The sequence below is a fragment of the Hyperolius riggenbachi genome, chromosome 2 (assembly GCF_040937935.1).
Source record: "Hyperolius riggenbachi isolate aHypRig1 chromosome 2, aHypRig1.pri, whole genome shotgun sequence".
Taxonomy (NCBI): domain Eukaryota; kingdom Metazoa; phylum Chordata; class Amphibia; order Anura; family Hyperoliidae; genus Hyperolius; species Hyperolius riggenbachi.
In genome coordinates this window covers 512,471,972-512,527,158 of record NC_090647.1, presented here as the reverse complement: position 1 = coordinate 512,527,158, position 55,187 = coordinate 512,471,972, and the positions used below count along the sequence as shown (strand labels likewise).

General features: G+C 45.5%; 2 protein-coding genes across 3 annotated transcripts; one reads left to right on the top strand and one right to left on the bottom strand.

Moving 5' to 3' along the window:
* Positions 1-3,760: 3,760 nt before the first annotated feature.
* Positions 3,761-13,117, bottom strand: RBM11 (RNA binding motif protein 11). Its single transcript, XM_068266124.1, has 5 exons — positions 12,932-13,117; positions 11,316-11,478; positions 8,891-8,960; positions 7,929-8,025; positions 3,761-4,538 (listed from the first exon to the last, which is right to left on the bottom strand). The coding sequence occupies exons 1-5, from the start codon at positions 13,025-13,027 to the stop codon at positions 4,197-4,199; spliced, it is 768 nt and encodes a 255-aa protein (XP_068122225.1). The 5' UTR covers positions 13,028-13,117; the 3' UTR covers positions 3,761-4,196.
* A 5,161-nt stretch (positions 13,118-18,278) lies between these two features.
* LOC137545010 (stomatin-like) lies at positions 18,279-54,401 on the top strand. Of its 2 annotated transcripts, none has more exons than XM_068266121.1 (8): positions 18,279-18,418; positions 25,676-25,792; positions 28,495-28,592; positions 36,041-36,110; positions 38,585-38,667; positions 44,991-45,194; positions 49,897-50,031; positions 54,129-54,401. In XM_068266121.1, exons 2-8 carry the CDS (start codon positions 25,723-25,725, stop codon positions 54,315-54,317), a joined length of 849 nt encoding a protein of 282 aa, XP_068122222.1. In that variant the 5' UTR covers positions 18,279-18,418; positions 25,676-25,722; the 3' UTR covers positions 54,318-54,401. The 2 variants fall into 2 exon arrangements, with proteins under 2 accessions (XP_068122222.1, XP_068122223.1); XM_068266122.1 differs by lacking the exon at positions 18,279-18,418 and adding an exon at positions 24,581-24,648.
* The last annotated feature ends 786 nt before the right edge of the window (positions 54,402-55,187 follow it).

Sequence of the window (55,187 nt, the reverse complement as noted above, 5' to 3'; positions counted from 1 at the left end):
TTTTTTTTTTTTTAACGGAATTTACAGTTCCGCTATAAGTTCAGCTATATCTTTTTAGCAAGCATTGTTTTATATTCCTTGCTGTGACTGATGCTGCTTTTAAAGTGATCCTTAAGTAAAAAAAAAAAAAAATGGCTTTTACTCACCTGGGGCTTCCAATAGCCCCCTGCAGCTGTCCAGTGCCCTCGCCGTGTCCCTCTGATCCTCCTGTCCCCGCCGGCAGCCACTTCCGGTTTCGCCGTCAGGAGCCGACAGGCTGGGAACGCGAGTGATTCTTTGCGTTCCCAGCCTTAATTGTGCCCTCTATGCTGCTATGCTATATCAGCATAGAGGGCGCAATTGTGGCTGGGAACGCGAAGAATCACTCACGCTCCCATCCTGGCGGCAAAACCGGAAGTGGCTGCCGGTGGAGACAAGAGGATCGGAGGGACACGGCGAGGGCCCCGGACAGCTGCAGGGGGCTATTGGAAGCCCCAGGTGAGTAAAAGCCTTTTTTTTTTTTTTTTTTTACTTAAGGATCACTTTAAGCATGAAGTTTGCAATGCAAAGCGTGTTCCCGTCATGCACACTGCCGGCATCGCCCATTGACTTGCATTACTGCATAATCCGTGCGGTAGGCATAGATCATGTGGTAACATGCTGCAGACTTTGGGTCGGGAATGGAGCGATTTTGATACTTACGCCGCAACGTGTCGCAGGGGAGCGTACCACGATGTGACGCAGCAAGTGTGCAATGGGCCTGAGATTAGACAAATTCTCAGAGCCTTACTGCCAGCACAATGACAAGTGGCTGTGTTAGTTTTTAATCAATGCACGTGATTACTCCTGCGAACGGAGAAGAGGACGCCATTGGAGCGATCAGGCCGGAGAAACCCCAGGTATGTATATTTTATTGCTAATCCCCATCTCAGGTGCGTACGAGAGAAATCACTGCCAGGAGACTTGGGCGCAGGATACAGCCAATATACGGCTTACCCTTCTCTTGCACAGGTCCCGGCGGCGTTAATTACTATTCCTCCTCCAGGTCCATGTGGATGGTAGGGAATTATGTAATTCGGCTTCTAGCTATTGCTGGCAGCAGAATTACAGTGTTTTAAGAGTAACTTCAGCTCAGGCTTTTAACGGCGCGGAAGTTACTCACTGTTCTATAGCAGTAATTCCTATTACAGTCTATGGTGGCGCCGGCTGCGCCCAAATCTCCTGCCCTCTACTCCACGTGCTCGATCTCAGGTTCCCTTTAAAGCACACCTGAACGGAAATTTTAAAGTGAAAATAAACATACACATGTCATACTTACCTCCTGTGTAGTCTACTCTTCAATCTCTTTCTCCTCTCCTGCATCCTATTTGTCCACTGTGATCAATGAAATTCTCAGTTCTCCATTTTAAAAATGGCGACGACCCCATAACAGCTTCCTGGTCAGCACACTGAGCCATAGGGAAACATGGACATTACCTTGCTCATCAGCTGCCCTTTCAGTTATACCTGATAGCAAATGATATTTCAGTTCTGATAAAATCTTGTCAGAACTGGAAGGGTTCATTGTTAGAAAAAAAAAATGGTGAGCTTCTGAGAGGAACAGACAGTGAGGCAAGTATGTAATATTTTCAGGTACATCATGTGTTTATTTTAAATAATTTTACTCTGTTCATTACTTTAACCCTCTGGGCGATACAATTATATCGCCCAAGAGGTGGCGCAGCACTATTTTTTAATTTTTTTTATTTTTTAAATCATGTAGCGAGCCCAGGGCTCGCTACATGATAGCCGCAGCGCAGCGGCATCCCCCCACCCACTCCGATCGCCTTCGGCGATCAGAGTAAGCAGGAAATCCCGTTCAGAACGGGATTTCCTGCTGGGCTTCCCTGGTCGCCATGGCGACGGGGCGGGATGACGTCACCGACGTCATGGACGTCGTGACGTCATAGGGAGTTCCGATCCACCCCTCAGCGCTGCCTAGCACTGATTGGCCAGGCTGCGCAAGGGGTTGGGGAGGGGGGGGGGCTGCGCGGAACGGCGGGTAGCGGCGGATCGGCGGCGAGCGGCGGCGATCGGAAGTTACATGCAGCTAGCAAAGTGCTAGCTGCGTGTAACAAAAAAAAAAATTATGCAAATCGGCCCAGCGGGGCCTGAGAAATCCTCCTGCGCGACATACCCCGAGCTCAGCTCGGGATTATCGCTCAGGAGGTTAAGCTTAAAAGTCCTTTTAGACAAGCACAGCAGGCTGCAAACTAAAAAGGTCAGATCATTTCTCCTAACAAATTATACGATGATGTGTGTAGCTCTTAAAGGAAACCAGAGCTGTTGTAAAAGAAAGATTTGATAATCACCCACGATTTCCTCCAGCAGCATAAACACGTGCGAGTTCTACGTCGTCCTCCCGCGGTCTGCCGTTCAGCCGTGATTAGCCCCGGTAATAAGCTCCTTCGGGTCCAGTCTGGGTCTTCTACGCATGCACTGACCTCCGGGAGACCGTCGTGGAACTCGCATGTGTTTATGCTGCTGGAAGAAGCCACAGGTGAGTATCAAATCTTCCTTTTACAACATCTCTGCAGGGCTGTGGAGTTGGAGTCGAGGAGTCGGAGTAATGTTGGGTACCTGGAGTCGGTGGTTTCATAAACTGAGGAGTCTGAGCCAGATGATTTTTGTACCAAATCCACAACCCTGGTAAGGAGTGGAGTTGAGAAGTCGGAGTAAATTTGGGTACCTGGAGTCCGAGGTTTCATAAACTGAGAACTTTTGTTCTTAAGAGTGGTAGTCTTTAAGGGGTTGAATAATTGTGTCAATGAAGAAATCACAAAAACATTTAAGGTAGCCATACACTGGTCGATTTGCCATCAGATTCGACCAACAGATAGATCCCTCTCTGATCGAATCTGATCAGAGAGGGATCGTATGGCTACCTTTACTGCAAACAGATTGTGAACCGATTTCAGCCTGAGACCGTTCACAATCTGTGGTGGTGGTGCTGCCGCCGGTGTAAGTGGGCGCCCAGGATCACGGAAGTCTGTCTTCTGGCATACCACACGACCTGAGGAAGCGGGTTATCCGCGAAACGCGTTGTCTTTTAAAAAGTGCCAAATAAAAAGTTTATCTTTCTTTGTTGAGTGCAGGGTCCACTTTAATAAGGTAGGACCAACTGATTTTTTACTTTTATTTTTATTTATTTGTATTTTACCATTTGAATATTGCCTAGTACAATTCAATTATAAATAATACATATACTCCGGGCGCCTCCCTCTCTACCCTACTAAATTCCCTAAAACCCTTTACAGCATTGGGGTTGAATAATTTTGAACACAACCGTACATCATTTCCTGGTTAGCGGCCATTTTTTTCGTAAACATTGCCTAAAACTGGCGATTAAAAGCCAGGATCACAGCGGGCAGTGGTGGAAATGGCAAAGAGGGACCCAGGAGATCATAGTGACTCACTTGGTATGTTTTTATTGTACAAATTGGACAGTACAGATTCTCTTTAAGGTAGATTCTTCAGAGCTAGGAAAGCATGGATACCGCTACAGGACATGCAGCAAAGCCCAATAACTAGTAGTCTTCTAAATGAAGGGAAAAGCGTCCTAAACAGATATGGTCATTGAGAAGCAGATCATTGTATGCGCAGCCGCAGAAGTACTGCGTGCGCCTGCACAGTACAGTCTGGATGATGTCAGTGGGATTGGGGCAGGTAGAGAGAGGGACTAATAAGAAAATTGCAGGTTGAGTCAAAGAAAGAAAGAAAGAAAGAAAGTCAAACACCAGAAGACGTTTCTTACAGGATACATTTATTTAGTGCATTTTGCAGTACTTCACAAATAAAACTGACTGAAAACAATTATAGTCAATAAATAAAACAAAATAATATTTCAATCTATTCAGCATTGACTGTTCCCATCCTATAGAGCTACTAGGTGAATATGTAATAGCTAGGATCTTTGGAAAGGTTCGCGTACATGGACTACTACAACTTCACCCAGAGTCACCCAAGAGGAACCTGCAAGAAAGTCCACCACTGAGGAAGGCTGTTCAGATCTCAGTGCTGGAGGCCGTTACCCAGCATGCCGCACTCATCACAGTGCCAGCGGGCAGTCACAAACCCGCCTCTACGGTAGGCACTTAATATCAGCACCCTCACTTTAGAAGATCCCAGGAACATCTAGCCCAGGTTCCTCCTAAACAGCAAGCATCCGTGTGGTCTACTTAGTGCAAATATACTAAGTTCTTTCTCTTCTTGGCTTCGAGTCGTCTTTGTTTCTTGCTAAGCTGTTGCTCCGGCGGGTTGCTGTCTGAGCTGTCACTATGGCTGCTCTCAGCAGCTCTCTTCTCTTGCCGAGGTCCAGCCTCGCTTTGATTGGCTCTGCAGTCCCACGCCATGGCTGGATTCCAGCTGGAGGAACTAGGCAAGGAGTTGTAGTTTGTCCAGGGTTCAGCAGATGGGGGGAATGAGAAGTGCTTATTCTGTGGGAAGGTTAGTCCACCTATATGTGGGGCAGGTGCCACCAAACTGCTTACCGGGCTCTGAAGACTTAAGAACTGGTTCATCTGTGGGGAGGGGAGGGAAAAAAAACTTATCAAATTTATAACATCACTTTTGTTGAGGAATCAGATAGTCTCTATACATTACAAGGCCTTATATGGGTAACTCGGTTAAAGGGAACCTGAAGTGAGAGGTATATGGAGGCTGCCATATTTATTTCCTTTTGAATAAATATGCTGATCCTTCTGGCTGTAGTGGTGTCTGAATTACACACCTGAAACAAGCATGCAGCTAATCTTGTTAGAGGTTTTTCAGAAAGATCTGATCTGCATGCTTGTGCAAGTTTTATGGCTAAAAGTATAAGAGGCAGAGAATCCGCAATACTGCCAGGCAATCTTGACTATTTAAAATTAATAAAAGAAAACAAGTCAGCACATACTTTGTCCAAGTCTTTTACTTTTACGTGCGTGAGATTCCGTGGCCTGGGCTTCATCGCCTTGGCAGTAGTACTGCGGTAGTACTGCACTGGTGCAGAAGCTCCCGTCCACAGGAGCGAGACAGGGCAGCCAAGTGTGCGCAAAGGAACATTTTCATAAGCTAACCAGGGGACAACAGAGAAGCCCACGAGGATGGTGAGGGAGCCCTCGGCCTGCATGGACCTGGAGGGAGTCCCAGGTAAGTATAAATAGCGCACTACTGTTCAGCTCAGGGCACTTTAACCACTCAATAATCACTGTTGTGTCTGATCACCCACAGAGCCCAACAAAATGCTGTACACTGCTCTGCACAACCATGTGTTGAAACTAGGGGTTGAGGGCCTGCTTCCACTACACACGGATTCTGGATGCAGAAAAATTGACTCCAATGAATGCCTATGGGCCTGTTTCCACTAAACACGATTTTTCTGATGCAGAAAAATAATGGGTGGCATGTTGCAAATTTCTGCATCAGATTCTGAATGCAGGAAAACTGACTCCAATGACTGTCTATGCAGGGCCTGATTTAGGACAAGGCCACCTAGGCCATGGCCTAGGGCACCACAGTAGCAAGGGCACCAAAGCAGTAGGCTAAACTGATGCAGCATTTGCAAGCTTGCATATGCTGCAATGCAGGGAGATCAGGCGAGCGGCTAAGCGCAGTACTCTGCTGCTAGCTGCCTGTGCAGCAGCCACCTTGCTGTCTGTGCACGTTTGCATTGTGGCCGGTGGATATGGACTTGGGCAGCATTGGAGACGGAAAGGAAGAGGCAGCTTCTGCACTGGAGACGAGCAGAGAAATGAGTGACACTGATGGCTGCTGCAGTGTGAAAGCGAGCTGGCTAACTATACTGAAAGGGAGGGCGGGAGGGATTAAGGGATTCATCTGGCTACCTATACTGGAGGGAAGGGTAAACTCGCTACCAATACTGAAGGGGGGGGGGGGCGACTGGTGACAATGGCCTTGGGCGGTAAAGAGTACAAACCGGCCCTGTGTCTATGGGCCTGTTTCCGCTAACGTGTTCATTGTATGGGAAACTATGCATGATGCAGAAATCTGCAAAACACGTTTATTGGAACCAGGCCCATAGGCTTTCATTGGAGTCAGTTTTTCTGCATCCAGAATCTGTGTGTAATGGAAACAGAAGCTAAATCGGCCCATCCAGAAATCTGGATGCAGAACTGATGCAGAACCAGGGGAAATAGGCCCTTATGGGAAAATCAGAACGCATTCAGTCTGAGCGTGTCTCTGCAATTCCTATTATGATGGTGCCAACATATGATCAGCAAAAAGCAAAGGTTTTGAAAAATCGCATTGGAAGCTGTTGTGAAAAGACCCAAATGCTGCGCAGCTGAAGATTAGATGAGGCGGGTGAGAAGCAATTGCTGCACTTTTTTCTATTTAGTATAGTGCTGTCGTGTTCTGCAGCGCTTTACAGAGTACAGTCCAGTCACTTAGGGCTAGTTCACAGTGCTCAGTTGTGTTGCAGAATTATTTCTGCATGTCATCTGTCTGCCCATACATCTCTATGGGCCTGTTCACAATACTGGGTTTGCAATGGATCACGTTATTCTAATTCTAACTCGCTGCATGCAGGCTTTGTATTAAAGCCTATGGCCAGTCTCATAGGCCCAGTGCACACCTAAACCTCTAGCAGATCTGCAAAACGCTAGAGGTTTTTGAAGCAGATTTCAGAGCGATTCTAGGCATGTTTAGAGAGGTTTTCTACACAAGCCTAGCATTTTTTGGAGCACTTTTGTGTAGCAGATTTCATATATTGTTATAGTAAAGCTGTTACTGAACAGCTTCTGTAACAAAAACGCCTGGAAAACCGCTGTGATCTAGCATTTTTCAGCGAGGTTTGAGCTTTTCCTATATTTTACATTGAGGCAGAAACGCATCTGCAAACCGCAAAAATGCTGCAGGAGCCACGTTTGCAGTTTGCTAAAAACCTCAAACCGCTGGTGTGAACCATCCCATTGAAATACTTTGACGTCAATACTTCACGCCAATTGCCTTTGAGCGGTCCTGGGGATGCCGCCTCGTCCGTGCCAATTGGCGTGGAGTGGTCGTTAAGTAGTTAAAGGGCAGCATCCCACTTCTCTCCCCTTCTCTCTCCTGCCACTCGTGAAAATATATGTGCAGCACACGTACAAGAAGTAACTCACCCAATCAATTGTTCCAGTGGCGATCTCCATGACAACAGCAGCATCATGTGACCTGCCACCAGCTTGTCACATGACACCGCCGGTGCCATGGAGATCGCTGCTGGTACAAGTGATTGAGAGAGTTACACCGAATCATTCCTGGCTGCAGAAGTCCGGAGGGAGGGTGGAAAGGAGGAAGACAGGGACTCGTGCAGTGGGCCATATTAAAGAGGAATGCGGCCTAATTAAATACATGGTTTACTTTTTACCCAATTATCTCACCTGTAAAGCTCCATCCATGTTTGTAGGTTTCCTCTGGGGCACTCGGCTTTCCTCTGACAAACTTAAGGTCCATACACACATCCAATTTTTATCCGCAGATGATTGGCCAATTTTACCAACAGATTTTGAATTCTATGAAAAGACTTTGTTGGTATGCTCTCATACTACATGGAAGCTGTAATATACACCTGTATATCTGCAGATAAAAATTAGATGTGTGTATGGACCTTATAAGTTTGTCAGAGGAGAGCAGAGTGCCCTAGAGGAAACCAAACATGGGAAAAACATACAAACTCCATGAATATAGTGTCCTGGCCCAGATTCAAACCGGGTACCTAGCCCTACAAGGTAAGACTGCTCTCTCCACTGTGCACTTCTACATAATGGACCTCATATTTTCAAACATTTGGAGTTTTTGCTCCGGTACCCACAATAAAATAACATTTCATCTCCCCGATTACTCAGCTAATACGGTATATTTAGATTTGGGCCTTGAATTGGGTTTTATAGAATTCTGGATGTCCCTGTCCATTTACAGCAAAGTCCTACCATTCCTTGGAAGTAGAGATAGGCCTGAGAGTAGAAGGTGCTCTGCATAGGGGGCATCATAGGCGGGTATCCAAAACTGTCTCCCGCCGGAGACATTCTGCAAATAGAAGAAGTAACACATATGGATGAGAATAAAAACCATGACAAACAGAAATGGAATTTTCTTTATGGCGGGACTGTCGGCCATAAAATCAAATTCCATTTACCCTATGTTTTTTACACAGTCTACAACCTGACCCTGCCATGCAAGCATTCCAATATATTCATAAATGTTTCTGCGGTAATAGATCTTATTTCAGTCAGCCTGGCTCTATTTGGTACATTGCCGACAAGAAGGAAGCTCATTATCCTGCTCCTCACTGATTGGCTGAGGGCAGTTCAGTGTAAAACAAGGCTGAGAGGGGAGAAGCTGCTGAAATCTGATCTATATTGCGGTCTCATGTGTTTTTTTTTCAAAGCAAGCTAGCTATGACAGTGCAGTTTCTAGAAGAGGGGAAAAAAAAAAAAAAAAAAAAAAAAAAAAGGAAGAAATGACATCAGGATTGGCTTCAGTCCGAGGCAATAAAGATAAAAAAATGCCTGGAAGAGTTTTATCTTTATTTACTATATAAAATTTGGTGAAATAAAAACATGGACAGTACAATACATGTGTTATGTAAGTAAAACAAGTAAGCCACATCAGCCCCAGATCCAATAACATCGCCATCTTGGCTGAGGGCAGACAAAGCCAACTGAGGATGGGCTCTCAGCTTGCTGGATGATACAGACCACAGCAAGTTACTGCAAAGCTTTTTGTGTCCCCGTCTGTCCTGTGTCCACAGATGTTTGGCTAGACAGTAGCCATTCCTACGTTTAATCACTGCACTGGGTAAAACTTACCTGGATGGATTGTTTTAGGTTTACGAAATTTAAACATTCCCTTTAAATCACTGCTTTACAAAAATGATAAGAGCAAGTCTCACCCAAAGTCCGCAGGACTCCTGTTTTCAGGTCCTTGGAAAACGCTATCCGAGTCCGAAGTGTGAGTGCTTCCTGTGTGGGCAGAAAAACGTTTTCTATAAAGCGGATCTGAAAGACTTCTTTCCCTTATTTTTAAAGCCCTATTACAGCCTCACGCTTTTTTAACCTTTTGGCGGTCCCACCTGAATTATCTCATGAACTATTCTCGTGCTTCCTCCCAAGCATAAATGTAGAACAGCGCAGGAGCGCTTTGCTAATTACCTGATCCGGACATAGGACTGGGTCTCCTCCATCACGGCGTGGTATGATGACATCATCCCCCTGGTCCTGATCACATGATACGTCATGTGATCGGGACCTGAAAGAAGAAGATGTCTGCATAAAGTGCCACTCTGTGGTGAAAAAGGAGACTCGACTACTGCTTATGCACCTTCCTGGCCGTGCACAACCCCGATCATGCATCATGAAGACTAACTGCATTTGCACCCGACACCCCCGGCCATGAGAACGCAATCGAGGGTTGTGCAAGGCCAAGACTGCGCATGCGCAGTGTCCAACATCCGGGCTTTATCACAGACTCCACAGCAGCACAATGGAGGGGACCGGACGGACATGGAGGGAGTTAACGGACTATAGAGGGATGAAGAAAGCCACAGGTAAGTATAAATTTATTTTGCCATCATTGTCTCAGGGTTACTTTAAAAAGGGAATGAAGATGGCAGCCTACCCAACCCTCCATATTCCTCTCACTTCAGGTTCTCTTTAAATAAAGAAAGCACATCCAAAATTGGTGGCTGCTGTGAATACTTTTGGTCAATTTTACCATTTCTATGTAATAAGAGGGACTACCCGTAAAGTATCAATTCAATATATTCACTCAGTTTACCCTTCTGCTACATAGATGTAATATGATTGATGGCCTCAATTCTGGTACAGTTATCAAACAAATTACCTCATGTGAGGTAATTTACCTCATGAAGTAATGACATTTAGCAATTCTGGTAGGTTTTAGCCATGTTTTACCTCATGAGGTAAATTATGAGATAATAGCTATTCTCATGGAAATTAGGGAGCAGGTTAGCACATAATTTACCAATCAGTTTAAAACCTGCCTGTCAAAAGCAACAAAAAATTCCTTGCGCTCCTCTCTGGAAGCTGCAGTCACACATGCACAACAATATGTCTTCCTTGCTTGCGAGGATAAAGCACTGTGCCGCTCCAAACAATAGGGTGAAGGAGGATATCTATGGAAAGAAAATGGAGCGCACAATAGTGCATTTACCTATGTTTATTTTCAATGTTGATTAAAAGTTGTACTCACAAAAGTTCAAAGTAAAAGCGCTTCTCAGCGGTAAAGCCAACCGCTTGATGTCCCTGCCTGGGACATCAAGCGGTTGGCTTTACCGCTGAGAAGCGCTTTTACTTTGAACTTTTGTGAGTACAACTTTTAATCAACATTGAAAATAAACATAGGTAAATGCACTATTGTGCGCTCCATTTTCTTTCCATAAAACCTGCCTGTACCTGGAGGTAAAGTCAATTTGTATGCATTTTGCAGTTTTTAGTGGAGTTCCTATTCATGCTGTATAATAGAAAAGAGTAGTGGAAATAAAACTCCAAATATTTCATGGATTTTTTTTTATTTTTTTTTTATATAAAGGAATGCCTATAAATTTACTTTTCATAGGTTGCTACATAATCAAATGCACCTTCCCCCCTCAAAAACATCTTCCAAAGACTGTCCTAACTTATGGAAGACAATTAGGGCTTGTTTCCACTATTGCGGTGCGAAATCGCCTGGATTCCACCGCTGATGAAATCGCATGCGGATGCGATTTCCCATGCGTTTTTTGCCGCGAATTCGCATGCGAATTCGCATAGGTGAGGGTATATGCGAATTTAACCATGTCACTGCCTGTTTGAATTACATTGGTACCTATGCGAATTCGCATACCATAGCCGCATGCGAATTTCCTATTAAATACATTAGCGGCGATTCGCATGCATTCCACTCGCAGGCGAATTCGTTGGCTCTTTTGTGCGTTTTTTTACCGCTGAAAAAAAACGCACATCACCAACGCAACAGTGGAAACAGGCCCATCCACTTGCATACCATGTGCGAATCTGCATGCGTTGGACGCATGCGGATTCGCGATAGTGGAAACGACCCCTTAAAGACTACTATAATTTATTTACTGCATGCTTACTGCTGAAATACTTCATGTTTTACCTCACTTTATGCATTTATCTCAAGTTTTACCTCATGTTCAGAAATGGAGAAAAATATTTAAGGAAAAAACACCTCATGAGGTATTTTACCTACAAAAAAATATTTACCTCACATAGCTACCAGAATTGAGGCCATTGTATCATTAATGGGCACCTTTACTAACACATATGAGCGATTACCAATCCTGCAGGATTTACCAGTTCGATATTGAAGTTTAATGGGTCGTCCAAACAGGCGGATGCCGTTCAGCAGTGACATAGCATAGGGAGCCGATTCCTTGTGCTGGAAGCAGATAAAGCCAAAGCTCTTGCAGTTTCCCTCTTTGTCTTTAGCAATCGACACTTTGGTCAGAGGTCCAGCCTGAAAAATAAAAAAAATGCTCTAAGCAGTGAAGAAAGCTACAGGACAGTCGCAGATATTCATGCTTGTGAAAAGCGGACCTGAACTCAGAACTTCCTCTCTGCTCTGAATGATAAGCAAATAGCAGCAGCATAATGCAGTGTTCTCCCCAGAATTTTTTTTCCAGCTGGGTGGCATGAAAATGTAGCCGGGTGGCATCAAAAAGTAGCCGAGTGGGGCAATTTGAGAGAATGCAGGGCCGGTGCCTTTCTGCACAAGTCTGCTTACAGCATAGGAGGAGGTGAGACAATGACAGCCGGGTGCTCACCAAAACTAGCCGGGTGGAGCACCCGGCTAAAAGAGCCTGGGGAGAACACTGTAATAACCTTAAAAAACAAAACAACAAAAAAAAACAAAACACACATTTGTAACAGCTGACGCAAATGCTAAATCTGCAGTGTGTTTACTTCCTGCTTTCATTGTAGCAAACAGAGTTAACATCCTGTGTTTACAAATGAGCTGCTCTGCAGAGGCAGCCACCTGACACAGCTGAGAGATCAAATTACAGTTTTGATTAGGTCAAAGATGAGGGGGGAATTAGGCTAAACTCTCTAAATACATACAGGGTGCATTTCCCTAGGTTTTCCTTCTGTCCTGTGCAAGAGTTCAGGTCCACTTTAATGTTGTGAGGTGAACCTACTAAAAGCGATCAGACAGATTCATTTTTGTGGCAGTTGCTATTGTATTCCTCAAATTGGTTTAGCACCAGAATTACCGTGTCTACAGACTCTGCCTTTTCCTAGTAACAAACCTGTTAGAAAACATTACTACCATAAACTGCAGTATAGTAAAACAACCACAAGATATCAATGTGTTTAAAATGTAATGATCTTAATGGGATTGTTATTTCCTGTATTCTCTAAATTCCTCTCTATTCTATATAAGCTGAATTTCCTGATGGTGGTGTATGATATATCTATGTATGTTTTTCTTCAGTGAAGAGTTCTAACTTGTTATACTGGGTGCCTATCTGCTTGTACAGACCACTCTGCTCCATCAAAACCATAATGGTTGCAAGACAAGCAGGGGGCATAGGCTTTGGCTTAGAGAAGAAGCCATACAACAGGGGCTTATTATGCTGTTGCTTATCTTTCAGAACAGAGAGGACGTTAGAGGAGTTCAGGTCTGCTTTAAATCAAATTAAAAAGTAAAGTTGTTAATTTTTAGCAGCATTTTACTAGAGTGACAGTAATGATTGCTTCAACAGACATAATAAATGCCACAGAGCAGCATCTGATGCACAAGATGTATTGTTTGTGGCATTTTAGCCTGTCTAGCATTGTCTAGCATGAGTTCAGCCTGCCAGCAGATGTTACACATAATAACTTGCCTGCTGTGCCCCATAGCTCAGCTGTATGTGTCCCTCCCCTATAGAGAAGACATCCTGCTCACTCTGCAGCCAGCCCTGCATTACCTGCAGGAAGAGCTCAAACAGCAGCTCCTCTGTCACTTTAGGCTCCAGGTTCCCCACGAAGAGGGTCCGGTTGGTTTCCTCCTGTCTGCTCAGCATGATCAGTCAGCAGTAGCAGCGGATACTCCCGCATGACTCTCCATCTGCACAGCTGCTCTCTCTCATTGGGACTCGGCTCCCGACACTAGAGCGCGCTGCACTCCTGCTACACTCAGGGCCCGCAGCCGCCATTCTGTTGGAGACCAATCCGTTTAATTGCAGTACTATAGGAATACTGTACTATAATATGTGTTTATTCTAAATATGAGGGAAGCAGGAAATTTGAGTGCCTACTAGCAGTGGAAGTTTGGGTGCCTTCATAGAGGCCTGTTGAATTATTGGAAAGGAGGGGAAATTTGGGTGCGGCTTGACTCCCGATAATTATTGGGCGCCCAATTTTCCCCTCCTTAAAGGAAACCAAAGAGGGGGGAAAAGTTTTATAATTCTGTATGTAAATTTATAAAGCTTAAAGATAACCTGAACTGAGTAAAATTATTTAAAATAAGCACATGATGTATCTGCAAATAAATATTACATACTTACATCACCGTCAGTTCCTCTCAGAGGCTTACCATTTTTTTCTTACAGTGATCCCTTCCAGTTCTGACAAGATTTTGTCAGAACTGAAATATACCAGTTGCTGTCAGTTATACAGTATATCAGCAGCTGTCAGCTACAACTGAATGTCCAAGGTAATGTCCATGTTTCCCTATGGCCAAGTTGTTGTCGATATTACAGTTTCAACAGTGTGCTGGCCAGGAAGCTGTTAGGAGGTAATGGCCATTTTTAAAATGGAGGCTGGAGAATTGCATTGATCACAAGGAACAAACAAAACGCAAGAGAGGAGAAAAAGATTGATGAGTAGACTACACAGGAGGTAAGTATGATCTGTGTATGGTTATTTTGACTTTTTATTTTTAGTTCAGGTTCTCTTTAAGGCCTCTTTTCCATGGGCAGTTGAGCTGTGTGTTCAGCAAGCAGTTACTAGGCAGCAGTTATCTGTTACCAAGCAGCAGTGAGCTGTTACCAAGTAGCAGTGAGCTGTTACCAAGCAGCAGTAAGCAGTTACCAGACAGCAGCAAGCAGATGTGTGAGTTTGAGAGGCATTTCACTGCCTATCAACTGCCCGTGGGAAAGGGGTCTAATTAGGGTAGGAACACGCTAGGCAGAATCGCATATGTGTTTTCCACTTTGTGCTATGGAAACCGCTTGCGTTTCTGCCTAGTGTGTTCCTACCGTAAAACTGGACCAATTCAGTTTTGCCAAGGTGGAATCCAATTGGTTCATTTTCAATCTGCATAAATTTGCATACATTTGCTTTAATAATACATCGATTATTTGCATCTCATTGACCATCCCTATCTGTCAGGCCCCTTTCACATTACACAGCAATTATCCTGCGTTTTGTCAAAAAGTCAAAACGCAACGTTGACCAAGGTAAAATGAAAGTCCATAGACTTCCATTTTACCTTTCACACCCGACGCTGCGTTTCGATACGTCACCGTACGACACACCCGGGAGCATTTTAACGTCGGGAATCGGCATTTCCCTGTCGGGTTAAGTAATTACTACCGCCGCTACTCAGCGTCGCACCGCAGATTCCCGACAACACACCGCAACACGTGCAGGAGCCGTTCTCCTGCACGCGTTGTAATGTGAAAGACGCCTCAGCAGGGCTGCTGGGCAAGTTTTTAAAGGCTCCCTGCACACTGCATGCGATTTTGATTCCGCTTTTTAATCGGTTTTTACATCCAATTCCGATTTTTAATCTTTACTGCATGCTGCATTTTTTGATCCATTTTTCTGTTGAATGTATTCAGGTAAAATCAGAATTGAAAATCAGAATCGGAATCGCAAAACAGATTTGCAGTGTGCAGGGAGCAAAAAAGTATGCATTGTCCAACCAGAATTTGCATAGCTTGAAATGCTTTCTTTTTTCAGTGGAAGAGACCCTCTTTGGAAACCAAATACCTTTCTACCTCGTTCTTTCTCTTACAGTATGGGCTTGTTCACTCTATCGGCGCTTACTGATTTTTTTTTTTTTTTTTTTAAGCGCTGGCGATTTGGCAAATCGCTCTAAAAGCTCTTGTGTAATGATTGCCTATGACAGTGTTTTGATTTTATTAAAATTGCAAATGCACTACATGTACCATTCTCTGAGGGTAGGAACACACTAGGCAGAATCGCATATGTGTTTTCCATAGCACATAGTGGAAGACGCATATGCGATTCTGCCTAGTGTGTTCCTACCCTGAGGCTCTATTCACACCTGGGTTTTGCAAGAGTGATTTTTCCGCGATTTCACACGGAAAAATTACTGAACACTGCGGTGATTTTGGCGCGATCGTGTTTTGCGCTTCTTTAGCACTGAAACACGATCGCCTGGAAATCGCCTGAAAATGGTGCAGGCTACGCGTTTGCGTTTGGCATTTTTACCCATTTTTGGGTGATTTGTGGCGATTAGCGTAAATCGCCCAAGTAAGAACGGGCTCATAGGGTTTCATTACGCTAGCGCTTTTAAAAAGCATTAGCGTTTGAGCGTTTTGCCAAAATCGCGGCAAAACGCTCTAGTGTGAATGGGGCCTAAGGCCTGGAACCCACTAGAAGTGCTTTTCCGGGTGCTTTGTGATTTGAAAAGCTCTCGCTAATGTAATGCTATAGCTGTGATCCCACTTGAGGGATGTGATTTTATAAAAATCTCCCCCCTAGCATTAAATTAACAAGAGCTTTTTAAAATCACTGGAAGGCCCAGTGCACACCAAAACCGCTAGCAGATCCGCAATACGCTGGCGGTTTTTGGAGCTGATTTCAGAGCGATTCTAGGTATGTTTAGAGAGGTTTTCTAAACATGCCTAGTGGCTTTGGGTGCGTTTTTGTGTAGCAGATTTCACATATTGTTACAGTAAAAGCTGTTACTGAACAGCTTCCGTAACAAAAACGCCTGGAAAACCGCTCTGATCTAGCGTTTTTCAGAGCGGTTTGAGCTTTTACTATACATTGAGGCAGAAATGCTTCTGCAAACCACAAACGTGCAGCAGGAGGCAGGGTTTGCTACAAACCTCAAACCGCCGGTGTGCACCATCCCATTGAAATACATTAGCCAAGCGTATTTACATGCGGATGCGGCCGGCGGATCACACCTAAAACCGCTCAGTGTGCACTGGGCCGAACTTAGAAAAGGCTGCTAGTGGGTTTGAGCCCTGAGAGTTTTGGCTCAATGGAAGGTATAGGGAAATTGCAATGCTCTTGAAAAAGCCCTTTGTATAGCCATTTCCCGAGTGCTTTCTGTCAGTCAGTTCACTTCCTGACTGACATCAGGAAGTGAAAAATCAATAGCTCCGCAAAATCGCGTAGAAAAACGCTTTTGTAAGTCGCGCTTTCAAATTCACCCCATAAATCGCCAGGGCTTGTGATAGCGCTGGCGATTTATAATATGAACAATGCTTAAGTCCCTCTTTCTGGACAGATGTATAAATCATTCAAATACACACCTTTTTCGCCTGGGGAAAAAAAAAAATTAAAGCGATAATTTATTACTTATTTTCAAATGTTAATATGAAGGAAAACTAGGAATTATAGGACTGGTGTTATTTGAATCAGCCTCGTTTCTATGGGCGTGCAAACAGTGCAATCGGTCCGGAACGCCGGATTGAGCGGCAGGATGGGGTATAGTGTATTTACACCTCCCCTTCCTTCCACAATCCCCCGCAGCCTCTATCTTCTTCCTCTCCCAGGCAGGGGCGTAACTAGAAATCACTGGGCCCCCCTGCGAAACCTTGGTTGGGGCCCCCTCCCGCCCTCGCTTTCTGCACAGGAAAACTGAGAACCAATGTTATTCAATTGGCTAGTGCACACTTGCATGTGTTTTCCCCATATAGATAAAACAGACAGCAATGAAGCACTGGGAGCATTTTCTCTATAAATTACATTAGCTTCTGTGATAAAACATGCATGTTTTCAAAACATACAAACACAAAAGGTGTGAAGAAATCACATACAGAAAACCGACAGATGAGTGAGCTCCCAGCTTCAGCTTATTACACTCACTCTGTTCATGTCTGATGGAGCAGAACTGGCTCTGCAAACTCATCCAGCATCACTACAGTACAGAGCACTTGGTGAGGAGTAGAGAGGTTGGGGGCTGGGTGTTGTACACACGAGCCTGCTGCACACTCAATAGGGACTGTCTACAAATCTTTGTTTACAAAACTCTGAATGATTCCTTATCATTGGCTGAGCAGATGCAGTCATTAGAACAATTGTTCAGAGAGCAGAACGTTTTTCTCTCTCAGTGCCCTTAGTTGTCAGTCTCTCAGAAAAGGGACAATATATTTCTCCCTTCATGGGGCCCCCTGCTGCTTCTGGGCCCCCCTGCAGATGCATCCCTTGCAGGGTCTATAGTTACGCCCCTGCTCCCAAGCGTCCATCGCACAGAGAAATTTGTCTCTTAGTTAAATCTGCCCATCGTCGCTAGATGTCGTGTTGGTACTTTTACAAATTTTTAACATGTAAACAATGGCAATGACAAGTTTGAAAGCAGAACATACTCAGTAATGCACATAAACCTTGTCATTGATAAGAGCATTGTTTAAAATATATGAGGAGCACTAACACACTAAGGGCTCGACATTAAAGTTGCACGTTATAAAATACTTTAACGCAGACTAACGCACAGCAATAGTAAGTCTGTGCAACATTCACAGTGCACACGTTGCTGTAGCGTTATTAAAAAGTGCTGCATACTGTGCGTTTAGCAACGTATCTGCTGCGTTATTTGTGTTGCACATGCTCAGTAATGTTTTTTGTTTTTTTTAAAATGTAATGCATGCGCCGTTTTCATTCCATCAGTATGTGATGAAAACGGCGCACCAAGAGACACATAACGCAATGCCACTTTAACGTCCAATTTCATAACCTACATGCGCTGCATTTGGGGCACGTTGTGTGACCTTAACGTCGCATCAAACGCAACGTCCCAATGTGAAAGAGGCCTTAGGGTAGGAACACACTAGGCGGAATCGCATATGTGTTTTCCACTATGTGCTATGGAAAATGCATATGCGATTCTGCCTAGTGTCTGTTCCTACCCTGATACCAGGAGAATGCCATCCCTTGCACTGCAGACACTCATTACTGTGCAGGTTGTCCTCTAGTGCTGCACCTCTGTACACATCAGCCTCCTCGGAGAGTACAACTCTGTGTGAATGACATAAAATTATCTCATTGAATTTTGTTTCATACTGACTGTTGTCCGTCATTTGTTGTTACAGTTTTTAAGGGATTTTTTTCTTTTCATTTTGGACAGGAGTAAAACAAGTGATGTGTTGCGGTGGTTGTGTGTGGGGAAGAGCTGTTTACAGGCAGCGCAATGTCAGGGAGAGATTCCTCAGGGGTCTTCCAGCAGTGAGCTGCGTCGTCTCTCCTGAGTATCACCAATATAACAAGCCAGGGTAATAATAACTCTACTTAGAAACCTGCCACAACTGTGAACATCAGGCTCTGTTCTTATGGTACATAGATATACTGTAAGATAAAGATGACTGTGTAGTGCTAGGTACACACAATGCAATTTTCTGACAGATTTACTGTCAGAACGATTATTTCACAACATGTCTGATCTGATTGTACGGTTCTGATACAGTTCTGTATAATGCCTGAAGAAGAAACTTAAAGGGGTTCTCCGGTATGTCTTAAACAGATAAAACTGACACTTACCTGGGGCTTCTATCGGCCCCCTGCAGCTGGAATGTCCTACGCCGTACAAATCGTTTGAACGACTTGTTGTTTTTTTGACAACGGATATGGTGCACACGCAGTATTTAAATTAAGTTGTTGTTAAGTTGGTAAGGCTGTGTGTAGGTACTGGTCATGCGGTTCATCATGTTGGATGATTGTTCGTGCATTTAGTTGCACGTTTGTATGAGCCTTTACTACTCAGTGTCTTTTTAGGGTATGGTAGATATAAATTTACCTTTCTTAAAACAGGAGGTATTCACTATCATTCAGCTGAATGCGAGCAGGAAGGAACTCCCAAGATGCATTATTTCTAAATATGCAAATTATCTTATGCTCTTAAAAGCAAGACACACATCCAGATCTGCTGGCTTACACCATGTTTATTATAACCTATTATTTTTTTCAGAGCCATAATAAGCCAACTTGCTGTTTCACACTTGTTGGTCCTCCTCAGTGTAAAAGTGCATACACACATCAGACCATAGTCTTTGGAAAATGAAAGATCACAGACCAATCTTACCACCCTTCATGTAGTATGAGAGCCATATTCTACACAGTCTATTCTATGGAGCTGAACTCTCCATCAGAAAAAAATCTTTGCAAGATGCTGCACACACTCAAAAGATCTGTAGCTGCAAAAGATCTGTTCCTGCCAAAAATCCATTCCTGCAAATTGCAATGATAGTCTATGAGATCTGCAGATCATCATACACACATGATTTAACTGACATTCATCTGCAGATCAGATCCACCAGGATGGATTTTCAGATCTGCGGATGATTGCTTGATCTGCAGATGAATGTCAGTTAAATCTAGTGTTGGGCGAACAGTGTTCGCCACTGTTCGGGTTCTGCAGAACATCACCCTGTTCGGGTGATGTTCGAGTTCGGCCGAACACCTGATGGTGTTCGGCCTTTTAAGTTCGGGTTCGCCCCGAACTACTAATTGGCCGCCGAACAGGGCCCCGAATACTGCCCCCCTATGGGGTCGCAGGCATAAGGGGGGAGCATGCCCCGATCGCGGGGGGGGGGGGTCGGAAATTCCCCCCACCCCCTCCGCTAGCGCTCCCCCCTCTGCCCGCGTCCCCATACAAAAGTTTCAGGAAGTACCGGTCCGGTGGTAGTGGGTGGCTGGCAGTGGGCGGCACTGTGAAGTGAGTGACTGAGGAGGAGGAGTCCGGAGAGTGACGCGTTGAGGGAGGCCGGGCAGCGGGCGGTTCAGCAGTAGTACCGTACTACTGCTGAACCGCCCGCTGCCCGGCCTCCCTCATCTGCCAGCCACCCACTACCACCGGACCAGTACTTCCTGAAACTTTTGTATGGGGAAGCGGGCAGAGGGGGGAGCGCTAGCGGAGGGGGTGGGGGGAATTTCCGACCCCCCCCCCCCGCGATCGGGGCATGCTCCCCCCTTATGCCTGCAATCCCATAGGGCCCCCAAAAGCGGGATGTTCGGGGAGTTCGGGGTTCGGCCCGAACATTGCGGCCATGTTCGGCGAACTTTCCCGAACCCGAACATCCAGGTGTTCGCCCAACACTAGTTAAATCTTGTGTGTATGATGGTCTGCAGATCTCATAGACTATCATTGCAATTTGCAGGAATGGATTTTTGGCAGGAACAGATCTTTTGCAGATACTGATCTTTTGTGTCTGTACAGCATCTGTGTGCAGCATCTTGCAAAGATTTTTTTTCTGATGTGGAGTTCAGCTCCATAGAAAAGACTGTGTAGGTATGGCTCTCATACTACATGAAGGGTGGTAAAATTGGTCTGTGATCTTTCATTTTCCAAAGACTATAGTCTGATGTGTGTATGAGCCTTAAGACATAGATTAATATGGTTCTGTGAAGTAAGACTTGGACAACCGAGACTTACAAAGTCCCCCAGAAAGCTCATAGTGGACCAGAAACGTCTGTATAGGTACTCTACTGCCAGTAAGTTGGGCACAGGGTGAGCCAAATGACAATTCTCCCTGCTGCTGCTTAAATTCCTGGCGTCATTAAATACGACTCGGAGGGGGAATAGTATTTAATGCCACCAGTAATTTGAGCGTTAAATAATTTGGTGTCTAGCAGGGCCTGATTTACCATAAGACACTGTAGGCACGGGCCTACAGGCGCCTAATGATGGAAGGGCGGCTCACTCTCCTCCCCAAGCGACACCCTCCTTCCCTATGCAGAGTCCTGATGAAAGTGTAAATGAGAGGTTACTCACCTAACTCTCAGCATTTCACTGACGAGATCTCTCTTCAGTCAGGGGCACCTCTAGCTACTTAATAGTGAGGTTCCTCTAGCTAGCCTAATACTTGGGGGCACCTCTAGCTACTTAGTATTGAAGGTACTTCTGGCTACCTAATAATACTAAGAGGCACCTGTGATGGGCAAGGGAAGTAAGGGAGGAGTGACAGCTGGGCTAGCCAGCACACTTGTGGTGCGGTTCGGTGGGGGTTTGTAGGTTTATAAAGGGCAAAGTCTAAGGTGCCAGGACATCTGTGCCTATAGGCTCCTGTGATGTAAATCTGTGCCTGGTGTCTAGGCATCGCTGGAACCCTGAGTTACCTTTCAGCGCCCCCCGCGCACTAGAGCATACTGCTATAGCGGCGCTGGCGCCCAGCTTCGGAAACCACCAGCTTCAAACCACAACCTCTAGGAGTGCAACACTAATAGCTCTAATCACTTGAGAACTGTTGTTGTCAGCATTTAAAAGGATAGGTGCCAGGATCGTCATGGCAATGATGGAAACTATGGTAACTTATGAAAACTCTTCCAGTATCTACAATAGAGTTTGTGGAATGCTTCTTACTTTTATTGACCAGCAGGGGGCAGGAACTTCATCTTTCTGAAGGGTTCTTTCCTTCCACAGCAGCCACTCCAAGCAGAAGGATTTACTGTATAGGATGCTCTCAGTCAGGATGAGGGTGGGGCCACACTCAGTGACTCTTCAGTGGGGCTCCAGAATGCACAGATTTTTACTGAATTCCAAATTCCTTTGCAGCAGAATTTCATAAGGGCCCATTTTCACTATTGCGGTGCGAAATCGCCGCATAATCACCGCTGCCGAAATCGCATGCGGGTGCGATTCCGCATGCGGTTTTGCTGCGAATTTTGCATGCGATTTTGCATAGGGTAGGGTAATGCAATTTTAACCATGTCACTGCCTGTGTGACTTTACATTAGTTTATATGCGAAATCGCACACGAAATCGTGGGAAAAACCGCATGCCAAAACCGCATGCGACTTCCCTATTAAATACATTGCGTGCGATTCAACCTGCATTCCACACGCAAGCGAATTCTGATGGCTCTGCCGTGCAGAAAAATCCTGCACAGAAAAACGCTCAGCACAACTGACAAGTGGAAACAGGCCCATCCACTTGTATTGGCTATGCGAATCCACATGCGGACAACGCATGCGGATTCGCGCTAGTGGAAACGGGCCCTTACTTAGAATTGAAAATTGCAATTCACAGAATTTCATATAATCTAAATTTCAAAAAAAAATTTGTTTTGGTTTTTCACACAAATAGTTCAAGGGAAATGGGAAAATTCTATGCAAAATTTTAAAACAAAAGTATAACCTATTTAGAACATATTTTAACAAATTCACACTAAACATATTTAGCAAGACAAATATCATTTAATGGGGACCTTAGCCCATTTAATAACAGGCTCTAGTTCCATCGCCACCAGCCAGCGCGGATGCGCGCGCCCCGCCACACGTCCGTGCCCCTCACTGCGCATGCCTGCCCGGCCCCTTGGCTGTCCTGCTCCCATCCAAACAGCTGTCCCCGCGGCACATGTGCAGTAGTGCAAATGCAGGGACACACACACACAGACATGGGACGCAGAGACACAGGGGTTTTATTAGGTAGGATTTTGCTCTTTTCTCCTGGCAGACTCAAAGCCAGAGCTGCAGCCACTAGAGCACTCTCAGTAGCAGTGTTAGGGAGTCTTGCCCAATGTCTCCTTACTGAATAGATGCTGGCCTACTGAACAGGAAGAGCCGAGATTTGAACCCTGGTCTCCAGTGTCGGAGGCAGAGCCCTTAACCATTACACTATCCACTATCCAACCAACCTTCTGGTTATTAACCACTTAACGACCGCCTAACGCCGATAGGCGTCGGCGGGTCGTTAGTGGTATAGCATGGAAACGATCGAGCGGCCTTTCCATGCCAGTTCACGGAGGCTGTCTCCGTGAACAGCCGGAGAGCCGCCGATCGCGGCTCGCCGGCGAAATGTAAACAGGCGGGGAAGAAATCCCCACTGTTTACATCACACGGCACTGCTGCGCAGCAGCGCCGTGACGTAGGTCGGCGATCCCCGGCCTCTGATTGGCCGGGGATTGCCGGCATATGATAGGCTAAAGCCTATCCTAGGATGCGCAGGACAGACTTCCGTCCTGCGCATTACGAGTGAAGAGGGAGGTGAGCGGAGGGAGGGCGGAAATGGCTGCGGAGGAGCCTCCCCCGCCGAACGAACAGAGCCGGCGGCGATCAGACCCCCCCAGCAGGACATCTCCCTAGTGGGGAAAAAAGGGGGGGAAGTCTGATCTCCCGGCCACATTCCTGATCGGTGCTGCGGGCTGCAGAGCCCACGCAGCACCGATCATTAGAAAAACCCCTGGTCCTTAAGTGGTTAATGTAAAAATATGTTCACAATAAATCACAATTTTCCAATATCCCAATGCAAACTCAGGTACCGCAAAATGTAGGATTTGTTTGTAATTGACAATTGAGGTGGATCCGGGATTCAGGAATTCCGACCATCTTTACTGCCAATTCGTATGCCTGGTTGTTGTTTTTTTTTTCTTCTTTTTTTTGGTAAGGTGTGCAGCCTTATTGAAAAAAAAGGAGGTGACTGGGGCAGTTTGTTTTCACTTGAACTGATAGAGCTATGGAGGCTGCCATATGCATTTCCTTTTAAACAATATCAGTTGCCTGGCTGTCCTGCTGATCTTTTTGGCTGCAGTAGTGTCTGTATCACACACATGAAACAAACATGTGGTTAATCCAGTCATACTTCAGTCAGAAACATCTGATCTGCATGCTTGTTCAGGGTCTGTGGCTAAAAGTACTGGAGGCAGAAGATCATCAGGACTGCCAGGTAACTTGCATTGTGTAAAAGTAAAATAAATATGTCAACCGCTATATCCTGCTTAGTTTTGGAGTACATTAAAGGCTGTATTACACACTGAGCAAGGCAGGGAGAACGGAATAAGATGATTATAATACTCAGGTAACATGTAGCTGTAGTGCAGGCCACTGAGAGTTAATCTATCAGCAGCAAAGGGCGGAGCTAAGCAGGATCAGGTGGTCTACTCTGCTCTGGAAAGTGAGTGCTGCTCACTAGCTGGCACCTTTAATTGTTCTAAACGGATCCCTGAATCCAGTGAATATCTTATCCAAAAGCAATTTCTCAAGAATCACAAAACAACCCTCTATTCACTTTTACCAACTACAGAAAACCCAGTATGGTCAACCAGAGCTTTAATAATGTCCATTAATGGTACAATTTTTCTTCAATGATCATTATAATTTTTTCGTTCCAATTATTCAGATTGTATTGTATGAAAACGGAGTAGCAGGCTAAATTATTACTTCATTGATTGGTTCCTTAAAGTGAACCTCCGGACTAAAAATCTACTCAGCAGAACTGAAAAGGTTTCACAGCATCAGAACTTTGTTTTTCTTACCAAAGCATCATTTTTCGCTGCATTTGTAGCTAAGCTCCACCCATCAAAAAAAAAGCCAGGGCTTTTTTTCCCTGATGCTGTGCAGAGCATGATGGGATTTCCTATGTTGTTATTCACGTTGCCTAGCAACTGGGAGAGGTGCTCAGGACACAGGACAGTTGGAACTGTGTCTCATGCTCCCTGTCACCTCCTTTCAACCAAAAAGTTGGCTGCCATCATGAAATCAAACATTTGCCTGTTCTTTTAAAACAGTGTAGGTAAGATATTATATTACATATCTATTTTAATTACCATAACTAATGTAACTTAATGACAGTATGTTTGTTTAGGCTGGAGTTCCTCTTTAACCGATTAGGGATGGCCCCTGTATGAACCAGTCTTTTTTTTTCATTTTGCTGTCTGTGATCACTGTGATTGGCTCACAGTGATCACTTGGTAAGGAGCCAATGAAACTGTCTCCTTACCCATGGGATGAAGCTCAGTGATCACATGACAGCCAATTCTGCAGCCACGGCAAGCAATGATCAGCTCGGGACTGAGGAAAGCCACAAGGTAGTATCTACATGCATTAGCCATAAAGAGTCGCAAGTGCAGCATAGATTCTCACTTCCGCCACCCGAGCTGGTTAAAGATCGGTATGGCGGATTTTCCATACATACGACCACAACTGGCTTCCACTCTGAGATTAATTTGGATCTTTTACTGCAGTGGAGGGATTGAAAACAATCTTTTCTTTTGATCTGAATGATCTGTTTCAAAATACAATCCATCACAAAAATGAAGTCCACGATTTTTCTGGGGCTTTTGTCTTTTTTTTTTAAACGGCTATCGGTTAACGCAGGAAAACATGAAAAAAAAAACCCAGCAAAACCAAAATCAATTCGTTTTCCAAACTTTATTAAAAAGTCATTGCTAATAATGGCATTTGTTAACGTCGTCAGCTGAAGAAACACGTAATTCGATTCCAGTGGAGATGGTCATTCTCCTATGAGGGGATGATCCATGTTCGTGTCATCTACTGTCATTAAATAATAATGCCAAAGCTTACGTTACCAAAGCTGTCATTGGTATGAATATGATATCTTAGTTACAGTGTGCTGTTTGTTTACCCATTCTCCATAGTGTCAGCATAGGTAAGTTCTCTGGGAGACCTCCGTACATTCCACAACTTGTGACTATATCCAGTAGCGTGGACACCACACTCAGCACGTCTTAGGGGAACATCTAGGTTGGTTTTGAAGCTGTCTAAGAATTCAGTCTGAATGAGTGATGATTGTGTTCCAGAACCTCCCAGCCTGATCTGCATTCCGACAAATAGAATCTACCCAAGCATGGAGGAAATCTATAATGGGGAAAAGCCAGGGGGATCTGCGGAGGCTCAGAAATCGGAGACAGATCCTGGTAAGATATCTCTTTTCTTGTCTTCTTTCTACTGAGTGATTATACATAATTGGTCTAATTAGAAAAAAAACCTGAGGTGAATGTAAGCTGATGAGATAAACTATTGCAGTGTTCTCCTCAGAAATGTTTCCTAGCTAGGTGGCATGAAAAAGTAGCCGGTTGGGGTGTGATGAGGGAATACAGAGTCGGCACAACTCTGCTTACAGCATATTAGGAGATGGATGAGGAGGTGAGCTGATGACAGACGGGTGCTCACCAAAATTAGAGCCTGGGGGAGAACACTGAATTGTATCCATTCCTGGTACTGGGTTTGGTGTTTTAATCCAGGACCACATAGTTCGGCACCCAAACAGATGCATTCAGCACCATTTCAGCACTGGACAGCAGGACAGGGTGCCTTTCATTTAGCACCAAAACTTCCTCTATCCAAGCTGGAAGGAAGACATATTGGAGTCAAATGAAAGGCACCCTGTCTTGCTGTTCCATGCTGAAATTGTGCTAAATGTATCTGTTTGGGTGCCGAACCATGTGGTCCTGAATTAGAACACACATACTACCTCCTACTCCTCAGGCTCCTTTCACACTGGGAAAGTTGTATTGCGGTGCATTACCCTTTTTTCCCACAGGTTGACGCTAGGGCAATGAAAGTCTATGGGGCCTTTCACACTGGATATGATGCGATGTGCCAGAAGTGGTGCATCTTCCACAAGAGCATCCATGCATTGTCGGGCGACACGTGCGCTGACATGCGGCAGCTTTTTTCAAATTTTTTTTTGCGTCAGCGGTGCTGCACGCATGTGCGTAAGCATATTTTTAAATACACTTCATTCCAGGCACAGGGAGTGCTAGAAAGTCTTAGGGCTCTTTCACATTAGGGCAGACTTTGTGCGTTAACGCAAACGGCAGCCGTTTGCGTTAACCAAGGTAAGATGAAAGTCCGTAGACTTTCATTTTACCTTTCACATTCGACGCTGCGATTCGATGCGTTGCGGTTCCGACGCACCCGGGCGCAGTTTTTCCTCCAACGCACCCGCGAGCCGGCGTTTTCCGTCGGGTTTAATTACCAGCTACCGCCGCTGATTGCGTCGCACCGCAGATACCCGACGACACGCCGCAGGCAGACAACGCGTGCAGGAGAACGGCTCCTGTTTGCGTTGTCTGATGTGAAAGAGCCCTTACTTCCTGCCTGGCTGTCAGCTAGAAGGGGGATTACTGCATATTAACGCGGAAATCCCCAAAGGCTATTTTTAGCTTTGCAGTGTGATGCAATCATCCGATCTCACCGCTACCACCGGTTTGCAGTGTGAAACTGGCCTCAAAATGACTTTTTGAGAGTCCCACATTTTGCTTTACTGAGTTGTGGATGATAACATGATGGCAGGTCAACAGTTGAATAAAATATTATCCATTTCATTCCCCTGCTAAGAGCTACAGACTACCCACCAATCTCATGGTGAACCAAAACTCCTAGGAGTGTGTAAGGGGCTACAAAGAACAAAAAAAACCCTCTTACTAAAGCTGTTATGCAAAACCAATTAAACAGAAGATATTTGCAATAATTCAGGTTGTGGTGAGCACATGATGTCTCCCATGATGCATCACTGCTGAATATGCAAATCATCCTTTGTTGTCCCTGTAAACTAGCCACACCTCCCAAACTATTGGACTGCAATGACATGTCAGCTTGTTAATATTACAGAGCCAGACTAATCCAATATGCATACAGACTGATTCAGATTGGTTCATCATCATCAGTGCATGGCATGGATTAATGTGGCTCTATGGAGTAGGACCTGAAACACCCAGAGTTGCATATTACCCAGCAAGCTCATGGTGAACCAGAACTACTAGGAGTGTGTACAGGGCTACAAAGATCCAAAAAGCCCTCTTACTAAAATGTTATGCAAAACAAAAGTTTGCCTTCTTAAAACAGAAGGTATTTGCGATATTTCAGGTTGGAGTGAGCATTTGACAAGGACAACAAAGTATGATTTGCATATTCAGCAGTGATGCATCGTGGGAAACATCAAATGCTGAATTCAACCTGAATTATCACATTCCTGAACATCACAGCCTTCCCGCTCCTCTCTCAGTCCCCGTTCCAGGGCTGACTCCCCCGAAGCAGTATTCAACCAACTTGGTCAAACGCTGCTCTCTCCGCTGCTGAAAGGAGAATTTGGAAGTTTTTGGGAACCCGAGTCCCGAAGACGGGTCAATCCCCACTTCGCACTCACGAGCACCCTCTCTCGCACACTCGAGCTTACGCAGTATGGGGCTGCTTGGCTTCAGGAGGACTCAGCTCTTGATAACTTCCAAAGTGAGGAGAGAGGAGAGGAGCGGGAGGGCTCTATAGGACCAGAGCCTTCCCTCTCCTTAGGTAAGTGTCTGGCTGTTTTTGTTTTTGTTAAAATGATTCCCATTTGCTTTAAGAAGACAAACTTTTATTTTGCATTCCCCTGCTAAAGATTTCTAGGGTGAGTGAGTATTTAGCAGCTACTGCAAAAGTTTCAAAGAAGAGGGGAGATTGTTTTAAAAGGAACACAGGGATTTTGCCCCAAAAAATTGCATGTGATTTTCATGTTAATCAGGTAGATTTTTATGTAAATTAACTTTGTTTATATTCAGGGAAAAAATGCAAACTGATATGGCTACATAAAGTGCTCAGTGTTGTATCTACAATTATTATTATTATTATTTTTTAGGAAGCCAGGATATCGATTGTTTTGGATATGTACTCATCTTCTTTTCCTTCCTGTTGGTCCTTATTACGTTTCCCCTTTCAATATGGTCATGTATCAAGGTAAGGCTGATATTTGTAGTTCTTTAAAGCCATTTTCAAAGTCCAAGTTTAAAGGACACCAGAAGTGAGAGTGATATGGAGCCTTACATACTGTATTTATTTCCTACGTAATTTCCTGGTTGGAGTGTCAGCTCAGGCACACCCTCCTCCTGCACACTGATGGGAAGGAAGGGGTGGGGGGCGTAGTGGCAGTTCCGAAACATCTATCCCTCCCAGAATGCATTGTTCCTTGAAGGAAACTAATAAAATTCTCTAACTCTCATCTAAGTTAAGATGCTTAATTAACCACTTGCCGACCGCACGCTTATACCGTGCGTCGGCAAAGTGGCAGCTGCAGGACCAGCGACGCAGTACTGCATCGCCAGAGTGATATGGAGCGAGCGGCTGCTTCCTGTCAATTCACGGCGGGGGGCTCCGTGAATAGCCTGCGGGCCGCCGTTGGCGGCTCGCAGGCTAAATGTAAACACAAGCGGAAATAATCCGCTTTGTTTACATTGTACGGCGCTGCTGCGCAGCAGCGCCGTAAGGCAGATCGGCGATCCCCGGCCAATCAGCAGCCGGGGATCGCCGCCATGTGACAGGGGACGTCCTGTCACTGGCTGCACAGGACGGATAGCGTCCTGTGCAGCCCGGATCACGGGGGGGACAGGTATGAGAGGGAGGGGGGTGAATGTCGCCGCGGAGGGGGGCTTTGAGGTGCCCCCCCCCCGCAACTAGCCTGCACGCAGGAGCGATCAGACCCCCCCCCCCCTGCACATCATCCCCATAGGGGGGAAAAAAGGGGGGCGATCTGATCGCTCTGCGTGCACCCTGATCTGTGCTGGGGGCTGCAGAGCCCACCCAGCACAGATCACAACAAACAGCGCTGGTCCTTAAGGGGGGGTAAAGGGTGGGTCCTCAAGTGGTTAAGGGATGTGAGTTCTCTTCATGTTCTCTGTGGCACCTGTGGCCATCACAGGATTGGATGGGAGTTCTTGTCATGTTCTCTATTGCACCTGTAACCATCACAAGATAGCAAGAGAGTTCTCTTCATGCTCTCTAGGGCACTGTGACCTTGACAGGAACGGATAGGAGTTAGGTTAGGAGTATGTGGGAAGGTTTAAGGCCTCTTGCACACAGCACGCGATTCCGATTCAGATTCCGCTTTTTAATCAGTTTTTACATCCGATTCAGATTCTGATTTGCAGTGTGCAGGGAGCAAACTGCAAATCGGAATCTGAATCGGATGTAAAAATTGATTAGAAAACGGAACCTGAATCGGAATCACTTGCAGTGTGCAAGAGGCCTTAAAGAGACTCCGTAACAAAAATTGCATCCTGTTTTTTATCATCCTACAAGTTCCAAAAGCTATTCTAATGTGTTCTGGCTAACTGCAGCACTTTCTACTAACACAGTCTCTGTAATAAATCAATGTATCTTTCCCCTGTCAGACTTGTCGGCCTGTGTCTGGAAGGCTGCCAAGTTCTTCAGTGTTGTGGTTCTGCTATGAACTCTCCTTTATGCACACTGCCTGTGTGTTATTTAGGATTAGAGCAGCTTCTCTCTTCTCTCTCTTATCTTTTACAAGCTGGATAAATCGTTCTCTGAGCTGACTGGGCTTTCACATACTGAGGAATTACAAACAAGGGCAAAGCTGTTTCCAGGAAGAAAAGAGCAGCCTGAAACTTCAGTGCATGGGGGAAAGAAACACACAAATGATCTCTTGAGATTCAAAAGGAAGGCTGTATACAGCCTGCTTGTGTATGGATGTATTTTCTATGTGTGGACATACTGTACATCAACCTACTTCCTGTTTTGGTGGCCATTTTGTTTGTTTACAAACAAACTTTTTAAAACTGTTTTTAACCACTTTTAATGCGGCGAGGAGCGGCGAAATTGTGACAGAGGGTAATAGGAGATGTCCCCTAACGCACTGGTATGTTTACTTTTGAGCGATTTTAACAATACAGATTCTCTTTAAGGTTAGGTGTGGGTGGTGTAGTGGACAGTGGTTAAGGTTAGGCGTATGGGGAGGGGTGGTCAGTTAAGGTTAGACATGTGGGGGGAGTGATTTAGGGCTTGGCATTGGCAGAGGGGTAGTTAGGGTTAGGGATGGGGGAGAGATTAAGTGTTAGGTTGGGGGGTGGTAAAGGTTAGGCAACGGCAGGGGGAGGGTTTGGTGTGAGAATAGGATTAGATTTAGTGGTAATCAATATTATCATACAGGTATTGTACTATCATTATTGCCACTTGAACTATGTTGAATTTTATAAATTTACCTTTAACTGTGTAGAATATTGGTAAATTTACTGATCACCTCTTTTTCATGCACATGTAAAAACCTGACAGAAGTTCCTAACCTCTACTCTCTTCAGGGTCAAACCAAGGATTTTCAAGGGGGGGGGGGTGTGCTTACTGACAGGATCTGACAATCATTTCCTAAATCTCCGATCTGTTCTGCATCGACAACATTATAGATATTACAGGCCTGTTTTTTTGGTAGCCACTCCCATCCCCAGCTGAACTGTTTTCTCAATTTCTAATTGAGAATCACTTCCATTTCAGCCATGGCAGCTATCATACCTATTTAAACGCTGCAAGAAGGTCACTTGTGGCCTAGGTCATTTGGTGCCATTTAATTCCTAAGTGCCATTTATTACAAAGTGCTTTGCAACAACTTACCAAGAATTTACCAAGAATTCACCCAGGAATTCAAACAGGATTCAACAGCCAAAGGACTCTGCTGGAAACTACTACTCTGCATCCACAACTGCCTCCAATGCTGTTGCTCAAAATGCCACTGCTGGACATATGTTGCACTACCAAGTAGACTCTTTATGTACACAGGTTTGCTTGCACTAACTGCATACTCATATAAACTGTTTAGGAGTTGGAAATTTCCTGCTGATAATCATTGACACTTACCATGTTTACTGCACTTTTTCTTATGTTCTGCCTGTCTGCAAACATCTACAAGTTGCATTGCAATATGCATCCTCCCAGTGTACCTCACTCCATATTCATTTCATCTGCTCTGCTTTGCTCACCTTACTCAGCTTCTCATGAACTGTTAGCTCTCCTGAAATCTCTCTCTCCCTCCAGCAGCTTAAAAACCTCACAAACATTTAAATCCCATTCACATTTGCTTACTCTCTCCCTCCTACTCTTACTTGCTGCTGGTGATATATCGCCTAACCCTGGGCCACAGCCTGCTGCCAGACAAGCATCCCCTGCTGACCCGCTTCACAGCCCTCTGTCCACAAACAACTTCAACACCCATCCTCGCCCCAACCTCATTTCCATCCATCCCACTCACAAGCACATGCTCCCCCTACCCTGCGGTCTCTGGAATGCCAGATCCGTCCGCAATAAACTTACAGAGGTCCACAACCTCTTCCTCTCCAAATCCCTCACCATCCTCGCACTCACTGAGACATGGCTCACCCCCTCTGACTCTGCCGCAGAGGCTGCCCTCTCATACGGGGGGCTTCACCTCAGTCACACCCCCAGACCAGACAACAGGACCGGGGGAGGGGTGGGTCTGCTCCTCTCCCCATCCTGCACATTCCGTGTCCTCACTCCACCTTCCTCCCTACAATTCACATCATTTGAGGCCCACACTATCCGCCTCTACAATCCCCTCCCAGCCATTGTTGCAGTCTTATACCGCCCTCCGGGCTCCACACGACAATTTCTCGACAACCTTGCCTCCTGGCTCCCACACACCCTCTCCTCTGACCTCCCCACCATCATCCTCGGGGATTTCAATATACCCATCAATGAAAGCAAGAACTCTGTTGCGACCCGGCTACTCACCATAGCCGACTCACATGGCCTAGTACAACACACCAACGCCCCCACTCACACTGCACGTCACACTCTCGACCTTATATTCACTAAATCCACCACCATTGCAGACCTCGACATCGCACCATTTCCACCCTCAGACCATTACCTTCTCGCCTTCAACCTCCTCACGGAAGGCACCTCCAAACTACCCGCCCACCCACCTGGTCGATGGCAGCGAGACCTACGCAAGCTCAACCCTGGCGTCCTTGCTGACTCCCTCCATGGCCTATCCTCCACTCTCCCCACCCTAACCTGTCCTAATCTTGCTGCAGCTCAGTATCACCAAATTCTCTCATCAGCCCTAGAGAAAGCTGCTCCACCAATATTCCGCCGCAACCGACCTCCTAACCCCCAGCCCTGGCGCACTACCGATACTCGCAACCTCCAGAGGGAAACACGCGCCACTGAACGAAAATGGCGGAAAACTCGACTAAACCAGGATTACCTACAGTACAAGACTAACCTGCAGCAGTTCCACACTGCCCTTGCTCATGCGAAGCAGGAATACTTTACCAAGCTCATCGGAGCACAAGCTTCCAATCCCCGGCGTCTTTTTAGCACCTTCAACTCCCTGCTTAAACCCACCCCCCCACCTTCTGTTTCCTCCCTCTCTGCCACAGATTTAGCCACCCACTTCACCAACAAAATAGTCTCCATCCGTCAGGAAATATCCAATCTTCAATCTTCACCTCCCACCTGCTCACAACCTACTCCTTCTCCACCCTATCCTCCCCTCACCTCCTTCACTCCTACTACCACTGAGGAGGTCAACCACCTACTGCAGACTTCCCATACCACTACCTCCCCCCTTGACCCTATCCCTTCTGATCTACTTCAGCCTCACTTCACGGATCTGGCCCCAGTCCTCACTACCATGTTTAACCTCTCCCTATCCACAGGCACCTTCCCCTCAGACTTCAAGCAGGCCACTGTACTGCCTCTGCTCAAGAAACCCTCCCTCGACCCCTCGCTACCCTCCAACTACCGCCCGATCTCCCTCCTCCCCTTCGCCTCAAAACTCCTTGAGCGTCTGGTTCACAAACGCCTGACCCAGTACCTCAATGCCAACTCACTACTAGACCCACTGCAATCTGGATTTCGGCCTGCCCACTCAACCGAAACGGCTCTCACCAAAGTGGTCAATGACCTTGCCTTAGCTAAAGCTGAAGGTAAATACACCATTCTCCTCCTCCTTGACCTTTCAGCAGCTTTTGATACAGTAGATCATCCCCTACTCCTCCAGTCCCTCCAATCCATGGGCATTCACGATCTCGCCCTGACCTGGCTTTCATCCTACCTCTCCAACCGCTCCTTCACGACCTCCTTCAATGAGTCCTCGTCCACCCCCAACCACCTCTCAGTGGGAGTCCCCCAAGGCTCGGTCCTTGGCCCCCTACTGTTCTCCCTATACACATCCTCCATTGGCAAGGTTATCTCCTCCATGGGTTTTAACTATCATCTGTATGCAGATGACACCCAAATCTATCTCCACACCCCTGACATATCCACCACTATCATGGACAAGGTCTCCTCCTGGATGTCCGCTAGGTTCCTAAAACTAAATCTAGACAAAACGGAATTTATGATCTTCCCACCCCGGTCATCCCTGGACCTCCCAGATGTGCAGGTCACTGTTAACCACACTACTATTCACCCTACCTCTCAAGCCCGCTGTCTGGGTGTCACCCTGGACTCCGCACTCTCCTTCACTCCCCACATCCAAAACCTCACAAAGTCCTGCAACTTCCACCTTCGTAACATCTGTAAGATTCGCCCTTTCCTGACCCCTGCCACCACCAAACTCCTCATCCATGCCCTCATAATTTCCCGCCTCGACTACTGCAATGCCCTTCTGTCTGGACTCCCTAAGACCCGAATAGCCCCACTGCAGTCCATCATGAATGCGGCTGCCAGAATTATCCACTCCTCCCATCGCTCCACCAGGGCGGCTCCCCTCCGTGAATCCCTCCACTGGCTTCCTATCCAGTCCAGAATCAGATTCAAGATATTGTGTCTGACCTACAAATCCATCCACAAAACCTGTCCAACCTACATTTCTGATCTTACTCAGAGATACACACCAAGCCGCTCACTCCGCTCCTCCAATGAACTTCGCCTGACCGTCCCCCGCATCACCCAGTCCCATGCACGCCTCCAAGACTTCTCAAGAGCCGCTCCGACACTATGGAACTCCCTACCTCCACCCATTAGGGCAGCCCCCTCCTTCAACACCTTCAAGAAGGCCCTTAAAACTCACCTTTTCACTCTGGCCTACCACCCCTCACAATTGCTCTAAACCCACAGCCGAACTCTGGTCCCCTACATCTCGTGTCCCTACCTCTCCCTCTAGATTGTAAGCCTTTGGGCAGGGTCCTCACTCCTTTTGTGTCCTACCTGATCATGCACCTCTATTACTGTGCACCCATGCTATGCATTTGAGTGAACCTAACTTGCCTAACTCCATGCTCCCATCCAGTGACTGACTAAGCATTACCTTGTACTCATACTGTGCTGTGTGATCTGGTTTTCTTGTATTCCTGTATTGTCATATTGCTGTTTGTCACCCCTAAATATTGTCTGTAACCTAAATTAATGTCCAGCGCTGCGTAATATGTTGGCGCTTTATAAATACAACAAATAAATAAATAAATAAATAATAGATAAGGAGCAGTTTGGATACAGATAATGACAGCTGACATTGGTAATGAAGGGGAAAGTGAAGCAGTCACACAGCAGGGCACAGGGCTGTGCTCATACCTGGCTCTGTTAAGTTCCCCAGAGCTGCTCCATGCTCTGTACACACACTACTGCTCCTTGCTCTGTACACACACTGCTGCTCCTTGCTCTGTACACACACTGCTGCTCCATGCTCTGTACACACACTGCTGCTCCATGCTCTGTACACACACTGCTTCTCCATACTCTGTACACACGCTGCTGCTCCATGCTCTGTCCACACACTACTGCTCCTTGCTCTGTACACACACTGCTGCTCCATGCTCTGTACACACACTGCTGTTCCATGCTCTGTACACACACTGCTACTACATCCAAAGTCAACTGTAGCCGGAAAAGAAAGGTGGCAGTGCTGTGAGCTGCAAATACCTGCAGATATTCTGGTGTCTCAACTTGTGTCTGTTCCCAGACACTGCGCCGGCCCTGGTCTGAGGGGGGATTCTGGGCAGCTGTAACCCCTCCCCCCGTGTTTGCCTATTCTCTTATAGCTTATAAATCATTTTTATCTAGATTTTAACTGTAAGTTGCCTTCAAAATTCATTCTGAGACAATGGGGGGGGGGGGGGGGGGGGGTGTAAACAATTATACATACCTGGGGCTTCCTCCAGCCCCCTCCAGGATTATTGCTCCTTTGCCGTCCTCCTCCACCTCCTGGATCTTCTGCAGTAGGATCCGGAAAGCCCTTCGGTCTGGTGCGTATTGTGCATGAAGATCCTACAGAAGAAGCTACAGAAGATCCAGGAGGTGGAGAAGGATGATGAGGGAGTGATAAGCCTGGATAGGGGCTGGAGGAAGCCCCAGGTATGTATAATTATTTTACCCCTCTTCATCTCAGGTAAACAAATATCATCTCATTTATAAACGATAACTCTTTACATCATCAGATTGTGCAAGAATACGAGCGAGCTGTGATCTTCCGCCTGGGGAGAGTCCGGTCTGGCGCTAAGGGACCAGGTATGTATTGGAGCATGCATGTTGGTGTGGTGGCCGGATAGTGTAATGGTTAAAGCTAATGGGAATCCGTACTAAATAAAAAAGTCAGATACTCACCTAAGGAGAGGGAAGGCTCAGGTCCTAATGAGCCTCTCCTCTCCCGGTGCCCTCGGTGCTGCACTGGCTCCCCCGTTCAAGTCCCCCGCCGCGGGGACTTCGGAAGTCTTTGGGAGCCGAGTCTTCCCGAAAACAGGCGGCTCCATACTGCGCACAAGCGAGTGCGTTATAGAGGGTGCTCGCGCGTGCGTAGTGTAGAGTCTTCGGGAACACTCGGGCTCCCGAAGCATTTCCGAAGCCTCCCTTCGGCGGTGAAACCGCGATATTTGACTGAAACGGTCGAATACCTCTACGGGGGGGGGGGGGGGGTTGCAGGACAGCAGCGGGGGCCAGGACAGCAGTGGGGACCGGGAGAGGAGAGGGAATGCTCTATGGGACCCAGAGTCTCCCTCTCCGTAGGTGAGTATCTGACTTTTTTATTTCAGTATGGGTTCCTATTCACTTTAAGTACTCTGCCTCTGATACAGGAGCCCGGTTCAAGTTTCGGCTCTTCCTATTCAGTAAGCCGCCACCTATTCAGTAAGGAGTTCTTTGGGCAAGACTCCCTAACACTGCTACTGCCTACTGAGTGCGCTCTATTGGCTGCCTCGCAAGTGCTTTGAGTCCGACAGGAGAAAGGTGCTATACAAAAAAAGGGAAAAAAGGAATTATTCCACGCACAAGCTGGTTATAAAGCAGGGATAACACTAGTGTCTGTGGCCCTCACAAGCCTTTTGCTGCATGATACATGCATTTGTGTGCATTTTAGAGCAAGTTTTTTTTTTTTTTTTTTTTGCCATAGCCAATGATTTCAATGTGGAATTGCATCCATTGTGTGGAAAAGTAGTAGGCTGTATCTTTTTTCAACCCAAAAAGTGAGACACAGAGAGCCCAATATAGTGTAGTATGTACTGGGTAATAAAGGTGCGTGGAATGAGTATATGGAGTGCAGTATACTCACAAGTCAGGGTTAAAACATAGGCAACCACTGTAGATGCAGGTGGGAAATTAGACCTGTACCCACTCAGGATTAAGAAGTCACTCTCTGTAGATCAAGTGAAAGGGATAACACCCCTCCACCAAGGGTGGACTTGTACAACGTAGTATGAAAACAGATGCACCAAAATAATAAGAGTCTAAAATGTTTAAAAGTGAGGAGGTAGTGGTGGACTTACCTCCTCCGAGCAGACACAAGAGAATGTGTCAGAGGCACTTGGCATAGCACCAGACCTGCATTGTATATGCTACATCTTATTGCCTGAGGAAGCGGGACACTCCCGCGAAACGTGTTGTATTTTATTGGAGTATGTAAGTAAATTGTTAGGTGAAAATTGATCGGTATTTTCTTGTCTGCCCAGAGGAGGTAAGTCCACCACTACGTCTTGACTTTTAAACATTTTAGACTCTTTTATCCTTCTGGCGAGTCTGTTTTCATACTACTTTTTTCAACACAAAGCAGAATTTCAGATGCCTTCTGAAAACACAGTGGCCTCATCGAAAATCATTACATGGGTTTTTGCGTGCAATTTCATATTGTGGCAAAATGCTGCCAAACTGCACCAGTGTAATCCCTGCCTGTGACGTATTGTGTGTTTGTCAAATGGGATATAGTCCCAATGATCGGGAACACAGGGTAACACAGGGCCCACTGATGGATGTTGCTGGATATCATGTCTCACCCTTCACACTGAAAATATCAATAGTGTTGGAGTTTGAATTTGGAGTTTTGCTTTTGAAAACCTGCAGTTACCCCCGAGGATTTCAAATGCAGGAAGTGATGTACTTAGTCACTTCCTACATTTGAAGTGCGCATCGCGATCACTGTGTGCTGCTGGCAGCTCTTCTGTGTTCTGGTGGCTGCTGATCTGAGGTCTGCAAGAGCACTGAGGTGGCCACTAATGATCCAATCTTTTTCATCCAATTTTACCAAATCTATGTAGTATAAATTTAGTGAATATATTGAATGAATAATTTAGGCAATTACCTTTATATTACATAAAAATGGTAAGATTAGATGAAAAATATTGGATCATTTAGTGGCCACCATTACGGAGACTGGCACCGCAGCACATAGGAGGAAAAAGGAGAAGAGGTGGTTATGGGAGTTGTGTGTGTGTGTGTGTGTGTGTGTGTGTGTGTGTGTGTGTGTGTGTGTGTGTGAGGGGGGGGGGGGGGGGGAGGTGGTATGAGATCAACACATACACTCATTTGTACAGAGCTAGCAGTGACAGAGGTCCAATCAATATTCTTGATAGATTTTGATCCAATATCGAGTGGTGCAGGTAGATCAGGGAAATTACTTCAGTGTTTGCCATGGGCGCCATTTTAAACAGATACGCCAATGCTGGCTAGTAAAAGCCAGCATTGTTTTTTGATTAATCTCATATTTTGTGTTGAAGGGATTTTCTGGATATTGCCATGCACAGATGACTTTTGCCGACTTGATTTGAGAACAGTGTCATTCGCTGTCCCTCCGCAGGAAGTGAGTAACCGCTAAATATGTGTGTGTTTTATATTTAAGTCTATTAATAAGAGTTTTTTGATATATTGAAATAATACTGTTCTGCCTTTAAAGCATTATGTACTGTATAAACAAGAAGTTATAAATCAGGATGATAACCCCATTTAGATGGTCTGTTTGAATTAAAGTGAACCTAAAGCCACAGAAAAAAAATGAGATGAACTCACCTGGGGCTTCCCTCAGCCCTCTGCAGCCGATCGGTGCCCTCGCAGCTCCGCTCCGATGCATCTGCACCCGCCGGCGAACACTTCCGGTTTGGCCGTCACCGGCCGACAGGCATGGGAACGCGAGTGATTGTTCGCGTTCCCAGCCTGTATATCGCCCCCTATTATTATTATTATTATTTTTTATTTATATAGCGCCAACATCTTCCGTAGCGCTGTACATAGTACAAACAAATAATGGGGAACAAATATACATAAGAAATACAAGACACTGTACAGTCATGACATTGAATAGAATAAATACAGATACATACATAGTTGATATGTAGTTGGTACATATACATATGTTAAAATTACAGCAGTATGAGAAACACTAGGAGGAGGTCCCTGCCCTTGCGAGCTTACAATCTATTGCGGCCAGAAAACGCGAGTGATTGTTCGCGTTCCCAGCCTGTATATCGCCCCCTATGCTGCTATTGCGGCCAGAAAACGCGAGTGATTGTTCGCGTTCCCAACCTGTATATCGCCCCCTATGCTGCTATTGCGGCCTCCTGGCCGCAATAGCAGCATAGGGGGCGATATATAGGCTGGGAACGCGAACAATCACTCGCGTTCCCATGCCTGTCGGCCGGTGACGGCCAAACCGGAAGTGTTCGCCGGCGGGTCCAGGCGCATCGGAGCGGAGCTGCGAGGGCACCGATCGGCTGCAGGGGGCTGAGGGAAGCCCCAGGTGAGTTCATCTCATTTTTTTCTGTGGCTTTAGGTTCACTTTAAGGCATCTTAATGACATGTATTTATGCTTGAAAAAAATATCTGTTTTCCCTTTTGATGTTGCATGTATAAAGCTGTCTGTACCACCAGCCTGCAAACTAACAGGATATAAGCCCGACGAAGGCTGCAAGGCCGAAAGCTTGCTTATTTTTATTCATTTTTAGTTAGCCAATAAATGATATCATCCTGATTTATAACTTCTTGCTTTTACTGATGGCTAACACGGTACAATACCCTACTGCTAGTACTGTATAAAGTGTTTCCATTTGGACAGCGGCGCTTGTGGCAATGAAACAGCGCTCCTGACATCTAGTGGCCATTTTGCATAATACCTTAGAGCACAAGATCCATCATCTACTGTAGTCTCACCTACAATTTTGTTGTTTCATCATAGCAAGGTATTTTCAGATCTTACCTCGACCTGAGCAGGATATAACACTTGAATCGCTTCAGAACTATAAAGGCCCGTACTCTCTGGTAGATGAATCAGGGAACATTCAGCGACGCGATCCGACGAACAAGCGCTTCCCGATCCATCTTCCTACCAGCAGGAACATGCAATGTCACGCGACGGCATATGACGGAAGCAACTGAAAGTTTAACCACTTCAGCGCCCGGGGACAGTATATCTATCTACGCCCCGCCAGACTTCACTTTTGGGCCCTGGGAGTAGATATACGCATCCCCGCCGCCACCGCCGCTCTCTGCGCTCCCGCTCACTTTTGGGCGCTTACGCGCTCGTTCACGCCGATGCCCATTCGCCTGGAGATCAATGATAGGGAACACAGTCGCTGGCTTCCATGAAAAGCCGTGATCATTCTGAAAAAAAAATGTTACACATCCACTTCCTGTAAGCGTACATAGTAACCTCTACTGGTATTGACAAATCCATCCAAGCAGTGAGCTCATGTTCAAGCCCCTAAACTATTACTATTTTATAAGATTTTTTTTTCCCTGTAGCCCCAAAATAGTGTAGACATAACTGGGACCAGGCCTTTGCCCAAGGCAGAGATTGTAGAATTGGCCCCACCCATCCCTTAGCTAACCCATGTCAGACCAATAACATTCCACAGTAGACTAAAATTAGCAGCCTGCACCCATCCACAAGAAGTCTGTCAGCACAGAAACGTAAAATTTAGGTGCTTTTGAAGCTGAAAGCTATCAGTTCTCAGATGTGGCTGAGTATCAGGTGAGAGCATTAGGTGAAGGTTCAGTAATCCCTGTAGCCTGTAGTGTTGGTTAAAACATTTCTTTGTTGCAGCTGATACACATCCTGCAATAAATCTGCAGTGTATCTACTTCCTGCTTTCATGGAAGCAGACATATTGTTAACATCCTATGCTTTCAAATTAGCCTCTCTGCCATGACAGTCAGTTGACACAGCTGAGGAATCACATTTCAACTTGTGATTAGACACAGATGAGGGGGAATTAGACAGGCTAAACTCTCTAAATACATACAGGGTGCATTTCTTTATGTTTTCATTCTGTCCTGTGCAAGAGTTCCACTTGAGCTATTCATCTCTGCCAACTCCTGGTATACCAGTTTGTGGTTCATTAGTATTAAACAAGAGGCAGAGCACAGTAATAAATGAGTTCCTGCCAGAGCCAGATCATTCATAAGGCAGTTACCTAGGGCCTGGAGAGAGTCTAGGGGCCTGCCTCCACCAAATCTTACTAAAAAAGTCAGGTTATCATCAGCGGTTGGCAAAAACTGCTATGACGGTAGGTCGCTGTTTTCGCTCCTCTGCCATGATCTAGGAAAAGCCGTAATCCATACATCAGAACTTTTTGGGATAATAAGAGGGATATCTCTAATCACTCTGCGACCGCCTAACGCAGGAAGTTGGCCACAGAATGGCTTCTTCATTCCTCGATCACACCAGGGGGCATGATCTGGTGAGGAGCGAGATTTGCAGGGAATGAGCGCTCGCACGCGTTCCCTGTAGTAAACAGAACAGGGCCACCACAATCAGCCTGCCAGTCACGATTGGAGCTGGCAGGCTGATTTTACCAGGGAAAACCCAAATACATATGTGTACAGCGCTGCGATCAAGCGCAGTGCTGTACAGGGGACAGCCCTGTCACTTAACTGTCCATCCTCACAATCTAATCCCTATCATAGGCTGATGCCTATGTATACACAGTGTAGTGTATGGATCGCAGTCTAGGGCCAATTTAAGGGGAAGGGGGTATAAAAGAAAGAGGTTTTTTTTAAATAAAAAATAGATTTTTTTATGAATACATTTTTGTAAAAAAATTGTAGCAGCAATCAGAGACCACTAAAAGACTGCTCTATCAGTGGGAAGAAAAGGAGGTAAAATTCATTTTGGTGCCAAGTTGTATGACCAAGAAATAAATTGTTAAATTTGCAAAGTGCTGAATTGCAAAATATGGCCTGGTCACTAGGGGGGGGGGGGGGGGGGGGGGGGGGGGGTGTGAGGGTAAGATATGCCGCTACCACACGTCCAGTCACACCCCTACCACACATCCAGTCACACCCCTGCCACACGTCCAGTCACACCCCTACCACACGTCCAGTCACACCCCTACCACACGTCCAGTCACACCCCTACCACATGTCCAGTCACACCCCTACCACACGTCCAGTCACACCCCTACCACAATCCTAGTCAAGCCCACTACAAACAATCCAAGAGGAAAAGGCATATTATCAGTGAAACCACGCTGGCCCTTTCCATCATCAGTACTGGCCCTTCATATCAACATTTAAACCGGAAGTGAGAGGCATATGGATGCTGCCATTAAGGGCCGGAGCTACCATAGGAAAAGATGGGCAGTTGCCCCCGGGCCCCAGAGCCTGTAGGGGCCCCCAAGTTGTCCCTCTCCCATCTTAACTGAGTCTGTTAAGTTGGGAGGTGATTGGGGGAGGATCAGCAGCCAGCTCAGGGGCCAAGGAGGGAAGTTTGGCTGCAACAAAGGGCTTCTAATGACGCTTTTTGGTCGGGGGGTGTCTGTTGGGGGGCCCCCAGGCTAATTTTGCCCTAGGGCCCAATTGTTACTTGAACCGGCCCTGCTTCCATCTCTGTTCGCTTATAAACAATGCCAGCTGTCTGGCTGTCATGCTGAGCTTTAAGACCATACACTGGCCGATGTGGGCATTAGATAGATCCCTCTCTGATAGTTATCTGATCAGAAAGGAATCCATTTGCTTGAATCATTCCACGCACTACACACAGATCTTCAATCGATTTCAGCAAAAATCTTTGAAAATCTGGGCAAGCCTGCTGGGTCTCCCAGTAAGTGCCCCCCCTTCCCCCAGGTGTAGCTCACCTGTCTGCCACATGGTCCTGGTCTCTGCTCTCCCCGCCCAGAGGTGTAACTACAGGGAAGCAGCACCCGCAAGCTTTAAGAGGGCCCCAACTACTACTTGACGCCCTCCAAAAAAGCATGCCTCCCAACTTTTTGAGATAAGAAAGAGGGACATTTAAGCCACACCCCTGATCACGCCCCCATCACAACCCTAGTCACTCATACCATAAAGATTTAATCAGAAAAATGTTGTTTTATAATTCAAACCACACTGGTCCTTTCTATCCTGGTTTATTTTCCTTCATATTAATATTTGAAAGTAAAAAATATATCGATTTAAAGGATGAGAATAATGTCAATTAAACACATTTTTTCAGTAGAAAAATACATATATTTACACAGGCCTAGTGCACACCAAAAACCGCTAGCAGATCCACAAAACGCTAGCGGCTTTTGAAGCGTTTTTTCTTATTATTATGAAGCATTTTGCTAGCGTTTTGCGGTTTTGTGTAGCGTTTTTTACTTAAAGTGAAGCGTTTTTGGTAGCGGTTTTGTGTCTGCAGATTACAAATAATGTTACAGTAATAGCTGTTACTGAACAGCTACTGTAACAACAACGCCTGGAAAACCGCTCTTATCTAGCGTTTTATCAAGCGTTTTGCGTTTTTCCTATACTTAACATTGGAGGCAGAAACGCCTCTGAAATCCAAAAAATGCTGCAGCCCGGGAGTTTGCGTTTCAGCTAAAACCGACCCGCTCTGGTGTGCACCAGCCCATTGAAATACATTACCTAAGCGTTTCCTCAGCCGCAAGCGTTCCTAAAATTGCAACCGAACCGCTCTGGTGTGCACTAGGCCATAGAGCTGTACATGAGTCCTGAAAGAGGGACAAGTTAGGAAGAAAGAGGGACAGAGGGATTTGGTTCCAAAAGAGGGACAGTTGGGAGCTATAAAAAAAGGGGTCCATTCATCAGATCAGGTGTTTTGTGGCTACGCTTGCAATGGGTGTGAAGATTACGATGTCCACACTTGTTTTATGACCCTTGTGAGATGGGCCCCATTCTATGAGGGTCGAAGAAAACTGTGTGAACATTGGGGGGGGGGGGGACACATGTCCCTGATGCTGCTGTTTCTTCACTCCCGAGTCTCCCGGCACATGTGTGATGTAATGCAGAGGACAGACACTAGGGGCACTGTGGCACATACCTTATGGGACCACTAGAGGCCTCTGGTATTTGGGCTTCAGCATTTGAGATGTCACACAGGTCCTGGAGAGTGAAGAGAGGAAGATACAGCCAACGGGGAGAGAAGAGACCCAAACAGCACTGCAGACAGATGAGAAAAGCTTCTTCGGTTGTCGAATCAAACGCTGCTAGCAATGTGCTTCCGACCTGCCGCCGATCGACCAATATTTTCCATCCTGCCCAATCGACTAAATCAACCGATTTTGGCCGGAACTCAGTCGATCAGGAATCATTTGCGGCATCAATTTTTAGCAGATTCAATCAAATTATTAAATCGGAAGGATTTTTATGAAAGAAATCAGTAAGTGTATGGCCACCTTTAGATGTTTTAATCACACACCTGCAACAACCATGCAGCCAGTGGAGTTACACCAGAGTCGCAGCATCTGATCTCTACATGCTCATTCTGGGCCAATGACTGATAGTATTAGCGCATCAGCACAAAAGGCAGGCAACTGGCATTAGGGATGCTCAATAAGATGCAAATAATTTCGAATTGATGCAGCATTATGCACATTTTGTATGCAAATTTTTGTATGCAACATGAACCATTCAAATCCTGCTGAGGTGAAATTCGATTGGTCCATTTACAAGCTACATAAATTTGCATAATCCTGCATCAACTCGAAATTATTGCCATTAGCCTTTCCCAACTGGCATTGTTTATTACAGGATGAAAATGGCAGCCTCCGTATTCCTGTCACTTCAGGTTCCCTTTAAAAATAAGCAGTCCGTGTGTTTAGAGGATATTAATGAAGTTTCTAAAGCAGTTGAACACAATTATCTTGATCAAGTATTAAAAAAACTTAACTTTCTTACTCCTTTGTTTTGCAGGTTCTTACCAAAGATTCTGTGACCATCATGGTGGATGCGGTTGTCTTTTACCGTGTCTTCAATCCCATCATTACAGTAGTCAAAGTGGACAATGCCAACCAAGCAACTCAAATGTTGGCACAGACCACACTGAGAAATATGTTGGGAACCAAAAGCTTATCAGACATCTTGGTGGATCGAGAGGAGATGGCTGACGAGATGGAGGTAGGTAAAACCATTCCTATCTTTTAATGGAAATTTTTTGATTGGGTTCTTATTTTATGTGTTCTCCGTTACATCAGAATTTATAGGGTTTTATCACAATTAAAGCACACCTGCAAATGAGTCCAATCTGAGTGGGATTCCTGACCAGTCAGGTCCTAAATATATCCAAAGAAGTAAGAGTCATCGTCCCCACACACTCCAGATGGAGCACTCACCCTTATGTATTGACACTCTATGACAGGGATGTCAAACCGGTTCTTCGAGGGCCGAGGTCCTCACACATTTTTGTCACAGCTCAAATTAATTGATGGGTCTGAAGCAGGAAAGGTTTGTTCCATCAGATAGAACACATTCCTCTCTTTCTCAGTCCATCCTAAACACTAGCATGGATTTGGCCCTCCAGGCCTGGAGTTCGACACCTGTGCTCTATGAGATTGAGTCCACAGCGCATCTGGGGTAGTTGAGGCCTTCCCCTGCTTTTTACAGTCATTTCCACTCCTCTTCCAAGCTCAATTTGACCTTCATACGCAATTCACCTCAAATACAAACCTATTGCGCAAAACCTATACCTATACTCATTCGAGTAAAACCTTAATTAACGTCTTATTAAAATTAAGATTGATCAAGCTGCAGAGGCGTAGCTAGGGTTTTCAGCACCTGGGGACAAAGACCGGTTTTGTGCCCACCTCAGGATGAAATAGGCGTGGCCCTGCATCATGGTCATGGGTGAGGTCAAATGTACAAATGCTGTTTAGAAAGCCAGATGTTCCCCCTTCCCCCTCCTATAGATAGCCAGATGTACCCCCTGTTTAGATAGCCAGATGTTCCCCCTTCCCCTGTTCTGATAGCCAGATGTGCCCCCCCTTAAATAGCCAAATGTGCCCACCTTTAGACAGCCAGATGTGCCCCCTTTAACTAGCCAGATGTACCCCACTTTTTCTGCTGCTGTTAATGCTTCTGCACTACTCTGCAGAGGGAGCAAGAGAAGCAGAGGCACTTTGTGCATCTAGTGAGCCGAATCTCACACACTTGGGGTGCAGCGGTTGAGTTGAGTGTCCTCACAGTGCCTCACCTGGGGACATATGTCCACCCTTGCCCCCTATAGTTACGCCTCTGTCATGCTGACGACCTTTAAGACACGTGCTAAGTTTTAATGGGCTCAACCCTGATCGTGGGCCGTATGGCTGGCTCTCAGCTGCACCATCCAGCCGGGCTAGTGAGATGGATGAAGGAGGGCCCCTGGTGGCCTCCTCTGGTCCGGGGGGGCCCAGTGTGGTCGCAACCTTTGCATCCCCTATTTTTATATATAATTTTTTATTTTTTTTCTTCCCAATATGTCATCACTGTGTGTGCTCTTCAGGGGTTGGGGGTCTAGCAGATGAAGATCTTCATTAAGCTAGTAGGGAAACATATGTTTGGGATTTAAATCCGACATTCATTTTATACAGTGAGCACTGAGCAGCTGTTTCTCTAATGAACTATAGAGGCACGGTATATATTGTGCTGCAGGTTAATGTGTGACAGACAGATCATTTACAAACACATTTCCAGTTTGGTTAATGAACACACATACCTATGAGAGATGGCAGGATGATATGACAGCTGCTGCTGACGGCCATATAACCTGGTGGCACTTCAGCTGCTGTACCCCTACACTGACTCTAATCTATTCTGTCCTCTGGCATTCTTCTCATCTGGAATTAAGCTGAGATTCATCCAAGTATTTGCAGTGGATCCATCAATATCACAGCCCGTGTGCCGTACCCAAATGTTATTATGTATTCTGCAGAGAGCACAAGCCCTGATATGACAGTCTTCACCAAGGTCAAAGAACACTAGGGCGCATTCACAGCAGAAAGTAACTCGCGCTTTTGTTTGACTTCACTCTCTGACATCCATTGCCTGTTTATAAATCAAATATTTAAGTAAGGAAATGAATGTTTGAAGTTCTGTACAGAGGGTTGTATTTACAGATCACATAGGGGTGTAACTACAGATCACAGAGGGGTATAACTACAGATCACTGAGAGTTGTAATTACAGACCTCAGAGGGGTGTAACTACAGATCACAGAAGGGTGTAACTATAGACTACTGAGGGGTGTAACTACAGATCACAGAGGGGTGTAACTACAGACCATAGAGGGGTGTAACTACAGACCACAAAGGGGTGTAACTACAGATCACAGAGGGGTGTAACTACAGATCACAGAGGGGTGTAACTACAGATCACAGATGGGTTTAACTACAGATCACAGAGAGTTGTAATTACAGACCACAAAGGAGTGTAACTACAGATCACAGAAGGGTGTAACTATAGACTACTGAGGAGTGTAACTACAGATCACAGAGGGGTGTAACTACAGATCACAGAGGCGTATAGCTACAGATCACAGAAGGGTGAAACTACAGACTACTGAGGGGTGTAACTACAGATCACAGAGGGGTGTAACTACAGACCATAGAGGGGCATAACTACAGACCACAAAGGGGTGAAACAACAGATCACAGATGGGTGTAAGTACAGACCACAGAAAGGTGTACCTGCAGACCACAAAGGGGTGTAACTACAGATCACAAGGGGTGTAACTACAGACCACAGAGGGGTGTTACTACAGATCACAGAGGGGTGTAACTTCAGACCATAATGGGGTGAAACAAAATATCACAGAAGGATGTAACTACAGACCACAGAGGGGTGTAACTACAGACCACAGAGGGGTGTAACTACAGACCACAGAGGGGTGTAACTACAGACCACAGAGGGGTGAAACAACAGATCACAGAAGTATGTAACTACAGACCACAGAGGAGTGTAACTACAGACCACAGAGGGGTGTAACTACAGACCACAGAGGGGTGTAACTACAGACCACAGAGGGGTGAAACAAAATATCACAGAAGGATGTAACTACAGACCACAGAGGGGTGTAACTACAGACCACAGAGGGGTGTAACTACAGACCACAGAGGGGTGTAACTACAGACCACAGAGGGGTGAAACAACAGATCACAGAAGTATGTAACTACAGACCACAGAGGGGTGAAACAACAGATCACAGAAGTATGTAACTACAGATCACAGAGGGGTGTAACTACAGACCATAGAGGGGCATAACTACAGACCACAAAGGGGTGAAACAACAGATCACAGATGGGTGTAAGTACAGACCACAGAAAGGTGTACCTGCAGACCACAAAGGGGTGTAACTACAGATCACAAGGGGTGTAACTACAGACCACAGAGGGGTGTTACTACAGATCACAGAGGGGTGTAACTTCAGACCATAATGGGGTGAAACAAAATATCACAGAGGGGTGTAACTACAGACCACAGAGGGGTGTAACTACAGACCACAGAGGGGTGAAACAACAGATCACAGAAGTATGTAACTACAGACCACAGAGGAGTGTAACTACAGATCACCGAGTGGTGTAACTACAGATCACCGAGGGGTATAACTACAGATCACAGAGGGGTAGTTGTAATTACAGACCACAGAGGGGTGTAACCACAGATCACAGATGGGTATAAGTACAGACCACAGAGGGGTGTACCTGCAGACCTCAGAGGGGTGTAACTACAGACCACAGAGGAATGCAACTACAGACCACAGAGGGGTGAAACAACAGATCACAGAGGGGTGAAACAACAGATCACAGAAGGGTGTAACTACAGACCACAGAGTGGTGTAACTACAGATCACAGAGGGGTATAACTACAGATCACACAGAGTTGTAATTACAGACCACAGAGGGGTGTAACTTCAGACCACAGAGGGGTGTAACTTCAGACCACAGAGGGGTGTAACTTCAGTCCACAGAGGGGTGTAACTACAGACCACAGAGTGGTGTAAGTACAGATCACAGAGTGGTGTAACTACAGACCACAGAGGGGAGTAACTACAGATCACCGAGTGGTATAAGTACAGATTACAGAGGGGTGTAACTACAGATCACATATGCATCTCTATTTAAATGTTTCTGCTTGCTGTTATAATATCTTGTTTGAACAACTGTAAAATAGTACTTTGTGGACTACCAATTAACACACTGGCACTCCTTCAATCTGTACAATCTGCAGAGATCAAAGAGAATCTCGCTAATGGTGCTCATATATGGTACAATTTTTATTAGATAATTTCTTTGGATTATTAAATGGAATATAAATTACCATTAAATGGAATATAAATATTTTTCCAACATGTCCGAACGGATTTTTATCGAAAAAACGGGATAACCGTTCGTTTTTCTTGATCGAAAAAAAGATTCTTTTCAACTTTCATCCGATTCGATCATTGTGCTCGAATATACCGAAAAATTGAACGTTTTTATTGTACTGTGAATGCGCGCCATAAGTTAGGTCGGCCTGATTTGCTGTAAGAACGCAGTGATCTCGCTCGCTCATCCCTGTGAAGAAATTGCCTCTCGCCAATAGTGGAATCACACATAAAGCATATTTGCTGTGGTCTGGAGCACTTGTTCTTGCCTTCTAAATCTTCATGGTTTAATCCACCTTTTATAAAAATCCTCACAACTGTTCCATCTATAATATCTGATGTGATTGAGGTCTGATCATCATCCCAGGACTTCTTTGAATCATCCACAATCCACTCTACTCTTTGAGAGGTTAGCTTTAACATGCATTGTGCAAAGTATCCTAGTAAGGTAATGAAAGTCATTTTAAGATTCTTTCTTCTTCAGAGAATCTTATACGATGCTACGAAGGAATGGGGGATTAAGGTGGAGCGTGTAGAGATAAAGGATGTGAAATTACCCTTATCGCTGCAGAGAGCTATGGCTGCGGAGGCAGAGGCCGGCCGTGAGGCCCGAGCAAAGGTATCGTGACTTCTCTGCAAATTTCAATGAAAAGTACAGTTTTCTGTGTGATTTACATGTCGTACTTCCCAGTAAAATAGCAACCATTTCTGGATGGAAATATGCCAAAAATAAATTATACTGTAAAACATTTTATTATTATATAGTGCTGGCATCTTCCGCGGCACTTTACAGAGTATACAGCCTTTTGTCTTAGGCTGCATTTCCACTTGTGCGGTGCGGAATCGCCGGGAAATCACAGCAGACGAAATCGCATGCGGGTGCGATTTTGCATGCGTTTTTTTCCCACAATTTCGCATGCGATTTTGCATAGGGTAGTAGGTGGGTGATTTTAACCATGTCACTGCCTGTGTAAATTAACATTACCTCCTATGCGAAATCGCGGGGGAAAACGCATGCCAAAACCGCATGCGATTTCCCTATTAGATACATTGTATGCGATTCGCTTAGTGGTGTGCGGGGAGCGAATTCTGACGGCTCTGCCGTGCAGATTTTCCCCGCACTCAAAAACGCTCTGCACAACGCACAAGTGGAAACAGGCCTATCCACTTGTATTGGCTGTGTGAATCCGCATGCGGACAACGCATGCGGATTCGCTATAGTGGAAATGAGCCCTAACAGTCCCTCATGCCCTACCATAGTATCATGAAAAAAATTGACACTTAAAAGCTGACAGAACCGACAGGTTTTGGGCCCGTCCATCTCCACATGGGGGATTCTCAGGGTTTTCTTTGTTTTCAACAGCGTTTCCTGAACAGCAGTTGCAAAGTCTAACTGACAAAATAGTGTACAAGTGAGTAGGGAGGCTGGCTGGTATCTTACTGTATTGACCGTTAAACTGCTTTTTAGGAAATGCTGTTGAAAACAAAGAAAACCCTAAGAATCCCACATGAGAAGATGGACTGCCCCAAAACCTGTTGGTTCTGTCAGATTTTAACTGCCTACTTTTTTTGCAATAGTAGTCCTTTAAGAGAAACTCCAACCTAGAATTGAACTTTATCCCAATCAGTAGCTGATACCACCTTTTACATGAGAAATACAATGCTTTTCACAAACAGACCATCAGGGGGCGCTGTATGACTGATTTTGTGCTGAAACCCCTCCCACAAGAAGCTCTGAGTACCGCGGTACTCTGGGCAAACTGCCACAATGTAACAATGTTCACAGACAGGAATTAGCTGTTTACAGCTGTCTCTAACAGCCAAAACAGCTAGGAGCAGCTACATAACCTGCCCACAGTAACAATGTCACCATGTAATACATGTCAGAATGTGAATCTGGGAGAGGAAAGATTTTACAATGAGCAAACACTGACTAAATCATTTATACATAATTATGTTAAAAAATGAAGCACTTTTTTTACAACATTATTTTCACTGGAGTTCCTCTTTAAAGGACAACTGAAGCAAGAATAATGTGGAGGCTGCTATATTTATTTCCTTTAAAACAATACCAGTTGCCTGGCAGCCCTGCTGATCTATTTGGTTGCAGTAGTGGCTGAATTACACCAGAAACAAGCATGCAGCTAATCTTCTCAGATCTGACAATAATGTCAGAAACACCTGATCTGCCGCATGCTTGTTCAGGGTCTGTGGCTAAAAGTATTAGGGGCGGAGAATCAATAGGTCAGCCAGGTAACTGGTATTGTTTAAATGGAAATAAATATGGCAGACTCCATATCCCTCCCACTTCAGTTGTCCTTTAACTGGAGTGTAGTGTCTGTACAATGTCACATTTCTGGCAACTCCTCAAATATAGGCAAAAGCAACGCTAAGTTCCTTGTTAAAGCCACACACACAAAAAAAAGATTGGGGCAAGCCAACAGTAACAATTCTATTAGTTATAGTGAACATCTTTTTACTTTATTACAGTACACTACAGTACCATACTTTGTATGAAATGTTTTCTATAAATGGTTTTGGATTGTGAAACAAATCTGGGTTTCCATTAATCCTTATGGGGAAATTTGCTTTCATTTAAAGAGAAACTCCGACCAAGAATTGAACTTTATCCCAATCAGTAGCTGACACCCTCTTTTACATGAGAAATCTATTCCTTTTCACAAACAGACCATTAGGGGGCGCTGTATGACTGATAATGTGGTGAAACCCCTCCCACAAGAAACTCTGAGGACCATGGTACTCCTGGCAGTTTCCTGTCTGTGAACCTTGTTGCATTGTGGGAAATAGCCATTTACAGCTGTTTTCAGCTGCCAAAAGCAAGCAGCAGCTACATCACCTACCAGCAGTAAAAATGTCACAATGTAATAAATGTCAGAATGTAAATCAGGGATTTAAAAGATTTTACAATGGGCAAACACTGACTAAATCATTTATACATAATTATTGTAAAAATGAAGCACTTTTTCTATTACAATATTTTCACTGGAGTTCCTCTTTAAGAGATTTGGATTACAAGCGTGTTCCCGGAACAATTAATTCTCACAAACCAATGTTCCACTGAATATGACCTCCTAGGTTTTCCTCGATTCTCACCGGAGACACGATTCCATGCTAAATTCCTTTACGTGTGAATTGTAGCTGAGCAGCCCCGCAGCAGACCTGACATTCCTATCATGGCAAGCTGAGGCTAGTTAGAAGGTTTAACACCTCTCTCTGCAGTTCTGTGCTTGTAACTATGGGGGGTATACTCAATAAACTGCAAGTCCTAAGCTCTGTATCCACTACACAATGTGTGTGGGGTTTTTTTCACAACATGTAACTATTTTTGTGACGAGCAATCATTTCTGCAATTTTGCACTGTGTTTGTGCAATTATTTTGCAACATGCACCGATCACGACTGTCATGACGGATATGATCTTTAAAGAGAATCTGTATTGTTTAAATCGCACAAAAGTAAACATACCAGTGTGTTAGGGGACATCTCCTATTACCCTCTGTCACAATTTCGCCGCTCCCCGCCGCATTAAAAGTAGTCAAAAACAGTTTTAAAAAGTTTGTTTATAAACAAACAAAATGGCCACCAAAACAGGAAGTAGATTGATGTACAATATGTCCACACATAGAAAATACATCCATACACATGCAGGCTGTATACAGCTTTCCTTTTGAATCTCAAAAGATCATTTGTGTGTTTACCTTCTGTCCCCTTCTTCTCTCATGCACTGAACATTACAGGCTTCCTGCAGACAGCTCTGCCTGTGCCTGTGTTTGTAATTCCTCAGTATGTGTCAGCCAGCTACTTTCACAGCCTAACAGAGGAGGATTTTTATCCAGCTCTCTTCTATCACTGATAAGATAGCAGAGAAGCTGCTGGCTTATGTAAATAAAACACACACTGGAGTGTGCATAGAGGAACAGACCAGCATGGAAGAGTTGGCAGCCTTCCAGACACAGGCCGACAAGTCTGACAGGGGAAAGATACATTGATTTATTACAGAGACCGTGATGGTACAAAGTGCTGCAGTGAGCCAGAACAGACTAGAATGGGTTTAGGAACTCGTAGGATGGTAGAAAAAACGTTGTAATTTTTGTTACAGAGTCACTTTAAAGAAAATCTGTAAAACAAAAAAGAAGCAGCCCCTTACCTCGGTTGGGGTGTGTGTGTGTGGGGGGGGGGGGGGGGGTTCTGCGACAACAAACGTTGAAAAAGAAAGATGCTTGCCCTGTACAATTTACACCCCGGGATCCAGCGCTAGCAGCCCCTGAACAGCGCAGGCGCAGTAGCGGATTTCCAATGGTCTCCAACAGAAATAGCTGAGCCCGATCGGGTCCGCTATACTGCGCAGGTGACTTGTTCATGCACAGTAGAGCAGACCTGATTTGGCTCGGCAATTTCCACCGGAGCCCATCAGAAGGCCTCCACTGTCTGCACCTGAACTGTTCAGGGCTGCTAGCGCTGGATCCCAGAGGATCTAGTGCTCATGCCCTTATAATTGGTACAGGGCCTGAACTGGATTTAACAAAGTTTTTAACAAAGTATCTGCTACTAGGTGGAAACAATTTGCAGCCATCTCCTGGGTCATTTCGGAACGTAGTGAAGATTGCTGAAAGATAAGCGTGTTATTACAGGGGCAGACAAAGCAAGATGTTCTTTAAAGAAAGTTTATTCACCTGTTTTCTTGTACTCCGCTCAGGTTGTTGCAGCAGAAGGGGAGATGAACGCTTCTCGCGCCCTTAAAGAAGCCGCCGTGATCATGTCGGATTCACCAGCTGCCCTTCAGCTCCGGTACCTGCAGACGCTGTCACACATAGCGGCAGAGCACAATTCCACCATTGTGTTCCCCCTCCCTATAGAGATCCTGTCGCTGCTCTCCCGGGCCTAGGCGTGGCCAGTGACAAGTTCCAGCAGTCTCCATGGTACCCAACCTCTCCCTCCCACATTTCCCGCACTTCTCACATAAACATGGAAGGCCACAATAAATGGCTCCCATCTGATCTCCCTTGTGTGTTTTCTGTCATGTATGCAGCTTGTATGACTGCTAATGTGAGAACAGTCCACCTGGACATTCTGTGCGGAATAGACCCCATTCACCACAGTGAAGCCCAACACCACACGACCCACCATGGTGGAGGTATTAGGCTTCAATGTGCTGAATTCAGGGAGGCATTTTTGCACTTTAACTGGAGCTCCCCAAAAATGGTGTGGATTTGCAAACCCATACTACACCCTCAGTATTGGTAGTCAGGTATGGCTGTGCCCAGTATAGAAAGCCAGGCATAGGTGTCCCCAGTATATGTATGCAGCTGTAGGTGCCCCCAGTATAGATAGCTAGCTATAGGTGCTCCTTGAATAGGTTAACTAGGTATAGGTGCAGCTGGTATAGGTAAGCTAGGTATAGGTGCCACCAGTATAAGTTAGCTAGGTATAGGTGCCGCCAGTATAGGTTAGCTAGTATAGGTGCCTTCAGTATAGGTAGCTAGGTATAGGTGCTTTCAGTATAGGTAGCTAGGTATAGGTGCTTTCAGTATAAGTAGCTAGGTATAGGTGCTTTCAGTATAGGGAGCTAGGTATAGGTGCTTTCAGTATAGGGAGCTAGGTATAGGTGCCTTCAGTATAGGGAGATAGGTATAGGTGCCTTCAGTATAGGTAGCTAGGTATAGGTGCTTTCAGTATAGGTAGCTAGGTATAGGTGCCTTCAGTATAGGTAGCTAGGTATAGGTGCCTTCAGTATAGGTAGCTAGGTATAGGTGCC

Excerpts from the sequence above, each read along its gene's own strand:
- RBM11 (XM_068266124.1), bottom strand. The coding sequence starts at position 13,027 with ATGCTGAGCAGACAGGAGGAAACCAACCGGACCCTCTTCGTGGGGAAC. Across the intron at positions 8,961-11,315 it reads TAAACTTCAATATCGAACTG|GAAGCACTCACACTTCGGAC; the intron begins GTAAATCCTGCA and ends CTGCCCACACAG. Across the intron at positions 8,026-8,890 it reads AGGAGTCCTGCGGACTTTGG|AATGTCTCCGGCGGGAGACA; the intron begins GTGAGACTTGCT and ends TTCTATTTGCAG.
- LOC137545010 (XM_068266121.1), top strand. The coding sequence starts at position 25,723 with ATGGAGGAAATCTATAATGGGGAAAAGCCAGGGGGATCTGCGGAGGCT. Across the intron at positions 28,593-36,040 it reads CAATATGGTCATGTATCAAG|ATTGTGCAAGAATACGAGCG; the intron begins GTAAGGCTGATA and ends TTACATCATCAG. Across the intron at positions 36,111-38,584 it reads GTCTGGCGCTAAGGGACCAG|GGATTTTCTGGATATTGCCA; the intron begins GTATGTATTGGA and ends TTTGTGTTGAAG.